At 38.9% G+C, this 64,177-nt stretch overlaps 12 protein-coding genes across 14 annotated transcripts; 3 read left to right on the top strand and 9 right to left on the bottom strand.

Annotated features, from left to right (window-relative positions):
* Positions 1 to 3,577: 3,577 nt before the first annotated feature.
* On the bottom strand, positions 3,578 to 4,384 carry LOC116193920. The gene has a single exon (XM_031522662.1). The coding sequence runs from the start codon at positions 4,382 to 4,384 to the stop codon at positions 3,578 to 3,580; it is 807 nt and encodes a 268-aa protein (XP_031378522.1).
* Positions 4,385 to 6,473: 2,089 nt separating this feature from the next.
* LOC116195208 lies at positions 6,474 to 7,468 on the bottom strand. The gene has a single exon (XM_031524203.1). It carries the CDS (start codon positions 7,456 to 7,458, stop codon positions 6,580 to 6,582), a length of 879 nt encoding a protein of 292 aa, XP_031380063.1. The 5' UTR covers positions 7,459 to 7,468; the 3' UTR covers positions 6,474 to 6,579.
* Positions 7,469 to 9,661: 2,193 nt separating this feature from the next.
* Positions 9,662 to 10,321, bottom strand: LOC116193919. Its single transcript, XM_031522661.1, has 2 exons — positions 10,099 to 10,321; positions 9,662 to 10,047 (listed from the first exon to the last, which is right to left on the bottom strand). The coding sequence occupies exons 1-2, from the start codon at positions 10,319 to 10,321 to the stop codon at positions 9,662 to 9,664; spliced, it is 609 nt and encodes a 202-aa protein (XP_031378521.1).
* Positions 10,322 to 13,360: 3,039 nt separating this feature from the next.
* On the top strand, positions 13,361 to 14,534 carry LOC116195484. The gene has a single exon (XM_031524714.1). The coding sequence runs from the start codon at positions 13,386 to 13,388 to the stop codon at positions 14,244 to 14,246; it is 861 nt and encodes a 286-aa protein (XP_031380574.1). The 5' UTR covers positions 13,361 to 13,385; the 3' UTR covers positions 14,247 to 14,534.
* On the bottom strand, positions 14,155 to 17,084 carry LOC116195483 (phytosulfokine receptor 1-like). Its single transcript, XM_031524713.1, has 2 exons — positions 16,110 to 17,084; positions 14,155 to 15,794 (listed from the first exon to the last, which is right to left on the bottom strand). Exons 1-2 carry the CDS (start codon positions 16,852 to 16,854, stop codon positions 14,743 to 14,745), a joined length of 1,797 nt encoding a protein of 598 aa, XP_031380573.1. The 5' UTR covers positions 16,855 to 17,084; the 3' UTR covers positions 14,155 to 14,742.
* Positions 17,085 to 17,253: 169 nt separating this feature from the next.
* LOC116195482 (dynamin-related protein 3A) lies at positions 17,254 to 24,420 on the bottom strand. Its single transcript, XM_031524712.1, has 20 exons — positions 23,916 to 24,420; positions 23,036 to 23,318; positions 22,920 to 22,948; positions 22,716 to 22,817; positions 22,051 to 22,119; positions 21,913 to 21,972; positions 21,273 to 21,386; positions 20,918 to 20,966; positions 20,683 to 20,792; positions 20,256 to 20,348; positions 20,034 to 20,126; positions 19,810 to 19,947; positions 19,510 to 19,623; positions 19,327 to 19,422; positions 19,199 to 19,241; positions 18,841 to 18,989; positions 18,572 to 18,718; positions 18,388 to 18,440; positions 18,167 to 18,266; positions 17,254 to 17,933 (listed from the first exon to the last, which is right to left on the bottom strand). The coding sequence occupies exons 1-20, from the start codon at positions 24,288 to 24,290 to the stop codon at positions 17,661 to 17,663; spliced, it is 2,490 nt and encodes an 829-aa protein (XP_031380572.1). The 5' UTR covers positions 24,291 to 24,420; the 3' UTR covers positions 17,254 to 17,660.
* A 2,756-nt stretch (positions 24,421 to 27,176) lies between these two features.
* Positions 27,177 to 29,447, top strand: LOC116196231 (coiled-coil-helix-coiled-coil-helix domain-containing protein 10, mitochondrial-like). The gene is made up of 4 exons (XM_031525858.1): positions 27,177 to 27,328; positions 28,409 to 28,459; positions 28,635 to 28,718; positions 28,965 to 29,447. The coding sequence occupies exons 1-4, from the start codon at positions 27,307 to 27,309 to the stop codon at positions 29,237 to 29,239; spliced, it is 432 nt and encodes a 143-aa protein (XP_031381718.1). The 5' UTR covers positions 27,177 to 27,306; the 3' UTR covers positions 29,240 to 29,447.
* Positions 29,448 to 29,620: 173 nt separating this feature from the next.
* On the bottom strand, positions 29,621 to 34,655 carry LOC116196230 (gamma-glutamyl peptidase 5-like). The gene is made up of 4 exons (XM_031525857.1): positions 34,208 to 34,655; positions 30,359 to 30,508; positions 30,087 to 30,254; positions 29,621 to 29,961 (listed from the first exon to the last, which is right to left on the bottom strand). Exons 1-4 carry the CDS (start codon positions 34,517 to 34,519, stop codon positions 29,857 to 29,859), a joined length of 735 nt encoding a protein of 244 aa, XP_031381717.1. The 5' UTR covers positions 34,520 to 34,655; the 3' UTR covers positions 29,621 to 29,856.
* An 8,477-nt stretch (positions 34,656 to 43,132) lies between these two features.
* Positions 43,133 to 44,515, top strand: LOC116193918 (anthocyanidin 3-O-glucosyltransferase 7-like). The gene has a single exon (XM_031522660.1). It carries the CDS (start codon positions 43,133 to 43,135, stop codon positions 44,513 to 44,515), a length of 1,383 nt encoding a protein of 460 aa, XP_031378520.1.
* Positions 44,516 to 44,643: 128 nt separating this feature from the next.
* LOC116197478 (methylmalonate-semialdehyde dehydrogenase [acylating], mitochondrial) lies at positions 44,644 to 50,047 on the bottom strand. The gene is made up of 19 exons (XM_031527635.1): positions 49,888 to 50,047; positions 49,681 to 49,772; positions 49,003 to 49,074; positions 48,757 to 48,918; positions 48,586 to 48,664; positions 48,298 to 48,452; positions 48,012 to 48,075; positions 47,761 to 47,840; positions 47,399 to 47,464; positions 46,579 to 46,629; positions 46,303 to 46,454; positions 46,121 to 46,211; positions 45,885 to 45,965; positions 45,701 to 45,778; positions 45,560 to 45,595; positions 45,406 to 45,449; positions 45,236 to 45,314; positions 44,984 to 45,074; positions 44,644 to 44,841 (listed from the first exon to the last, which is right to left on the bottom strand). The coding sequence occupies exons 1-19, from the start codon at positions 49,913 to 49,915 to the stop codon at positions 44,729 to 44,731; spliced, it is 1,614 nt and encodes a 537-aa protein (XP_031383495.1). The 5' UTR covers positions 49,916 to 50,047; the 3' UTR covers positions 44,644 to 44,728.
* Positions 50,048 to 51,556: 1,509 nt separating this feature from the next.
* On the bottom strand, positions 51,557 to 58,356 carry LOC116197248 (methylmalonate-semialdehyde dehydrogenase [acylating], mitochondrial-like). 3 transcript variants are annotated; one of them, XM_031527328.1, is made up of 20 exons: positions 58,191 to 58,355; positions 56,584 to 57,148; positions 56,078 to 56,169; positions 55,539 to 55,610; positions 55,292 to 55,453; positions 55,133 to 55,211; positions 54,902 to 55,056; positions 54,740 to 54,803; positions 54,281 to 54,360; positions 54,081 to 54,146; positions 53,816 to 53,866; positions 53,347 to 53,498; positions 53,165 to 53,255; positions 52,889 to 52,969; positions 52,627 to 52,704; positions 52,506 to 52,541; positions 52,369 to 52,439; positions 52,197 to 52,275; positions 51,976 to 52,066; positions 51,557 to 51,860 (listed from the first exon to the last, which is right to left on the bottom strand). In XM_031527328.1, the coding sequence occupies exons 2-20, from the start codon at positions 57,128 to 57,130 to the stop codon at positions 51,757 to 51,759; spliced, it is 2,151 nt and encodes a 716-aa protein (XP_031383188.1). In that variant the 5' UTR covers positions 57,131 to 57,148; positions 58,191 to 58,355; the 3' UTR covers positions 51,557 to 51,756. The 3 variants fall into 3 exon arrangements, with proteins under 3 accessions (XP_031383188.1, XP_031383189.1, XP_031383187.1); XM_031527329.1 differs by having other exon boundaries at positions 52,369 to 52,412; positions 58,191 to 58,354; XM_031527327.1 differs by having other exon boundaries at positions 52,369 to 52,541; positions 58,191 to 58,356.
* Positions 58,357 to 60,355: 1,999 nt separating this feature from the next.
* On the bottom strand, positions 60,356 to 62,236 carry LOC116193917 (phytosulfokine receptor 1-like). The gene is made up of 3 exons (XM_031522659.1): positions 62,220 to 62,236; positions 61,949 to 62,118; positions 60,356 to 61,755 (listed from the first exon to the last, which is right to left on the bottom strand). Exons 1-3 carry the CDS (start codon positions 62,234 to 62,236, stop codon positions 60,356 to 60,358), a joined length of 1,587 nt encoding a protein of 528 aa, XP_031378519.1.
* Between the last annotated feature and the right edge of the window lie 1,941 nt (positions 62,237 to 64,177).

Here is a 64,177-nt window from a genome sequence, read left to right as displayed (position 1 = left end):
AATTAAAACTAGAATAAATATTTTATTAAAACAATCAATCTGGAAAAAAATAGTTTGACAAAAAGATTAGTTTAAAGAATTCATTCAAGGTATATAAATAAGAAAAGTTTTACCGTTACAGAAACGGTGTCCATAATGAAACTCAAATAGAAACAATCAATTTCGAATAAAGTTCATTTAACAAATCAAAGTTCAATCAAGAAAAGGAAAGTCTTGAAGAAGATTATTAAAACATTCAAAATATCAAAGCAATTAGTTGGAAATTTGCATTAAAAAATTCTATCTATGAATCAAAATTCAACCATGAAAACGAATAATTTGAAGAAGAAAGTAAAAAAGAGATTTGAAATTATATATAGAATATTGCTCTCCTTTAACCTATACTTGATTAGGCAGAGTCCTATATATATACACAAATGTTGAATGGTCAGAAAACAACAATTATATATTTAATATATTTAATCTATATATATATTAACCATTATAATCTATATATATTTAATTGAAGTGGTATATATATATGCCATCTAAATATATTTTGTTGCGGCAACTATATCATTTATATTATATATATATAGCAATGAGAATTATTGTAATGCCCTTTTTGAGCTATATTCTATTATAATTTAAATATTGACAGATGTATATATGTAATCTATATATTCTATTGCATATTTTGTTCCATTTTATATATTTCGTATGTGTTATGTCATATTTTAAACCCTTATATGTAATTCGTTGTGCCTTACATATAAAATTTATATATTCTCTACATAATTAACTAATTAAATTTCCTTAATAAGAATATAAAAATTTCTTTAGCATAAGTGATTTCCTTCCTTTATAAGAATATAATAATTTCCTTAATGTAAATCGATGACATGGCAACGTAAGAGAGCTCCGTTTTTTATTTTTGATTATGTGGCGGCATGAGAATTCGACTCGTGCTTTGTTTTCATATATATACTAGATAAAGTCTCACAAACCATTATTTGGGAGTTCATATTTTATCAAGAAAAATTTTGAAATATAAAAATTCAGTGGTTAGGTGATATATAATTTAATTTTAATGCGTATAAATTACTTGGATATTATTTAATAAAAGAAACCAAAAAAAGAATCTAAAGATGCAGAAACTAATTGTATATTTTTCATTTCAACATAATATCTAGTTTATAAAAAACCAACCTATAATAAGAAACTCAAAAGGGATGGGAAACCATGAGCTAAAGGATTGTTTGAGAAGTCTCTCGTATAGTCATGCCTAGGCGTGTCAAAAAATCAACTCAGTATATTTATTCAACTATGAAAATATTGTAAAAAATATTTATTTTGTAAAAATTTGAATATTTATTCAAGAAAGGTTATTAAGAGAATTCATTGTCATAATTACAATATAGAAATTACCTAAAAAGTTTTTATTTTCTAAAAAAGCTTCAATATGTAATCTATTTTTAATATAATAATTCAATATTATAATTTCATTTAAGCTAAAATAATAAATTTTAGAGAATTAAAAAATAACACGTCTTGTTAGTTAATTTCATAATAAAAGATAATATTAGAAAACTCTCATAAAAGGAAAATTTATATATCAAATATTTCATAGATTAGACTATGATTGTTTTTAAACACACATTTAGTATAACAAAACTATTGCATGAGCAAAAATAAAGATATCTAAAACTGTTTCGTTTCGTTACTCTTTTCTAATATCATAAACTTTTAACCCAATAATATTGATACTTTACAACATGTGGCATATATATATATATATATATATTACTGTCTTTAACTTTATTTAAATACACTCAATGCTTTTATCATATGAGCAAAATTTATTTTGCACAAGGGCAAACAACCTATTATTGAAATAGAAAGAATCATTAAAAAATGAAAAAAGTGCCTTTTTAGTCAAATAAAAAGCCCTAAAGTAAACGTATTGCTATTGGTAGAAAATGATCAAACTGATTAATGCATGAGTTGTTAAATTAGATTATAAAAAATTTGAAAATATGTTAATAATTTAAATTGTATAAAATAACCTATCTATGTAATAATAAGGGGATAAAATTAGAAATTAATTTGAAAAAAAGAAATTATAAATCCAAAATTCATTTATGCAAGAAACTTAAAAGGGATGGGCTATCATGATCCACGAGTGCTCAGACAATCTACTCTGAAGTTTTTCGTTGAACGAATCGAGTCATCTTGTGAGAACAATCCGAATTGATATATATATATATATATATATATAGATTCTTGAAATTTATGGATATCGTGATCCACTTCTTTCAATTAAATTTTTAATTCTTAATTATCGTGTTGTTACTTTGAAAATTATATTCAATTACCAGTTGAAAAAAATTCTTCACCTCCATGAAATTATTTTGGTTGATTTGAGCAAGGTTAATAAAATATCACGAAATCTCTTGATTCGAAGCAATGCTTCACCTCTGCAATTGGATTGCTGGTGGTTCTAAATACACACCTCTTAATAAAATTAGGTGAAAGAGTTTAATTATCTAAAATTATTAAATTAATTTATCCTTTGTTTATTACATTTAAAAAGTTAGGTGAGTATAGAGACACTCAACCAGGAGTCAAGGATGTAGTCTCAAAGCCTATGTGGCAAGCTCTCATCGAATGAATGGGGACCTCTCATTGCACAAGTCCAGGAAGCCAAAATTGAATACCTATAACAGGTAGATGGAGTTAAGTATCATTTGAGAAAAATTTAATACAGGAGAGTGTAAATTTTATTCTGATTTGTCGTTTGCTCGAAAGATTGTCCGGAAACTCCAGATATCAGTGGGAGGTTTTGAAAATTTATTGAAATAAATTAATAGGTCAATTAAACACCTAATTTAGTGCACTCAAAACTGAAAAAACTTCCAAATAAAACACATTTATTATTCTAAATATATTTATTACCAAAAAAATCTGGGCTATTAGGAAAACTGCTAAATGTCATAAATAATAACGAATAGAAGGCGTTGTTCATGTGCTTTACAAACATAAACAAAGATCAATCAGTTACAAATTGTGAACACCAGATGACCACTCCCCGATCGCAATGATTCTGGACCAGGCCACGAAGGCGTCTTCCCAGGTGAATTCGAAGAGACATAAATTTATGCTAGGCCTACATGAGGTTTCCTAAGATGTCATCCTTTCATTCTGAAATCTGATACGCGATTACAGTCAGCCGCTCTGTCAAAGGTTTAATTTGGCAACTAGGATTCGGTACATCCTGGAAGCGGATGTGATAAATCTATACAAAGAGCAAAGCGTGCTTCAAAAGATAGAGTGCAGTGAATGAGGAAATTCGGGAGAAGACAAGTCTTTTATTATTAATCTCCAATTCAATCGCACTTTTTGGAGATATATCTATTATCAAAGAGATAAGCAGCACGGAATGGACAGTGAATTAGGTAAAATATTCTGTACCCGTCAGTCTCAATAGCATTTGTGATGATAAATTATTCTCCTACGGACCTAATATGTTACATAAGTAAGACTTAAGCGGGTCACAAAAGCAGCAAAAGGAAGTGAAATGCATGGAATTCGATGCTTTTTAGGATCCTGGGGTTGGTGCCGGTGTAGGACCCTCATAGCTTGTAGTCGATCCATATGGTTCATCAACACTCTTCCCAAGTATGGTCACGAAGAAGTCATTGCCGTAGTGATCCCTTATCATGGCATTCAATTCTGCCACAAATCCGTCTTTGATCGAGTTGCAGTATTCCAGGAAGTAGGCTGTGACATGGTAACCCTCGTCCCACTGGTTACCTGACCCTTGCCTCTCCCAGCTCACGGAGGGCCAACCCGCCTTCAACCTCAGATAACCAGCCATGCCATTGATAAGCCCAGCTGGAGCCGTCCCATTCCCGTTCCACTGCCAAATGTGTTTGCTCTCTTGATACATAATTCCAGTAAATTCATACCTGATGTCTCCGTTGAAGTGTTGGATATAGTCGGAGTTCAGGCAGATTTCGTTTCTTACCGTACTGGCCGCTGTGGTGGGAGACCATCTGATCCCGTCCTGGTTCAAGCTCTCAATGACTGCTACAACCTTCGAGTAGTCCTTCACATCTTGCGGCTTCCGTCCATGGTACAGGGTATCTAGGATGTACTCACTGGCAGATGACAATATGTCCACGCCATTATCGCCGATTTCCTTCTCAAACCGGCTGTTTCCAAGGCTTGTTGAGTTGTCTACGAGTATGTAGACGATTGATGGGGTCAGCTTCGCAGTAGGAGCATAGGCTTTGCTATTGCTCAGACTGGCAGTAGTGCTGAAGAGTGCTGCTGATCGAGTTGCCACGATGGAATCGAGAGCAGTGGCAAGAATGAGAACAAAGAAGAGCTTTATCGAAGACATTTTAGTTTGGCAATTACAGATAGAATAGGATATGGCGTTCTGCCTCGGCTCGGCTTGTATCCCAAAGTCACTCATCCGAAGACTATATATAGAATGCCGACGGCGCATTTATGTCAAAGCTCTTAATAAGGCTGTGCTTGAATTGCTTGGTGAAGTGCCCACAATTCAGTTTCTTTTTTCTTGGTGTTAGGCATTTGAAATCTTTGGAAATATAGAAAAATTGATAGAAGCGTCGTATAGATTTCATTTATTAATATATTTACTTTGATGATTTGTTAGTAACTTACAAATTATGCTTCCTTATTTAAATGTATTGAATTTGCCGTTGAAATTGAATCTTTTATCTCTTGGTCAATTTCACCTTCAAGTAGCTGTTTAATTAATTGTTTCTTGACTTTTGGCCGTCTAAAGGCAAATGATGTTTAATTCAATTGATCTTCATTGACTCTAATTATTGTGTCCTAATTACAGCTTGTTTTAGGCGGATGTTGCTTCTCACTGTACTGGCCACTGCAAGGGGATACTATCCGATCCTGGCCCGGTTAAAGCCCTCGATGACAACTACAACCTTGGAGTAGTCCTTCCCATAGTGTGTCTAGGACATACTGACTGGCGGTAGGGTCCCCACACCATAGAAGCGGCTGATTTCCGTTCTCGAACCGACCGTTTCCATGGCTTGCCGAGTTGTCTATTAAGCTCATAGTCGATAAACGGGACCGACTTGGTAGTATGATCATATGCAGGCTGCAGCTGCTTTGGCTCTGCTATTGCTCGGACTGCCAGTAGTGCCAAAGTACTGCTGATCAAGTTGCCATGCTGCAACCGAGAGCAGTGGCAATGAGAACAAGGAAGAGCTTCATGGAAATGTTATTTCTAAAGCAATAGAGGGAAAAGGCATCTGATGTTGCCTTGTATCACGAAAAGTCTCCTGGCATAATGCTATTTATAGAAGAGCCATAAGTTGCCCTTACTAAAGGTCTCGCAATTTTGCAAAGCTGTTCTAGATGGCCTGAAACATTTTGGTTCCTTTTCCTTGGCCGTTGCTCATTGATATTTAGGAAATGTCCTGAAAAGGAGACAGAAGAGATCGAGCATATTGTGTTGCTTCTTTTACCAACAGCTGAGTTTTTTTTTTTTTCCTTGGCGGTTAAGTCTTTTTCTAATATCGATTGGTATGCATATGTTTTGTGACTGTACAAAGGATGAAAGAGACATCATCAGACTCATTCTGGTGAATTCGCCGAAGTTTCTCGAATTGAGTCTATAGATTTGAGAGGAGAAATTAGTATTCAATATGTTTGAATGAAGTTTGCTTTTCCGCAGTCAAATAATTTATGATCACAAGGATCTTCACTTGGCAATTTTGGCAGATAGTCGCAGGTCTCCTTCAAAAACTCCAAATGGAAAAAGTTGTGAGATTCTAAGATAAAAATTTATGGCAGGAGATCAGGGGAAGAAATCAAGAGACTGAGCTCAACATAATTCAGAACTCGATGTGATAATCAATTTCTTTTCTACAATGTTACCATTGCATTTGTAAACCGTTATCATTCTGCAATGTTATGAGCTGAATCGACCAGGCCAAGATAAAGTTTACTAATACGGAATGACACTAGACTCCCGACATTAGATTTGCAGATCATTTCAGGTTCTTTGTAAAGCTTTTGAAGCAAAAAAATTTTCCAGCATATAAATATTTTATTGCTGCTTCCAGTAACGTGCAAACAACTCACTAACGATTGACGAATTTAAAGTTCACCCTGTTGCAAGTCTTACAACATGGCTTTTGAAACTTGTACAATGCTAACTCATTTTAAGTTCAGCTGCTCTGTCGAAGGTGTACTATGGCTACTAGGATGTAGTACATCCTGGAAATGGATGTGATAAATCTGTACAAACAGCAAAGGTTATTCATGAGATAGAGTGCACAACTAAGGAAATTTGGGAGAATTAACTATCTGTTTTATTTCTTAACTTCCAACTCGATTAAACCTTATTTTGTAGACATATATCTACCCATCGAAGAGATAGGCAGCGTGGCGTGGGCAATGAACTGAGTACTTTGTACCCGTCAAAGTCTCAGTTGCTGAGAGGACTATGACAATTTATTCTCCCACCCGATATCTTACATAAATAAGACTCAAGCGGGCCAAAAAGGCAGTAAAAGAAAGTAAAATGCATGAAATTGAAGGCTTTTAGCATGCTGGGGTTGGTGCCGGTGCAGGACTCTCATAGGCTAACTTGTAGCCGATCCATAGTTCATCGACACTCCTCCCGAGTAATGACACAAAGATCTCATCGCTGTAGAAAAACCTCAAGATGCCATTCAGCTCCGCGACAAATCCTTCTCTGATCGAATTGCAGTATTCCAGGAAGTAGGCTGTGACGTGGTAACCCTCGTCCCACCGGTCACCCGAGCCTCGCTTCTCCCAGTTCAGGGAGGGCCAACCTGCCTTCAACCTCACATAGTCGGCTATGCCATTGATAAGCCCAGCTGGAGCCCTTTCATTCCTGTTCTGCCAGATGCGAGTGCTCTCGTGGTACATGATTCCAGTAAATTCGTACTTGACGTCTCCGCTGAAGTATTGGATATAATCGGAGTTCAGGCGGATTTTGTTTCCCACCGTACTGGCCACTTCAAGGGGATACTGTCCGAGGCGGGCCTGGTTGAAGCTCTCAATTATCGCTACAACCTCCGAGTAGTCCTTCCCATATCGCGGCTTCTGTCCCTTGTACAGGGTATCGAGGACATACTGACTGGCTAATGACAAGGTCTCCACACCATAGATGCGGCCAATTTCCGTCTCAAACCGGCTGTTTCCAGGGCTTGTGGAGTTGTCTATAAGTTCATATATGATCAACGGGGCTGACCCTGCAGGAGGAGCGTATGCAGTTTCTTTGGCTTTGCTATTGCTTAGTTTAACAGTAGTGCGGAAGAGTGCTGCTGATCGAGTTGCCATGATGGGACTGACAGCCGTGGCAAGAATGAGAACAAGGAAGAGCTTCATTGAAGACATTTTGGTTTGGCAACAGATAGAATAGGCTTTAGTGCTCTGCCTGGGCTCGGCTTGCATCACAAAGTCGCTCAGCCGAAGACTATATATAGACGGTCAGATAGTGCATTTGTCAAAGCTCTTAATAAGGTTGTTCTTGAAATATCAAAAGAGGGTGTAGCGCAGTAGCGCACGCTCTTGGCTATTAACCTAGAGGTCGCAGGTTTGATATTTAGTAGGACTACCCGTACCCCTTTATTAGTTATTTAGAATTTCAATTTCATTGTACTAGGCCTTGGGCCTCATTTATAGCCGAAAAAAAAAAAGTTTTTTCTTGAATTGCTTAGTTAATGCCCACGATTCTGTTTGCTTATTCTTGGGGGTAGTCATTGATGTCTTGGAAATGTACAAAAAGAGACAGAAGAGACGAAGTTGTTTGGATTGCATTGGGGCAGCAGTTGAGATTCTTATGCCATTGTTCTGCATTGTTGGTGAGACTTAATATCAACTCATTACTGACACCATTCATTTGTTTTACATATTTAACTCGACGTATATTAATTTCTAATTATGATCATATGCTAAAGGCATATCCTTTTTTTCCATCGTTGATAACATTCAGACATATCTCGACTGGATATATATTCCTCAATATTCTTTATTGTTGATAAGATTCAGATGTATATTTTTCATGAGAGAATGCAATTTCGGCTGACAATCGTTAGGCTCCAATAAAAGATCCCAATGAAAAATCTGTTCAAAGTTTAAAGAATATTCCAGTTACTACGTCACAGGTTAGCGAGGAAACAAAAGCGCGTTACCACGCTCATTGAGATTGATACACCTGAATTTCTCGATTTTTGAAAGTCAGCTGATAACTTTAAGGTGGAAGTCTTTATATCTATTTGTACGATTGAAGGCATTTGGGGTTCAAATAGTTTACTTTAACAATGATCATCAGGATGCATTGTTTTGGCTTATTGTAAGAAGAGACAATCCAAAGTCCGGATGAATGGAACTAACTTTATATCTTGTTTTGAACTACAGGATTATAGAAGGAATGAAGCTGAACATGACATAGAGTTCGTGTAAGTTTTATTGCTAACATTGAGCACACAAATGGATGGAGAGTTAACCCGTGAAGCTGGCTAAAAAAAAAAAAATTGCGCTCCAAGCGAGAAGTTCATGAGCTTTGATAATCACTTGAAGCATCGCAAATTTCACCAAAAAAAGAATTGTAAGACACACCAAAGCATCACGAATTTCACCAGAAAAGGAGTTGTAAGAAACACCAATTTTCACTATGTTGAGGAGCTTATTGATTGCTACACAAGAGTTTCCCAGAAAAGCCATTGACCTGAACTTGCAGTTCCAGCAGATTCAGAAGCTGGACAAGGCTTTCCGGAAAATCCTAGGAGATAAGGTTCTGCCTAAGAGAGAGCTGTTCCAAAGAAGTACACCTCCCAAAACCTGCTGCCTGCTGGTATATCTAAGTAGAGTTCTTGGCTAGATTTAGAGTTCTGATGTTGAAAGAACTAATCATCCCAAATGTTCGTCAGATAAGCAAGGATAATTATGTGCTTTATTAACATAAGCGAAGATCCAACATTTACAAGTTGAGCCGATGACGATTTCCTGACAGCCATGACTCCGGACCAGGCGGGGAGGTATCTTTCCAGATGAACTTGAAGAGACTTATACTGCGAGGCCTATTTGAGATCTCACAGAATGCCTTATGCTCATTCTAAAATTTGATGTGCAATTACATTCACCTGCTCTATCAAAGGTTTACTATGGTTACTAGGATCAGTGACATTCTAGGAAGTGAATGTGACAAATTCATACAAACAGCAAGCTGATACCCCATGAGATAAATATACAACTGATGAAATTTGGGAGAAAGCAAACCCTTTTATTTATTCCAAGTTGATCAAACGATCACGTTTTTGAGATTTTTCTACCCATCAAAGAGATATGCAGCATGGGATGAACAGTGAACTAAGTGGTATGCTCTGTAACTCATAGTCTCAGACTATGTTTGACTTATTATCCCACCCAAATCATACACAAGTCTAAGTGGGTCACACAAGCAGCAAAAGAAAAAAGTAACGAATTCACGAAATTCAGCTTTTAGCATTTTGGTGCTGGTCCAAGAAATTCATAGTGTCTTGTAGTCAGTCCATAGTTCATCAACATGCTTCTCGAGTATTGACAAGAAGTCATCACTGCAGTAATCCTTCATCATGCCATTCAGCTTTGCAACAAATCCTTTTCTCGCAGCATTTCAGAATTCCAGGAAGTAGGCTGTAATTTCATAACCCTGGTCCCACCTACTACCGCATCCTCGCTTGACCCACTTTGTTGAGGGGCACCCAGCCTTCAACCTCTCGTAGTCGACTATGCCAGTGATAAGCCCAGCCGGAGCCATCCCATTCCCATTCCACTGCCAGACGTGTGTGCTCTCATGGTTCATAATTCCAGTAAACTCGTGACAGGCATCCCCCCTAAAGTCCTGTATGCAATCAGAGTTTATGCGTATTTTGTTTCCCACTGTACTGGCCACTGCATGGGGATACTGTCCGACATGGGCCTGGTTGAAGCTCTCAATAATAGCTATTACCGCTGAGTAGTCTTTCCCATACTGCGGCTTCTGTCCATGGTACAGGGTATCTAGGACATGCTGACTGGCGTATGACAAGGTCTCCACACCCTAGATGCGACCGATTTCCTTCTCAAACTGGCTTTTCCCAGGGCTCGTGGAGTTTTCTATTAGTTCGTATATGATCAATGGGATCGAATTGGCAGGAGGAGCATATGCAGTTGCATTGTTTTTGTTATTGCTCAAACTGGCAGTAGTGCCAAAGAGTGCTGCTGATTGAGTTGCCATGGTGGGATTCAGTGCAGTGGCAAGAATGAGAACGAGGAAGAGCTTCATGGAAGACATTTTGGTTTCGCAAAAGAGGGCACAAGCTCTTTTGTGCTGCCTTGTATCCCGAAGTCACTCAGTCAATGCCTATTTATAGAAGACCAATACTAAGCTCTTGATGAGGTTGTTCTTGAATGTCTCGGTAAAACGCCACAATTTTTTTTTTCCCTTTTTCTTGATGGTAGCCATCTCTGTTTAGGATATTTACAACAAGACATAAGAGCTGCAGTTTGGATTGCATTGAGGCAGCAGTTGAGAGTTCTATGCAATTATTACACATAGGTGGTGAGAGACCTTGCATCTGATATCAACTTATTACCTACACCATTCACTTGTTTTACGTGTTTTACTCAATGCGTATAATTTCATCTGTAATATGCTAAGGGCATATCCTTTGTCTTGATAAGATTCAGAAATATGCCTGAAGGATGTATTCTTGCTATTTATTGTTAAATACATCCAGACATATGCCTGAAGGATATATTTGATGAGACAACGCAATCATGGCTGACAGTCTTGAAGCTCCACTAAAAGCTCCACAATGGATAATTTTCCGAAAATTGAAAGAAAGGTTAATCCAGCGATCGGATCACAGGTTAGTGAAAAAACAAAGCTCATCACCACGCCTGTTGTGATTGATTCACCTTTGTTTCTCAATCATCAACCGAATCAGCGGATAACTTTGAGGTGGAAACTTTTTATCTATGTGCATGGATGAATCCATTTGGGGTCAATAGTTTCTGATAACACAATGACCTTCAGGACGCATTCGTTTGGATGATGGTCAAAAGAAAGAATTGAAGAGTCCAAATGGAAAACGTACAAAATGTAAATAAAAACTAGATGGCTGATTTTGAGGTATAGGCTTGTAGAAGAAATAAAGCTGAAAAAATGCAGAATGTATGTAAGGTTTCTCTTTTCTTTTCCTCTATTTCACTGTGTGATCCATTGATATGTATTCACAATTTGTGATGTGATCAAATTCCTTCAATCACACCAAAACAAGTAGTAAATTTAGTTAATCTAACTTCAGAATTTACAAGGAATGAAAGAGAATATAAGACATGCTGATGTACAGAAAAATGAGTTTCCATGTCAAAAACAAAGTCGCAGAGAGTGTTTCTGGTTCTGTTTTGTGCTTTCCTTATGATCAGCGATTAAGATCCAAAATGAAGGGAAAACCAATGAAGGCATTTGAAGCCAATTGTTAAAGAACAAAATTCTAGAAAGTCAAACTAGATGGATCATCTTATGCCTCATCTATACATAGCATGAACTGTGGATCGCGTGGGATTCTATAAATCATATGCCTCATCTAATAACAGATGAACAGACTTTGTTAGTGGTGATGTTGTGAATGAATTGCGTGGGACTCTTCACCGAGAGAGCACGCACTTCTGGCAGTGGATCGGGAAGGGACTGCCCCTGTTAGTGCTCATCAATGGCATTCCCGACTATGTGTTGAAGGCAGATTTGCCTCCTTGAGCTGGGGGGAGCAGCAGGGCCCGGGTCATAGCTGGAACCAGGGCTACAAATTCACTGCTTACTTTCTCAAGTATTGAAACAGAACCAAAGATGAACTCGTGTCGGACATGAATCTTTTGATGAGGGATCACTGAACGTAATAACTTTTGTTTCCAGGAAATAATGTTGATGAGCTGTGGAGCGATAATAAGTTAGTTTATGAGAATATTGCTACTAAACTGGCACCAGCATATTTGAAACTGAATTCACGTGGTTTTGTCCGCTGCTCTGAAGTTCATTTATTCCGTGACTGGTTAAGGACAGGTTAAAGAACAACAGACAACAGCAGGTGTCATCATCAATTAGCTTGGAAGCTAAAGGAAAGCTGAGCGAACTTTGATTTATCGTGATATAAGTCTAACCTTCTTGTCAGTAATAAAATTAAAACTAGTAATCATACTGAGTTCCTTCTGGCACTTTCAGAATATACACAATCTCATCAATGTGGACTTCTAAAGGGAAGACAGCTTTGCCGGTTGACAGTTGCCAGATCTTGGCGTATATACAGGTATTCTTAATCAGAGTATCCATGTTCTTGTCACAAGATTGTAGGTAAATGATGATAGTCGCACGATAAACTTGGCCTCGTGCTAATTTCATTAAATTACATCCTTGACTAAACTATGTTTAAGTAAGTTTGATTAGCTAGTAACAAGAAAATAAGGGATATCTCAAGGAGAATTAATGCTTTTATAAGTGATTTTGGCTGCATGGGAAAAGGTTAGCATTACCAACTCATGCTGAACTGACAAAGTCTGTGTTAAAAGCTGTTGGTCAGTACCATTGATGATAAGTATTTGATGTAATCTAGGCCTGCTTGTGTTCTGCGGTCAAAGAATTTATGATCACAATGCTATTTCTCTATGGGATCTTGGCATTCAATCGGTAATAGATCAGCCGCAAACCCCTAAAAAAAATAGGATCATTTTTACTTTGTTATCTAGCGATTCTGCTGCCTTGTACGCTGTGAAGATGTCAAACAAGTTTTCCGTGGACCCAAATCGCAAGTTTTATGTGACTTCTTCGTGCACGAAATGACAAGCTGTCGACTTAAATAGCAAGTCACCTTACCGATGAAGGAGGTGGCTTGTTTTCGATGGGGATTGGCATATGTTCTGTTTTCTGGAGTTGTATCAAAGTCGAGCTAGAATTCACACCGATACTAACCAACCTAGGACTTTGAAACGATTACTGTACAGATAAGTTCTAAGAGGAGAAAATGAAGAGAGGACATTTTTTTTTTTAAATTTACGGGGCTGATGTGAAAAGGTTCCAGAGAGATTTTATCCCCGAGCAAATCTCGGAGACCATCTTTGTGCATTCCGACATTACAGGACAACCTACTGATACAGTCAGTCTATCTGAGAGATAGAGCTGATAGATGGGCGGCAATAATATGCCCCATTTGATAAGATCAGTGACTACAAACAAAGAGAAGGGAAAAACTATGTAATTGTTCTAGTAGGCATTGTTGAACTGGAAATACCACCAAAGCAAGGCTTCTTGATGCCGGTCCTATAAATAACCTAACACCAAGAGTCTTGCAACCCAAGGCAATATGAATCGCACCCTACTTTTCGAAGCCAATATGACTTCCTTTTTTATGAAGAAACTCTCTCTCTTGCTCCTGATGCTCGCAGTCGCTCTTGTCCCAATCAGGGCGGCACGGTTTGCTGCATCTTTTGGCAATCCGGGCAGAATCAAATCCGGATATTTCGCTTACCCTCCCATCCAACCGCGACAAATCGACTACAAAGTCATCGACAACTCCACCAGCCCTGGAAACAGCAGGTTCAAGAATGAAATCGGCGAAGACAATGCCCATTATGGCGTGATGCTTGGCAGTGGATATGTGTTCAGCCTCCTTGACATACACGTGTCTGAGGGGAAAGGCTACACAGAGGTAACATTGATCGTCGAGAGCTTCAGAGAGGCTGGGATCGAGGTCTACCCTCTTGAAGTCGCCAGCACCATAGACAACTACATTAGAGTGAACTCCGACTACATCCAATCTTTTGAAGGGGATGCCCTGAGGGAATTCGAAGGAATCATGTACCACGAGAGCACCCATGTCTGGCAGTGGACTGGAAACGGTCAAGCCCCACAGAGCCTACTGAATGGTATCGCCGACTACGTGAGGTTGAAGGCTGGATTCCCGTCCGTGAACTGGGGGGAACGAGGCTCAGGCGATAGTTGGGACCAGGGTTATGAAGTCACTGCTTACTTCCTCGAGTACTGTGGAGGACTCAAGGGCGGGTTTGTTGCACAGTTAAACGCTATGATGAAGGATTCCTACAGCGACAACTTCTTCGATTCACTGCTTGGGAAGAGTGTCGATCAACTGTGGAGTGACTATAAACTAGCCTATGGGAATTCTCCTATTGCGTCACCTGCTATGCCTCCAGTGCCAGGAAACTGAAAGACCTCAATATCCATAATTTCCATTTAAAAACCCTAAAACTGAAGTCCCATTCAGTTAATTATTATTAGCTGAAAACTTATATGATTAGTACCCAATAACTGAGAGTCATATGAGGACTTGATGGGACAGACTACCAGCTTTCATGTGCGAAAAATAAGCAGTTTGTCAAGGTCCTTAACATTTCAGTCGACGCAGTTTGTATTTCCGCTGTATTCTCTTCTCACTTATGCTTACAATAATAAAAAAAATTCTGAGGCATTGAGCAGAGAAAATGTCTGTCTGTAATTCTGTCTGTTTTCTTAAACCGTTCATGGCATTCTGTCAAGGTCAAGCGTGATGCTCTGATACGGCTCTATGGTTTAAAGCAAGCAAATGATGTTCTGAATAATCTTCTTTTCCAGTTCGAACATAATCTAAACCAACAGTTCACAATAATTTTCTTAGAACAGTAAGTTACAGAGCTTAACCAAATCTTGTGTTTCGGTATATCTTCTCACTCTTGTCTGATGTGGGTTCTCCTTCCGGCAACAGTCCTCATTTGCACTGCTTTTTTAAACATCCAACCGAACAAGAAGCAAATCCCAGTCGTAATTAAGAAACCTGATACTGCACTGACCTCGAAAGGCAGTCTCAAGTTCTTCATACCCTGGAAAAGTTCCTGCAAGGTCGACGTCAGTCCACATGGTTCCAAGTAAAGGCCACAGAGGCCGTTGTTCCCTTCAAAACTCGAATAAGGATATATGGGGAATAGGCCTTCCTCAGGAATTTTTCCGTAGAGTTTGTTGTGAGAAACATTGAAACTCAACATGAACCCGAGTCTGTCAAAAGACTCAGGTACTCTTCCAGACAAACTGTTGCAGGACAAATCCAATGTGTCCAAGTTTCTCAGCCCCGACAGACTCTCAGGAATGTAGCCCGAGAACTTATTATTTTTCAGCCTCAAGACTTTAAGCTCCGTAAGATTCCCGAAAGCAGGCCAAATGGGTCCTCTCAGCCAGTTATTGCTTAAATCCAGTGTTGGTGGTACAATTTCCCTAAGGGCTTTCATTCTCAAGGACTTCGCGCGCTGCCTCATGACAAAAAATGGAGTGCTCACAGAGGGGAGATCTCTGAGGCCTCGCAGTTCTGTTAGGCGCTCTGGTACTTCTCCGGTAAAAGAATTATTGGACAGATCCAAATAATAGAGGGAGGGAAACTCACTGATCCAATCAGGGATTCTCCCACTCAATCGGTTCCCTGATAAATCGAGGACCTGCAAATTCTGGCAACTGCAACTTAACCACGACGGAAGCGAACCTTTCAGTCTGCTGTTCGAGGCAGCAAATCCCTTTAGGCTGTAGAACTGGAAACTGGCGTTCACCAGGATTTCTTCATCCCTGAAACTCATACTGAGGAACAGAGATTCTAAGTTTTTGCAATGTTGTAGAGTCTGAAGTGCTGAGGACAAATTAGTGAGACTTGTTCCTGAGAGAGAGAGCCCTCTCAATGACTGAAGGCTCTTAAAACTCGAGGGAAGCTCACTGGTGAAATCATTGTAGCCGAGATCTAAAATGATCAGTTCACGGCAAGTGAGTAAACTCTCAGGAATTAGGCCTTGGAAATTATTGAAACTAAGATCGAGATAACGCAAACTAAGCATTGCAGAACAGTTGATATCAATGGGACCATACAGGGTGTTATTGCTAACATCGAGCAAGGAGATAGATGGAGAGTTAACCAGTGAAGCTGGCAAAAGACCGGAAAATGCATTTGAACCAAGCGAGAAGTGCTTGAGCCTTGATAGTCCCTCGAAAATGTCAGGAATCTCGCCAGAAAAAGAATTGTAAGAAACATCAATTATCTCAATATTGAGGAGCTTACTGATTTCTTCACTGAGTTCCCCAGAAAAGCTATTCATCTGAAGTTGCAGTTCCCCCAGATTCAGTAGCTGGAAAAGGCTCCCCGGCAAGTCCCCGGAGAGGAGGTTCTGTCTAAGAGAGAGCTGTTCCAGAGAAGTACACTTCCCGAAATCTGCTCGTATATCTCCATAAAAGTAGTTCTTGGCTAGATTAAGAGCTCTGAGGTTAAACGAATTACTACAGAGGGTCGTCAGGCTCATTGCTATCGGCCCAAAGAAGTTGTTAAATGAGATGTTTAGCGATCTAATTGAGGGTAGATTGATCGGGCAAGGAAGATGACCACCTATAAAGTTGTAACCCAAATCAAGGACCTCGAGGTTGTGCATCTGGAACAATTTCCAGGGGGCGCGAGTGCTGAGAGAGTTGAGTGAGAGGTTCAAAAACCGCAAAGATTCCAAAGCCGTCACTGCATCACAGATCTCTCCGCCGAGATTTCTTCCCCCGAGGTCCAAGGCGACCACCCGCCTTGACCCTGAGGTGGAGTTGTCGCAAGTCACACCAGTCCATGAGCAGCAGTCAGAGGTCTGGCTTCCTCCTCCTCCCCCCCACCCATCGATCGGAGTTTTTAAGCAACTGGAGAAGCCTTCCAATGCTTCCAAGTCACTCTCATGGCACGTTTCTCCATTCGCGCTGCTACGAGCATGCACCAAACAGAGGAATAGGAGTAACAAAGAGACGAAACAAGGAGAGGAGTCTGATAGATCCATGTCCTGCCCAAGTCAGTCATTTGAGACAAAGAGGATCTTTCGGACGTGATGGGAATCATTTGGGAGCATCAAAGACGTATAATAAGTAAAGGCATTGTGGGATCCGAGGTTGGCATCCCTGTCGAAAGCCAACTAGGACAGTTGACTTTGATAGCAGCATGCTAGCCTGTTATCATTGAACCTACCACTTGAATGGAATTGCATACCATAAACATTTCAGTATCTCGATGATTTTTCCGAACTCAGTTCAGGTCTGATGGCATTACATATCTTTGTTTCGTAAAATTCGGAAGGAGGCAACATGAATTCAATGATAAAAGTATCAAACGAAAGCATATGAGGACCTTCCGGCAGTGTGCTGAACCGCAAAAGCAAGACTAAAAAATTCGGTCAATCAAATAATTAACAAACAGCCTTCAACCTATACAAATGGCATTGAAAATCTTATTACCCGAGTTACATATGGTCAATGAGCCACCATCAGAACCAAACTTTCTCGAGGTGATCGAGACTAAACCCAAAATCATGGTGATGGCAGCACTAGCTGAATGACTGCCAAAACTTACATATCAAAGAAAGCTGCTTCCCAAGGAAGAGGGAGAAGGTAAAAGAATTATCAGCTTCGTATTATACTTTCCCGAAGCTTTTCCGAAACAATAAAATTATAACCACTATGCATGCGAATGTATTAGCGAAGGAACAGGATTTTCGGTCAAAAAGACATGCCCAGAACCCGGACTTGCACATATGTTGAACAATATGTTAATAAATTTCCCGACAATAGTGCAGAAATGACAGCGTACAGCTCAGAATTCAACTGTCGGATAGTGACCGGGCATGAAGGAGCGTCCACTGCCATTGGAATCGACGGCAGGATAGAAGGGGGACTGCAATTCACCTGAGTGAGATGACTTCCGGCTTTTTGGGTTCTTGGGGGAAGCAGAATACAAATCACTGGAACTCGTCAAGTATATTGATGAGGAAGTTAGCCCATGAATCTTCGGTAAACCTGTTGAGTCAGAGCCCAAGTTGTAGCCCTTCTCAACTGTTTCAGCTTCTAGTGGCAATTCATCCAGTGTCTACAATGAATGAAAAAAGAGTCAAAATTACAGCACATATAATTCAAAGAAAATGCAGATAATACATGAATTTTGACTAAAGTTTATTTAGGTCAAGACTTGAGGGCGATGTGGGATTCAGAAGCTCTGGATGAAAGAACAGACATTACAACTTACATCCTTTGTTCACCAAAAAAAAAAAATCCCTTTATACTAACAAAATTGGTACAAGTAATAGCCTACGATAAACTTACCCGGAAAGCCTGTTGAAGAACTCGAAGCGTTTCCCTGGTGCGTTTTCTTTTCATGGCCACCTCATCAGGCTCCTGTAACATCTCTTCAAATAGGTTCTCCCTGTTTTTATTAGACACAGAAGAAGAGAGCAGTCACTGATCAGTCAAGATGCAGAAAAGGATATATAAAGTTAACATGCAATAAGAACTCAATGTTATAATCTCATTAGCTGTTATTGCACCTGTAAAGCTTTTTAATGAAAATGTTGTGCAGTTCACGCTTTGCATGGTTCACCTGAAACAGACAGAACAATTTCTCTCAGCATAGGCTTGAAAGTGCATAGTATAACAGGTAAAGTTTAGTCACATCTCTAAGGAGGTCAGAAAAAAAAGATCTGAAGAAAGCCAGAAGTCCATAGAACTCACCAGGAAGTGCATAATTGCTTTAGGAATGGAGTCCTCGATATTTTTCCGTACAATGTCATAATATGATCTAAGCAGCAGTTTCGTGACTGCAATTTCAATAGTCTCCTGCTCAGAGTGGTTTTCTGAGGGCCTCAGAACAGTAGGTGGCTGCAAAACAAAATAGATCATCTCCGAATGCGCAAGTCTAACCTAGGAAAAGTTTTCCCATACATAATAAAGCATGTAGAATGAGAGGGTCCAGATCTATTAAAGGAAAAAGCAACCCCTACCTCCCTCAGATGTATCATAGACAAGGCTTGCTCCATAGTCTGAACAGGATCACTATGTGGCTTGCTTGTTGAGATTTCTTTGGCAGATAAACGGCTATCACTACTACCAAAAATTGATGAAATTCTCCAACTGGAACCACTGGTATTTCCTGATCATTTACATCACCTTTAGAATACATGCGCTTTTATATCTCTTCTTGATAATTGAACAGTGTAATAGCTAACAAATATATTTACAGAAAAGTGCCTTTACAAAATACTCTTCAAAAGCTTTTTTTTTTTTAGTTTTTCCAAGGAATATATAGCTGCCAGACTAGGTGGAAATGGCGATGGATTTTTTTCTTGGCAAAAGAATTACCTATAGATGCCCCTTTGTCATTGTCTGCAACTGAGCGAACAGGCTGCCCAGCAAATAAATAGGAGATACATCACATAAAGATAACTATTCCAAGTGACTCAGTAAAGTCAAATGAAACTATGACTCACCAGATCGGCAACAATGCCATTAACAGGTCTTGCAAAGATTGCCGGAGATTTAATTGTCCTTTCAGATGATGGTGCCTTATCAAGCTCCACACCATCCTAACATACATATATTTTGAAACCTTAACCGCCTGAACAATATTAGGGATTTATAAGAAAAAAAGTAACAATAAAACTGGCAGATACCTTCTGCCTGGAATTAGGTATTGGCATTCTAGAGGCCTTGATCTGCTGCAGTGCTGTTTCTACAGCTTTACTCCCACCAATGAAATTTGGGTGTGATGTGTTTATGTAGTCCATCTGTCAAATCAAATCTCTTCATATATCAACTCATAAGGATGAATATTACATTTCTTTCCAAAGCTATAAAGGGTAATTAACTACAGGCAGACATCCGCATTATGATTGTATTAAATGAGTAACTAAAGCCATAAAAGAGAATTAGGTTTCAGACAGTCAAAATGGATACTGATTATCAAAGTGTACCTCCATCTCGATAATGTGACGAATCATAATTTCGGAGGGCTCAAGGCCTTCACGAAGAAAGTTCCCTAAAACTTCATCCATTCGCTTTCTCAAAACTGGAAAACGCTGTAGTTCATTTACCATACACTTGTGGCTGATCTGAAAGAGAAAATTGAATTGGAAAACCATGAGACGCGTAAATAGGAATTGCTCTAGAATGAAGATGAAATCTCAAGTAAGCAAACCTTCATCAATTCATCATATATAAATCTGGCACACTGAAGACTAGGATCTAAAAGACGAGCTATCTGCCTTCGCACAAGAACTTCAAATGGAACCTACAGGAACAAGATCAACCTAATTACTAAGTCGAAGGAATCTCAAGAGGATGACTCACAAAATTATTAGATGGGCAAGCATATTTACAAAGATAGGTTCCAGACAAGGTCAGGATTGATTAGATCTACCTCTGGAACAAATAAAGCAGATTTAGGACCAGTTGCATTCTGAATAGCAGTCCGAATATCATCATCAGTCAAGTCCTCGCATGGATCAACCTCCTACAGAAATCCTCAGAATCAAAAGAATGTCTCAGCAAATTAAGTTCTAGTCAACTCAAGTATACTTATTTATCAGGAAAATTCATAAGCCAATAGAGGAATTTTAGCGAACTCAGATGCAGGCATGAATAATTCTCTTTACATTAATATGAACCTATGTGTGAAAACCTAGGAGCTGATAACACATGCACTTCATCCATTGTTAAGAATCATAGTTAAGATACATTTCAGGTAGCCTATACAAATGGCAATACGTAACAAAAGATAAAAATCACACTGATCACTCAAAACAGGTAAGAAAAAGAAACACAGGCGAGCTTCAAAATAGGCACACCTCTAAACTCTTGACAAAAATTGATTGAAAAATGTAGTGTATACGAGCTCCACCAGAAAGCTCAGCTGTTGACATTTCCTCATTTTTTCCTTCCACCATTGACGAAAAGGCTGTTTTAAAAGAAAAACGTGAGTTCAGATGAGGATTAAGTGTTCTGATACTAACTGAAAATTAAGGGAACAATATGAATGGGATTTCTAGCAGCCAAAGCTTAAGGAATAGCCAGACGAGATACCTTCAGAGTATTTTGACAGAATGTTCAGAAGCAGAGCCCCTTGACCAGCCTATTGAACAGAGAAGATCATCTCTGTGAGCGTAAAAACCATATAGGCATAATGATTTGACAACTATTTTCAAGATACAACAAATACTGTGTAGAAATTTAAAAAAAAAAAGTGACAGCACAATCTGGTTTGGTTAGAGATCTAGAATGCACTGCAGATGCGTAAAGACAGTCGTTCTAATTAAAATTGCCTTGAGATGCGAAGATCAAAAAAGAATTTTGCAGGGTCAGTCTCACAGAGAAGAAACTGTTAACAAGAGAAAAGGCAGAACCAAGATTCTCCACTCAATATCAATATACAGCATACCTTTGATTCAGTGATTTCTCCATAACTAGCATGCTCCTTTGCAACAGAAACAAGTGCAGAGCTGATGCGTGATTTTAGCCCTGGAAGTACTGCCTTAATATGCTGTACTAGAATCTGCAAACAATAAAGAACAAAGTGTCAGCTGCATTCAAGAAACTGACTGCAAATAGTTCTCAGGAAGCACATCCAGATATCCACATTAAATACTTGAGCATTCTGAGGGCTAAAGGGAAGCAGAATTGTTCTAAAGGTGATGTTATCCATGAAACAAAATAGAACTAATGTGATCAATAAGCAAGCTAGCAAGACAACGAGATAAGCTGAAAAGTAGAAGGAATTAGCTTCATATGGGAACAAGTGTCAGAAGTGCATTAGAAGAACATAGGATGAAGAGAAGGGCCAAATGATTCTTATTATACATATTAAATTAACACATTTGACGTGATTTCCAAATCTTGCTGTTATTAAAGGTTTCACTTATGCTGGCAATGCAAAAGAAAGAATTCAATTGGATGAATTTTTTCCTTTCCGTCTATCATCAAATACCATAATTTGTTTCCAGTTGGAATAGACATAATTCAGCACGTATGAAACTGCAGTTTCTTTCATGTATCTGAACTAATTCTGCATCAAACATCACCTGATTCAACTTCTTTGCCAACTGAGGGATACCACACCGATCAGCTAGACCATTGTAAACCTAAAGAGAAAGTTGAAATATTAATAAAAGGAGTGCAATTGGAAACAACAATAAGAACCACAGGAAGAAGGGCCATACTGGACGACTACGGAAGAACTTTTCCTCTGCCACTAGAGCATCCTTGACACTTCGATTAAGGATGATGTCCTGTTCAGGCAATCACATTTACTGGCCATATTACAATGTGTACCAAAGATAGAAACACAGCAGGAAATTAATTTATATACGAGTAAAACCATACCGCATAAAGTCCTTGCTAATGCGGATCAGCAAATTTCATAAATATTTTACCATTTGAAATCAAACAACAGAACTTCCATTTTCCAACACATGAATGGTGCTTGCTACTGCACATGATAACCTTTACGATCCAATGAAGCAGGACATTTATCACCAAACACAACTATTTTCACCATACTTCTACATCTAGAAAGCTGCCTTAAATAGCCTGCTCTCTGCAACAGTCTGACCAAATCTTGTAGAGCAGAAATTAATCCCCCCAGAAAACATGTCAACTAACCATACAATAAAACTTGGATACATTTGTGCTACCATGAAAGGAAACAAAAACTGAATAAAGAAACAGTGACCCTGCAGTAATTAGAAACTATATCTGCTCCTATAAGAGCAACCAAATAAAAATTCAACAAGAAAAGAAAATATAGCTTCATATGCGTAAGCAGAATCATACAGACAAAAAACATCCTGGTCTAGATTGCATCTTTTCTGTGCTAGAAAAGTACCTCCTGACTCCGATTTACAACCCCAACATATCCAAGACGAAGAGGAATCACTTTCCCAAGTAACAGGTTGCGTGCATCAGTACCTCTATCCATAATATCCAACTGAACTCGCAGAGGAAAAGCAAAAGAACAAATTCGTCAAAGAATAAATTTACATAAATTCATAAAACAAAAGAAATGGTGTCTTTAAGTTTGTGGCTGCACCTTCGTGATTACTCCTATTGTTCGATGACCTGAAAGGAATATATAGATGAAAGTCGACATTTAGATCAATTTTAACAGGATATGAATTGATGAAATATATAGGAAGGGCAAACTACCATCAGGATCAGCCATTCCTGCCATCTGCAAAGCATCTGAATTGGCTAAATCAGCATTTGCTGGTGATACTGCTAATATCAAGCAGCTTGGAATTTTAATGTATGACATGATCATTGTTCGGATTCGGGCCTCAATATCCGAGGGTTGATCGCCCACTGGAACCTTTGTCAAACCCGGCAAATCAACCAATGTAATATCAAGAACATTTGGTGAAAAAATCTTCAATCGAATCTGCTTGTCTATGACCCCTTTGTTACCGCCTGCTTCCTTGTCTGTCTCAGCCTGTCATCAACAGAAGGTGATGTCTCAAATGAATCTGATTGATTGTCTCAAATGAATACAAATTCCTCAACCTTATAGCTAAGCAAGGCATATTGCTGGAAATAATTCAGTATCATATTCATTCACAGCCTTAATCAGTTTTACACATCCTATATAGTCTTACCCATAAGAGTAAGAATCTACAATTGTTTCTCAATTTTAAATAACATATCCGCAACTTCAGATTTTTTCCAAGATCACTTTCCTCCCTGTGTTTCACTGTGAACTATATGCTCCAGCTGAGCTGCAGAATCATGTCGAAGACAGTGTAACATCCATCTGCAACTACATCATCACAGGATCAAATTAGGCGTTTGCCCAGGAAGAACAGACTACAACAACCATATAGGCCTGTTGCTCATCAGAAGTTTTCACTTCCAACATTGCATCTCGCTGCCTGCTTGTTTTCGAGTTCTTCCTTACTTTCCAATTAACGGAAGGAGAAAAATAATACAGTTCATGAAAATGAGAATTCGAAAATGGAAAGGTTCACACTCAGGACCACCTCACTGTCTCCACTCGTCCACAAATTTCTACGAACAAGCAGCAACACAGTACCTCAATTTCCCTCCGGATCTCGGAGAAATCGTGGAACCGCTTCCCAGGCAGGTGGAGGAACTCCCCGTATTCCTCCTCCGTCCCATCGGGCTTGCGCTTGGTCTGGAGGAGCTGGAGCACGAGCGGCCGGCGGGTGCAGATTTCGGAGCCTCTGGGGAGAAAATCACGGCCGACAAGAGCTTCGAGAACGCTCGATTTGCCACTGCTCTGGCTCCCGACGACGGCGACCTGGGGGAGCTCGATGGTTGACTGGCTCCCGAGCTGCGCGAAGATGTCTTGGAGCTTGTTGACAATGGGGATCACCGAGTGGCCGAGCGGCGACGCCGAGGACGACGTCGACTGGGACGGCGACGGCGCGGCTGGTTCTTCAGCCATGGCGTGGGACCGGATCCGCCGGAAGTCTGGGAGGTCAGTAGGGTTTTGGAGAGGAACGCGCAATGGTAATCAGAGAGAGAGAGAGAGAGAGAGTGATTGATCGATTGAGTTTGGTTTTCGCGAGGCTCAGAGAGAGGTTTTGAGTTAGCGTACGAGAAAAGTGGGGAAGGAGCTGAGCTAGGGATTAATTTCCATGCTCCCGGTGTACGGTGCACCTTGATAGATGCTCGTGGGCCCCACGCAGTTTTGACCACCCGTGAACAGGCAGGAAGCCGACCGGAAGCTTCATTTCCATGTCCGGCCACGGTCAGTCCTTGCGGACTGCGTTGGATCGGATGCTGCCACAGGCACCAGGTGCACCGGGAGCAGCGTGAAATCAGACCAGAGAGAGGGAGGACGGTGCCCGTCGGGTGGGGGCTAATATCCGCACGCACCGTTCATTCTTTAATAATTTTTATATTTTTTGAAAAATTTTCGAAACTAAATTTATTTGATTGTTATTGGTTATATATTTATGATTTATGATAAATATAAATAAATATTGTGGTGATTAATAATTATAATTATTATTCATGGATATTAAATTCGTGAATTTCAAAATTTCAAACTTCCCATGGTTCAACTTGTTCCCTAAGCACATAACAAAGAAACTTGTTCCGCAAGAGATCATATATCCAAGATATGGCTTGGCTTCCCCGATAAAATCAAAAGTAGGATCTAGAATCTAGTTTGTTTGTTTACAAAAATAAATTTTTATTAACTTAACTTAGCTTAAATTTTTCTTCAATTAAACAACACAATTATTACTTAATTATCTTTTTTAAGATTATCTCTCATATTTTTTTTATCTATTATTATAATTGATTTTTTTAATATAAAATTCTCTAAACTATTCAACACTTTTCATTAATTTCAATACTTTTTTCGCAATTCATCGACGTAATCATTACTTTTTTATCTTTTTTTTAAAAATTCTCTCATATATTTTTCTCAACTACTTTTATCTTTGTCTCTTTAAATCAAACTAAATTAAACTAAATCGAATTAAATCAAATTTAATTTCGTTACCAAATATCATGTAAGTATATGTGCATAAAAAACAGTAGATCTAGGGATATTATTAGCATGATTATAAGATTCAAGTGTTATAATAGAAAAATCTTATCGAAATTAATAAAAGATCGAACTTTCCTATTTAACTTATCATGAAAATTACGTTATTCTCTCCTTTAATGCTAAACACACACTTGTGATTATCAAAGCATATATCAAAATAGAGCATCTGAAAAACCGGTCGTATCATCATCTTAGGAAGAAGTTTTATGGCCTGTTTGGTTTGTGGGAATTGGAGGGAATCGAAATTCCCATTCCGGGCTGATTCCATTCTAGCGTTCCTCAGTGCAAATGAGGCCGGAATCGAAATTCTCACGGAACCCCAATTCCGCAAAATCGTAGAATTGCAACTCCCCCTAACTCTCTTAAATTTGCAATTCCGTGAAATCACTTATGTTTAGTCTTTTGATTTTAATTGGTTTGTAATGATTGTGTTATTGAATTATGAGAAAAAATTGTGAAAAAATTAAGAGAATTTAATATCAAAAATTGAATTGAATATTTAATAAAATTAAAGAAAAATGTAAAAGTAATAATTGTGTTGAAAATAAGTAGAATTATGTGGAGTAAACTTAAAAAAATTTAAAAAACCAAACAGTGCCGTAGTTGCTGCCGCACGACCTTCTCCTTCAAACTTATGACCAACCTCTCTTGGTTGTTCTCGTCACGAAGAGGCCAGATCTGGACTCATTAGGCTGAAATCTCATTGGCAAAGGTGAGTTTCGATCGGAGAGAGGTCAGCTCGAACCCCAGCCTTGCCGAGACACAATTTGGTGTCAAACTTTTAGTGCGATTCTCTCTTCTTCTTCCATGGCATTGTCGCCTCCATCATCGTTGTCGTCGTCTTCTGCCTTCGCCGCCTCTTTCGTCGACAAAATCAACGGAAGCCCCACATTAGTGAGAGAGAGTTTACTTTCTCGCAGCTCAATTTAGGTTAGCTAGATCAAGGGCTCAGACCCTTGGGCTTGGTTCAAGAGGGTAGGGCAAACCCACCAGTGGTGCTCATGGGCCTTGTGGCTCCCGGAGCCGTGGATAATCGGCTCTGCAAGTTTGAAGCTACACACTATTCTTCTTCGTGATGAAGAAGATGAACAATGTCATTTTTTTCGTTTTCCTTTATAAATCAAGGGCACTTTTTGTCTATTTGATTCTGTGTTATTCTATTTCGAACCAATTCCGAAGTACAAACAAAACAAATTTTTGAATCAGAATCTCAATTCTCTTCATTTAAATTCCCTCCACTTTTCAGTTATATTCCTCCAATTTCATTCCAGTGAATCTTATAGTGTGTTTAGTTTTAGAGTTGAGTTGAGTTAAGTTTTGATTTTAATTGGCTTATAATGATTGTGATGTTGAATTACGAGAAAAAGTGTGAAAAAAATGAATAGATGAAAAAAAATAATGGTTGTATTGTTGAATTGTGGAAAAAATAATGAATAGTTTGAAAAATTTATTATTAAAAATTGAATTGAATGGTTAAAAAAATTGAAGAAAAATTAAAAAGTAATAACTGTGTTTTTTATTTTTGTTATGTAATGAGTAGAATTAAAATTAGACTTAAAATTTTTAAATCAGATTGCGAAATCAAACCGACTATTAATTCTTCGGACATGACAGGGTAGGTTCCGAACCTTTCGGTTGATTCCGTTTTCTTAGTTGATTGATGATGAGATAAGTCATACGATTCGAATGAATATGAGTGGGCCCCTGACCGAGCCAATCTCTTCTAAGGCCTAGCCCAGCCCAACCCGGCCCAGAAGGACTCGGTATATATTTATGTTAGTCGGCCCGAATAATCCCGTACAGCCGCGTTTACCATTTCTATATCCACACATCCTTCCTCTCTATTTGACTCTCTCTTGCTCTCCGCCGCCTCTCTCCGTCTTCCTCATCACATCACAACATGCCTCGCCGGAGCTCCGGAGGTTTGCTTCTCCTGCATATTCTTCTCCTGCTACCTTAAGCTAGATCTAGGCGTTCTTGGTTTAGCTCTGGTCTTGCTATGCATGACGCGGGTTGTTTTGATTTTGGCCCGGTTCATTAGATACACAGGAGGATGGAGTAAAGTTTGAATTTTTAGCTTCGGTTTGTTCTGGGTTGGATTTTTATTTGTTTCTCGTAAGATGGCTGTCAGGTGAAATTATAATATGGTCTGTGAATTTTTAGCTTTAACACCCATGTTTTGACCATTCTCTTTGTTCCACGATCTGGGTCTTGCTTGAGCTCAGGCTTTTCCCTGCTCAAGATGTTCTTCTCGATGGTTCCGACAGAGACCCTTTATAGGAACAGGTTGGGTTTGGGAATTATCTGGATGTATGTTCGTTGGGCATTTCATTGTAGCTGCAAAAGAATACACAGTATGTTGCATCTGATGAACATTGCAAAACAAATGGTTGTTGGTCAGATAGGCTGTGTTCGGGCTGTGGAGTACTTCCAGTTTCTGTTTTCTCATACCTGAATATGTTTAGATTTCAGTTGTTTGTAGTTGGCTTTCTATTTTCGAGAAAAAAAAAAGAAATATATTTGTAAGCGAAGAGATGGAAAGCTGTAGTTTTTGGGAGTTCCTCGCAGAGGTCCAAGTTTACACTTATGATGATAAGTTTGATATTTTCTCCCTGTCCTGCTACATACTTTTGCAAGAATTTCCAACCTTTTTCTGTAATTAGATTTAATGAGTCTGAAGCGTGAGTTTTTATATAATTCCGGTTCTATGTCTTATTGATTCTTTGTTCCAATTCGTACTTCACCTTTCAGCTTAGAGTTTTACTTACTGATATACTTGACTAGGGAATTTTGCAAGGATGTAGCTTTCTCGATTGCTGTGTCGATGTTTGTTCCATTGCTTGCTTCTCGACCATTTTCCTTTCTTCTTATAGGGATGTCTTTTGCTCTTACACTATGTGGTATTTGCATAGATTTCTCATGAATCAATTTTGGAACTCTAAACTTCTTTATTGTCAGTCAAACAGTATATTATTGTTTTTACCATGTAAATCGTTCTGCAGGACGACCTGCTCCTCGTGCAGCACCACGCCGTAGCCCTCCTCCTCAACCAGGTATTTGCACTCTGCATGAGGATTGAATTCTTCTTCGTTAAGAATTTCTGCTGTTTCCTTTGATTGTTCCGTAGCTGTATAGCCGTTCTTGATATTCCCTCGCCTCTTGATCTCACCAACCAATGTGCTTATCTTTTTATCCACTCTGTATAACTTCTCTTTTCCTTGGATGCAGTGCATCATGCTCCTCCTCCAGCTCCTGCTCAGCCAAGTGGCGGCGGATCTATTCTTGGAGGCATCGGTTCAACCATAGCTCAGGGTATGCCCTGATGTCTCTGTCTTAGACATGGTTTATACAAAGGAAAGATATGTCTCTTGAATGGAATTGATATGTAGAACAATCCTATTTTGCATGACAATATTATCTTGCATGGCGATTCAATTCCGTTCCCCACTCATTGCTTCATTCAGTAGTTGGCCTTGTAACCATATTCGAAGGTATTCCTTCATCTACACATCCTACTTGGTCTGAAACCTCTAATCCGTTCTAGAACTCTTCCAACAGGAATGGCTTTTGGAACTGGAAGTGCTGTGGCCCATCGCGCTGTAGATGCTGTAGTGGGACCTCGCACCATTCAGCATGAGAGTGTGGTCACTGGCGCAGCCGCTGCTACCCCTGAAGCCGCCACCAACAGCACGGGTGGTGCTGATGCTTGCGGCATTCACTCCAAGGCCTTCCAGGACTGCTTGAACAACTTTGGGAGCGAGATCAGCAGGTGCCAGTTCTACTTGGACATGTTGACCGAGTGCAGGAAGAACACGGGCTCTATGAGTGCCTAAGACTCTGCAACCTCGTCACATTGTGGCCATAGGAACCCTATTGTCTTTATTGGAAATGTTATGAGGGTGATGCAGACCGCGTCGTCTTCTGCTATTTCATTTCCATCAATAATAATTCCGGACGGGACCTATGTGAACTCGATTTCTCTATGAAATTGGCTATGGCACTTGGATTCAAGGGTTGATTTGCCTTTGATCAAAACCACAATTTGTCTGTTTTGTCAATGTTGTCGATCAGATTGGATCGTCTCTGCAACGAATTAATGATATTGAACCTTTTGCACATTGTCATTGCTACATCGTTGATGAAGGTCTCATATGATATCAAAGAGTCGGTCTATGGGTTTTGTCATGGCAAAGATGGCATTGAACACTTTCAGATTGACAATTGCCAAATCTTCCACTTTTCTTAATCAGTTGATGATAACATATCGAACAGGTGCCAGCAAAAACGGTCTCATCAGTTACCGATGATCCTGTCTTTCCTCCAAACAACTGAAGTATTTGCAAAATTTTCAGGGGACCCAATTGGATCTCATTTTTCAAAATCTCTTTCAATTAATATCCTCAACTTTTCATAATTTTTTTTTTTTTATTGAAGGGTGATGGAATTATCATCACAATGGAGTCCCTTTGAGAAAGCTGATGCAGAGTGTCCTCCATGCCTCCTTGTCTGGCTCACATGCCCCAATATTAGCCTTCAAGTCGTCAGCATACGACTCCTGATATGGACAACCAAACAATGCATCACGAAGATATCATGAAAAACTCGATATAGAAACTGTAAAATTATCTGATTGATGAGACTGAGTGGTATGATACGCTAGAAATGGTGCATGACATGTACCGTGATGAGCGTCTTCTGCAGAAGGCGGTCGATGAGGTGGAGAAGGATGTCCTTGGTGTACTCAGGGTGGCCCTGAATCCCCATGATGTGATCCCCGAAGCTGAACATCTCGATGCCGGTCTTGTCAGAGAACGCAATCACCTCAGCTTTTGGAGGCAGTTCCTTCACCTACAAATTACAGCGCCATGTGATTAACGAAGATTTTTTCACATCATCCAAGGATCAATATCGAAACTATGCTGCAATGTGGATCCATGTGATACTTCACAGACCTCATCACGGTGGCATTCGATGATCGAGAGCCCGGACGGCAGCTTAAGAGATGAGAAGAGCTTCGATGTTGCTGACGGCTGCACATTTCTTAGCCCGATGTCCCACGATTTCGCACGCCCAATTGTGCCTCCGAGTGCACGGCTCAATATCTGATCACACAGAAACAATCACAACCGAGAACGCAATCGCTAACAAATGGATTGTTCATCCTAACATCCGCATTTGTAATCTCCAGAAGACCGACCGCATACCATTCCCAGTTGCGGTGAAAGGAAACGTAAACACTCCGTTCATATGAAAAGCATGCATAGGGCATAACACATATCAGCCACGTGATTTGTGAGCAACTTGAGGGACGCATACCACCGACCGAACCGACGGATGGCATATTTGTCACTGACCCACAAAAACAACAGATCGATTAGATTATTGGCCACCACCTCAGGGACAGCGTTTCTTTGTCTGGCCAGACTGACGAAATGGCCCACACTAAACTACCCCGTGAAATGTTTGGTCGATGAGTATTTTCAAGTGAACAGCAAACTGATTGTTTCGTATACATTTCGCGTTGAAAGGATTTCTAATCTGATCACAGAGATTGATTTCAAAAGGAGTTACGAACTTTGAAGAGAGCGTACGTTCATCGACTCGAGGATTTGGTGCAGGGGCACCTGAGGTATGCACAAAAATGGACAAATGAGTCATCCATTTGATTACCGACAGCGTTTGATTTCCTCTTTGCCCCCATGAAACATGTGCTTGCGTTGCCTAATAGGCCTTATCGTCTTGTCGACAGCCAGCAGCAGGATAAGTTTTCTTTATTCCATAAGAAGTAGATCTTTAGTGACGTGGATTATTTTATTCTTAAAAAATAATTTACAACATCTAGCTAATTAAATGGTGCTCGTGACGCACTTGTTGATGTTTAGTTATGGAATATGATCAAAGAGAATTTCTAAAAAATATGCTATGAGTCAATAGCTGATAGTTTACTTTACATAAGACTCCAAACACTGAAAATAGAATAAATCGCTAAGCCCCATAGAAACCCTAATTATAATATGGCAAGAGTGACGGAAGATCTTAATAAACAAGGAAAAAGAAAACCATGAAGTCGTGGCCAAAATTGGCCGATGGCCGACAGCCACGTCAGCGACAGATAATTTTGGTTTGATCAGTTTTCTAATGACAGTTTATATTGTCGTTAGCACAGAAAGAGCTTCATGAACATACCAAAAGAGGAACAAATACAAAAGCGGAAATTCCATATAAAATGGAATTTTCAAATCTAAAAAGAAAAAAAAATATCGTTGCTAAAGGCAAATTAAACAAAGCACTGACATATGGTCTCTTTCTGATCTCGCACGCTCTTGATCCTCCTAATGGCTAGGATTTAAGTGAAATTATTTACATCGGCTAATCGGTTATAAATTCATGGCCTTCTATTTTAGCTAGGAAAGAAGAGGGAACGACGAATACATGTAAAATGTGGATCGACTGATCTGCTAGTCTATACAATAGGAGCAAACGAATCTCACTTGCCGTGAGATTTCGAGCGGTTCATCTAAGATTGGGCCACGGATAAATACTGCGTAGGACCAAATCTGATGCCTAATTCAGAGGAAACTGTTGGGCCGGTTTCTCTCCTATATGGAGAATGATGAGGGCGGGTGATGGAAGTAATCCCACATGGAAAAATTGAGAGGAAATCCATAAGTTTATAAGAGATAATGGTCTAGCAACCCATTGGCTTAAGCTTTTGGGTTGCGGATGGGCCCAAGTCTCAAGTAAGCCCATGGATTTTTCCCAACAGTGGTATCAAAGCCCAAGGTAACGATCATGGAGAAGTGCACACGCTATGCGTGGAAACCCACACCGCGCCAAGGCCCGAGTGTAGAACTCGTGGCTAGTGAATGGCCTAACAATTGGTATCCGAGTTCGGAAGTAAAAAGCCCGGCTCGAAGTCCTCCATATAGTCCAGAATGGGGGGGAATTGTTGGGCCGTGACCTAACAATTGGTATCCGAGTCCGGAAGTAAAAAGGCCGGCTCAAAGTCCTCCATATAGTCGAGAATGGGGGGAAATTGTTGGGCCGGTTTCTCTCCTATATGGAGAATGATGAGGGCGGGTGATGGAAGTAATCCCACATGGAAAAATTGAGAGGAAATCCATAAGTTTATAAGAGATAATGGTCTAGCAACCCATTGGCTTAAGCTTTTGGGTTGCGGATGGGCCCAAGTCTCAAGTAAGCCCATGGATTTTTCCCAACAGAAACCAACGGCAGGGGAATCACATGTGTGTTAGTGAAACTGAAAATGGTGTTTGAGCAGAAATTGTCAGCACTTGGACCACAGATAAATTCACAAAAAAAAATGGTAGTAGTTTATTTTAATTTAATCAATCAAAGAGTATTTATGCAGGTTCACCTAATATAGCTTAGCTAAGTGCCTGCCAGACAGTACAGAGTCAGCAGCGTATCTTTTGCGGGGGAAGATATGGATCTCACAATTTAATTTGTCCATACGTATACAGCTATGAAAGATTGTATGCAATCTCAAACCACGAGTATATCATATTGAAATAATATTATTTCACCAGACAACACTATGCGGGGTTGAGATATATGAAAATAGGCAAAACAGGCACAATATGTTGTTCCATCGTCGTACAAGAAGCTATCATACGGCCATCTGGAATGCACGATTCTATTCGCACGTCCCGCGTTTCTTGTCATATCAATCAATAATCACCTACCCATATCTAGATGGAAGATTTTTTCTTATCCGGAGAATCCTAAAATATATCTCATTATTATGGTTTTAGTTAATGACTCGCCTAAAAAATGGACGGCCGAGGACCGACCACTCGAGCCAAAAGGGATTTTTCTCTCTTTATCAAGACGACATTTCATCCCAAAAATCTTACATAATCTCAATTTATATGGCGTAAAATAGGCGAGCAACCACGAAATATGTAGAAATAAAAGGACATGTATGGACTTTGGAATTTAGTGGGCAAAATGATTAGCTTGGCCGTCCAATAACTAAAGTCACATGCATATTTTCCCCCATTTCGCATGATCCAATAGCAAGCCAAGATCAAACGTCACGGACGTCCGTACCCTTAGCAATTTGTGCGAAGTGGCACAATCAATTCTCGACGCCTAGCCATCTTCCCGTTGGACCGTCCCAATCAACTAATTAATTTTAATTAGGCACGCCCACCCAAATCATGTCATATGCTAAAAATTAAGACTCGATGACCTTCCATGATCTCATCGGGATAGACGTTGCACACAGTGATACAGCTAGAGAAGAATCCTATATATTCTTCCCGTGGCAGGGAGAGATTCTAGACTCGAGTTTCAGCTCATCGGAAATCTAAAAATACTTTTTAGTATGAAATAGCAAGTGGCGAGTATTTTTTATATGCGACGCGAACGTAATGATATGATAATCACTCATTACACCATCTCGACTCTCTCCCTTCCCTAAGAAACCTTGGTTGTTGTCGAACTAAGTACGGAAAAAGTGAGACACGACGAACAATGTACCATTTCGCATGCTACTAATTAAATGCATGCATGCATCAGAGACATGATCAGATCAACGGGAATGACTCATTCAGTCGAATGGTTCCGAAAAATATTATCAGTTTAATATATTAATCTGAATTAGCCCATATGATGTGGGCCCCGCCCCCTATTAATCACCTCGACCCGCGGCTGATTCACTGTATATATGATCAACTTTACCATAACAGAGAAAATTAATTAATTGATTGATTACCGAAATGGTAAATTAAATTAAATTAAATTAAACGAATTAATTAATTAATTCAATAAATTACCTGGTGGCCAAAGCAAATACCGAGGACCTTCTTCTTCAATGAGTCCAGCTTCTTGAGGAAATCCAGCAGGTCATGGATCCATCGGTCGCTGCCATGGGCGTCGCTGCAGCTCCCGGTGATCACGAACCCATCGTACAGCCCAATCTCCGCCTCGTCCCGGGGGAGCTCCCCGCGGGTGACGCGGAACACGTCCCACTCCTCACCGGGCCCGGCGAGCATTGCCTTGAATACCCCGAAATACCCCGCGTACTTGCTCTTCACGTACTCCGAGTCCTCGGCGCACAGTAGCACCGCGAACTTCCTCAGTCCCATCTTAATTCCTCTACAACGGGATCAAACAATGGATTGCCGGAGAGAAAACGAGAAAGTGAAAGCTTTGGCTGGCAATCTCTCTCTCTCTCTCTCTCTCCCCCCCAATACTTTGGTATGAGTATGTCGGGAGGGAGGATGGTTGGGTTTTATAGAGACGAGGGACTTGAGAAACATTTTCCAAAATATTTGTTTTCTACTTTTCATTTACGCAGAACTTTTCAGTTTGGTCATTGAGTTTTCCTTTCTTCTCAATTTTCTCCAGTACTTTCATAACTTTGTTTTGGTCACACCAAGTGGTTCGAGAATTCGTGTCCGATGTGACTCGAATTGCTGATAATTTACGGAGGAAGTTGTCTCGATGAAATGGACGTATATCATTCAGTTTCTTAACTCTTTGGCTTAATATTAAGACGGGGTTGAGAATTGGGGCGAAATGTAAACCGAACCTACCCAACCCGACCCTGAAAACCCGTTTTCAAACTCAGGCGGATTATTTAGGTAATTTTTGTTCTTATGGGTGGGCGTTTTCTGACCTAACCCAGCCCCAAAAATTTCGGTTCCCCGACTTGAAATAGGAAAACCCGAACCACTTCCAACCCTAGTTGAGAGTCAAGAAAAATTTATCCACCCTAAAAATCTTAACTGATTATGTTGAAAAAAATGTATTGAATGAGCTAACGGCTTGAGCTACATCAACATAGGAATTTTTAAGAGCAGAGCAAATTTACGGCAAAATTGAGACTTTTTTTTTTTTTGCGTTGTTTACTTACCATATGTATATTCTTGCCATTTTCCTTAGTGAGCATTTGTTTCTATGTAAAATTAGAATTTGACATAGTATTTTACGGTATTTATTTATAAAAATTGTAAAAATTAACAATTGTAATAATTTGCTCGAGTTAGAACTTTATAGCCGTGGAATGTAAAGATTTTGTATTCAAAATAGTTGGTGTAGTTAGATTACAACAGAGATTTCGGTCGTGAGATTCATAATCATCTCTATAAAAGTAAATTATATATATTATCCCCACATTTTCCATAATCCATATAATGTACAAAACACAACAATCTCACATTTCAACTTTTAATCCAACAAAAAAATTTAATAGTTAAACTTTCCCTCCTATCTTTACCTTTCATATAATCTCATGATACTTGAACCAAATTCGCCCTCAGGAAAAGGTCCCAAATGGAAACCACCTTAATGAGGCAACATAGTCATCAGTGACACCGAGACAAATGACACGTCTAATAACCTCTAAAGTGATGACACCTCGGGCTGTGATTTAGAGCCTCGATTTTATTTACATATATGTTAGATATGTATAAATAGATATAGATCCCTAATATCCAGCAGAAAAAGATATATATCCCTAACTACAACCAAAACTATAAAAGGGTTTGCTTTTGAAATTGCAATTCAATGCAAGCTCAAATATCTTAAAAGCTAATTAAAATCTATTGGTCTTTTTCATATGTATTTCTGATTTCTATTAGTTAAATATCTTCATGGGCATATCTTCTGATAAGAATGATTTTTATGCTGATAATAAACTCCATTAATTGAACATTACTTCCACGTATATCTCTATTTTTGACATACATGTAAATGCAATTAACATCAATCAAACATCGTAAAAATAAGAATCAGAGAAAGATGGGTAGTATAGTGGCACCTTTTCCCTATCAATCAAGGGGTTTCAAATCCGATTCTCATTTATGAAATTATTCGTGTCACTTTATTAGTTTATAAAATTTTTTATTTTATTATACTAGGTCTACGACTTCTCTCGTAAGTTGTAACCGAAAAAAGACAATATCCACAACCTTATTTGTATCTACACATTTATGTCACTCTGACGGTATAGGGGAAAAGTTCCTTTTCTTTCTTATATTTAAGGCACATAACTTTTTGTTACTTATTACATGAAAAGAAAATAGATTAGAAGACTGATTTGATTCAAAGGCAAAGATTTGAGTTTTTATGCCGAGCTTCACCTCTTCTTGGGACCACAATGGAGGATATATATATATATATATATATATATTATATACACATTTTGAGGGGGAAAAAAATCGTATTGGCCGAAAGGTCAGCTAGGTCTATCTTGATTAGAATCCATGAAAGATGCAACCAAAAATGTCAATTCCCCGTGCCGATTGTTTGCTTCTTAGTTAATTAATAACCATGCTCGACGAACTATGTTATTTTTTTAGCTTAGGCTACGTGCTCATGTAAGATCTTTACTGGACTCCACCTTTTCCTAAATATTTCTTTATTACATTCTAATATTTTAGACAGACTGACCATGTAAGCCCTTAATTCTTTCGAATGGCATGATATATGTCAGAGTTTACCTTCTTCGCATGCGCAGCTTCATAAGGTCTACTGTAATATGAGAAGTGTGGTGTAGTAGAGTGACATAAACTCTCGCCTATCAATTAAGAGGCTGCAAGTTCGATTCTCATTGTGAGAGTGCTCATGCCCTTTATTAGCTCATTGAAATTTATATTTCATTATACTCATGATCATGGGTGGATCCCTTATAATTCAAAAAAAAAAAAGAGTCTACTCTTATATATCATCGTGACTTTCTGCAAATTCCACGGTCAAAACCCGCACTTAATTTGATCTGAGGCATGCTAATCACGAGCTCTCTTCTTCATCTTCTTTTTAATCTCTGTAAAGAAAAAAAAAGGTTTATCAGATGATAATAAATAATTATAAGTAGGGAAGAGAATAAAATCAATTAATTATGCAATGCAAGGAATTTGAAAACATTTTCCCAATGCACTTTACGTTGATTAATACCTGAATAAGACGCAACATTTTCAAAGAAATGTTCCCTAATAAGCTATTTCGCGACCGGAAAATTCCTCCTAAAGCATAAATTTATGTAACCGCTCGTGAAATAAATTATAGAATTGTCTGGTAAAATAAGATATATAGAAGGGTTTTTTTTTTCTTATTCAAGAATATGAAAAGGAAAAAATCATAATATTATTGGAATCATGCTAGTTATTCATCTATTAGTAAAAACTGCAATTTTAATATCGTCGTCATCATCATTATTATTATCATCATCGTCGTCATCATTATTTCTAGTACTACTATAATTATCACCATCATGATCCTTTGTATTATTTAGGTATTATAATTAAGAAATATGTTTGACAATATATAATAGTTCTTGTCGGCACGGTAGAGATAAAATCTGAAAGCATTTGATGACAGTGTTAATACGCGAAGCCTATTGTACACCTCGACCACATATAGCCTCCTCTTACCCGCATGAGGAATGACATCGAATTTAGTTTTGTAATCTTAGAGAAAAGGAACAAAAAAATATAAAGAGGAAAGCTGATTAGAAGAGGGGAAAAGAAAAGAGCAGAAAAAAGATAATATATCATTCTCCCTAAGCCAAGAAAGCACAAGAGATAACATAACCTCTCTTTTCTTTACGTAGGGGAAAAAAAACAGTGCCAAATGTTTGATGCAACCCCAAAATAGAGATGATGGAATCTCAATGCTACTCACTATCAAGGCATTGACCGTCTTTTCTCCTTGAAGTTAATAATGCTGTCCTTATAGGACATCCACATTGTTTTGTCCTTTATTTGGGCCAAAAATAAGATTCATTCCGATTCACACATAAATCGTTCATATAAGTTAATAATGCTGTCCTTATGGGAATATCATTATATTTCCATTTCCATGTTTTGTGGAATGAGAATAGATTTATGGTCATCCCACACGTGGTTCGTTTTTGGTCAGTCTTCCAGCATATTGAGATATTTCTTGTCGTTCATTTATATGTGTGTATATATATATATATATATATATATATATGTAAATTTGATGTAGATGGTACATGATAAACTGCTCGCTAAGCTAGACATCGAAAATGAGACATGAGATGGTGATTGAGGGAGAGAGATTCTTCACGTGTACCAATTGAATTGCCGCGGCTCACCTTTGGTCCCTTTTCCTATCAATGAGACTGAATTAATTGTGAGATTCGTATCCAAGGTAAAGGGATGCACAGTTTTTTTGAGCTAAAGGAACGATCCTTGAAAGAAAAGGTTTTTGCTCGGATAAAGTAGATAAGTTGGAGGACTTAATCATCAAAGGAGAACATGAGCAAGACAAGGAATTCCACAGGTTTTCTTCTTCCTTTCCTTTTATTTTATTTTTTTCCTTTTCTTTTTTAATCTATATCTACATTTATATATGAAAGCAGGATCAAGATGCACTCGGTCAGATAGCCTTAGAAAACTCGATTTTTAAAATAGAATTTTCTCAAATTTTTGAGTTTTTAAAATTTTTAAATCATTAAGAATGAATAAATATATTAAAAATTAATGAATTATCATAATTAAATTAAAAACATCTTTATTATGATATCTTCTAAAATATCTTTATCTTTTTAAATTTGGTGCGATATGTACCTACGGGGGAGAGAAAGTCTATGAAAATATATCTATATATAATATATGTATTATAAATGTTTTTTTGGTTGATTTTTAAGTATATTCTATTTATCTATGTCGACAAGAGGTCCTTAAATCATATAATACAATATCTATACATTATATCTATTACAATATATGTATTACACACGTTTTTTTTGGCAAGATCGACAGATCGCTAATTGTACTTTATTTATCTATGTCTACATCGGGTCCTTAAATCATATCATACATCATATAATACGTTATACCTACAAACATCATATATAATTTACAGATATATAAATCATATTTGATTTTAAAAAACAAATCAGATTAAATTTTCTCTAGATTTTGTATAATACATTATAAATATGAAGCATAACTCACATAAACGGTGGCCTATTCATTTCTCAAATAAATATTTCTACCACTAGACGCGAGTTCTCAAAAAGTTCATCTATCATTATATACAAGGTGACTTGTTCAATTATTATTGCCGTTTTAATTTTTTGCCCGTTGTCGTTTCACTTCTAAGGCTTAATTTCATAAGTATGAAATTTGTGAAAAACCAATCCCGGCCTTTTTTTTTTCTTCTCTTTTCTACGTCTACCTATATGTTCTTATGAAAAATTCTTTTTTATTAAATTGAACTCTGTTTGCACACGCAAAACATAAAATTACGTAACCATATACATATCTATATCTATATTTGAAGTCACACACACACATATATATATAAGTTTTTGTATATGTTTCTATATTTATATATAGATATTCCGTCAATTCTTTTTTACAATACAAACACCTAAACACAAATCTAGGCCATCTTTCTGACAAATAGCGTCTATTGTCCTATGAACGTTTTCATATTGTCCTATGTTGGCTTTTCTTACAATTTTTTAAATATTTATTAATTTTAATTTTTTTTCTTTTGAGGATGTCTTATAATTTTTTAAAGAGCTAGCATCTGAAAAAGATTCGCAAAAAATAAAAGTTAGAGTAATCAAATTATGGGACAGTGTTAATACAAAGAACAACAAATTAATCAGTATTGATAAGATTCTTCTAGTTGATGAGGTATAAAATTTCTTATTTATTGTTATGTCTATAATGAATGCAGAAAAATAAAATTGTATTCATATTTTTTTTGGACATATTAACTCAATTCATGCAACTGTGCGGAAAAATCAAGTGGATACATTCAGTAACCAAAAACTCATTCTGCCAAGGTGGACATGAGCTCTTCAATCGTTTAAACTTGAGTTTTTCAATTTTTTTGCCTGTTTTATAACTTATTACTGATGTACTAATTTGAATCTGTGATATATATTTAATAAGAAATATTTAATAATATCGATGTTTAATTTTTTTTATTTATGTTAAAAGTTATTATGTAGTCCCATATATAATAATAACAATAAAGAAAAAATATATTAAAATAATATATATTAGTATACATAGAGCCACCAAAAAATATACACAGAAGTTTAAAACACACATATAATGTTTAATATTACAAAATTAATAAAAAAATTATCACATTCTATCCCATGCAACGCATAGACTCCACGACTAGTTAGATATAATATAAAGTGCATGAATTAAGTTAAATAATCTCAGAGGTATGGAGTAATCGGAAATACGAATAGAGCTCCACCTAGAAACTAATCTTACTAGATGGAAAGTCTAGTCATGAACAATGAATTTGACTCCCTGATTAATAGGCGTTGTACGTGAGCGATCATAGGATATGATGTGTCGATGAGGACCAAAGAGTCGCCTCTAAGACCTGAAACGGACATGAGTTCAGCTACGGTCACAAGTAATTGCAGGAGCAGAAAGAACAACCATGTTTGGAGGGGAGGATGACATAAGGTCTTTTTGGAGGCCTATGAGTTTATAATGAAACTGTCTCAGTTTTTAGCCACATAGGATATTACCTATGTCGCACATACAGTTGATCAAAGAGGCATCATATTTGAGTTGATTTCAGTACGGTTTCGAGGGCATTGCAGCTGAGGTACCAAAGCCAGACCTAGCAATGATCTCGAACTTGTTGCAATAGCAGTTCCAATGGATTAGCTATTGAACCAACAAAAGCAATATGATTTATCAAACCCTAAATGCACATTCAGCGGCTGCAAAATTGGGTGCGCCACCGGCAGCACCACTGGACTTGCTCCAGCGTGGTGGCACTGCCTTTGGCACTCCCATTGAGGCATGTCGCGTGGCCTGTTGGGCCCACGTGACTTGCCCATTTAACTTAAAAAAAAAATTCAAAAATGAGAGAGAGAGAAAGAGGAAGAGGAGGAGGAAGAAAAAGAAGTGGTGAGTGAGAAAGAAAGAGAGAGAGAGAAAAAAATATTAAAGCGATGAGCTCGATGTGAGTGTCAACCATTAGAGTGATTTTTTATGATAAGTGTTAGTATTATACTTTTTTGACATGACGTCAACGTAGCACGTGTGGAGCCCAACTTGGCACTCAAATGAGTGTCACCCATTGGACTTGCTCTAAGATGCTGAAACATGATTGCTGCAAAGAAGGCAAAATTAGTTCCATTAAGAAACTCCTATCTTTTTTAGATCAAGATATGTCGACTGATGTTGATCATCCAATGATCAAAAGCATGACCAGAATGTGAGTGATAAATTCTTTTTGATACCGTAACATGAAGAGATTAGGTGTTCATGTACAGATGACATGTATTTTTCTCTTAGCCACAGTGATGATATGTGCTGAGGGGTTAAAAGAAGTGTAATGTCCCTCAACTGTCAAGTAAAGAAAAATCTAGCAACACGTATGGTACTTGAATTTTACTACCTAATAAGTAATGGTTTGAATTTTTGGATTTGATATGGTTTCGATATCGAAATAACTCCTTCCCATATGAAATTTGAGTGGAAGTTTTACCCTGTTATTATATAAATGCAAATCAAAGCTTCTTCCCCGACACAAGCTTTTCCTTCGTATTTGCTCGCATCTAATTGGGTCAGACATCTGACAGGGTGTCCTGAAGTGGGGGAAGACCAACACGTGATATCCTATCTCACCATTTTGCACTCACGTGCACGGATGTGTCCAATGATCTCCCAAGAATAAATATTATCACTCCTTTATCTGAACGTGTAACGACCAAATTAAAATATTAAAATATGAAACATTAATCTAAAAAGAGTAAGTGACACACACTAAATATTTGATCTATCTTCCAATGTGGAATTTCACTGCCGTAGGAGGACAAAAAGCTGAGCTGGCGGCCTCCTATTTTTGTCCAGAAAAATGTCATCTTAAAACAAAAAAATCACCATGTTGATGATATTAAGTTCACATTCGAATGAGATTAGTCTCATTAATAAATTAAAAAAATTGTATTTCAGTTAATTGATTGATATAATTCACTAAAATGCACTAATTAACATGAGGACCAATTCACCTCGCTGATAGTCACGTGACAGCCAGCCGCTAAATGACATTTTTTGGGATTCAATTTTGTTGATTACAAATATGGCGCATAGACGGAGGTTAAGGGGCGCATGAAATTCCGTCGGTAAGAGTTGAATTTGAAACCTTTTAATTTATTGATGGGAGTGTCATAATACTACACACCCTTCTCATTTTTCGAGATGACCTTTTATTCAGTGTATTACCTGATATTTGGAAACCCAACGAGTTTAGACCAATCTAGTTCGAGCTGCGTTGGCCCGTTACGGGGTGCGGCTCTCCCAGAAAAATTTTTCTCTATTCACAAAACTCGAACTTAAAATCTTACTTAAGGGGAATAAGTGGTAGCCTTACTGCTTAAATCAACTCATTATTCTGGTATTTTTTGAGATTCCTTCCCATAGGAAGATCTATCTTCCCAAAAGGAATTGACGTTAACACAAATTAACTTGCAGCTCAAGCATTAAGTAGGTAACGGGACTTCTAATCATGTCCAAGATTCTACCATTAATTAATTTGATCATTTAAAAAAAACTCTTGCCCGGTCTTTAATAATTGAAATGCACTCATTTCCGAGAGTTATCATCGAGTGTTAAGTTCAACAATAAACAACACACAAGAAACGAATAGATCATATTTCTCTGAGAGTTTATATTATCGTGCAGTGTATTTTAAGCATTTACGAGTTCTTAGTTAGGTGTTCTTTCAGTGATAAGGCGATGATAGAGCCGGGGGACTCGAAGAGCCGGCATGTTGCGGTCCTCGCCTTCCCTTTTGGGGGCCACGCGAGGCCTCTTCTCGGGCTCGTCTGCACTCTCGCACGGAGAATGCCCGACACATGCTTTTCTTTCTTCAGCACGAGGAGATTGAACGAGCATATTTTCTCAGAAGGAGAGCATGACGTCCCGAACAACATAAAGCCATATAATGTAGCTGATGGTGTACCGGAGAACCATGTATTCAGCGGGAACCCACACGAGCCGGCTAACCTCTTCCTTAAGGCTGCACCGGGAAACTTCAAGGAGGCAGTTGAACTTGCCGTTCTAGAAACGGGTGCAAGGCTTACGGGTATACTGGCGGACGCATTCTTGCCATTCGCCGGGGAAATGGCGGAGGAATGGCAGATCCCGTCGGTTTTCTTATGGGTTGCCACGCCGTATAACCTATACGTTTACCTGTTTCTCGATGATATTTGTCGGGTCTGCTCCGACTATGACAGCGGGCACTATCGTGATGGAGGACAAGCTCCTGAAATCATACCAGGAGTGCCTGCTATGCGCGTAGGGGACCTGCCTGAAGGAGTACTTGACCCAGGCGATCTGGAAGGATGCCTTCTCCTGAGCATTCTAGACAACATCTGTCGAACTCTACCTCAGGCGACCGCTACAGTCGTAAGTTTCTGCCAGGAACTCGATCCCACACCCCTCACAGTCTATCTCAGTTCCCAGTTCCCAAGCTTGCTCTACTTGGGTTTCCTAACTTTATCACTCCCTCCGCGAAGTATAGGCTTTAAAAAAGCAGCCAATTGCTTATCGTGGCTCGATAAGCAGGGGCCTGGGTCCGTCGCATACATAAGCTTTGGAACCCTGGCTGTTCTGGAACAAGACGAGCTGCTTGCCTTAGCAGGTGCGCTAGAAGAGGGCAGGATCACTTACCTTTGGTCTCTTGGGGACAGATTGACGGAGAACTTACCAGATGGCTTCCTCGAGAGAACGAGGGCTCATGGAATGGTGGTTCCATGGGCACCGCAGATAGACGTCCTCGGACATCCTTCGGTAGGTGCTTTCGTCACCCACTGCGGAAGCAACTCGGTGTATGAGAGCATAGCAAGCGGGGTCCCAATGATCTGCAGGCCTATCTTTGGGGATCACAGGATGGTTGCAAGGATGGTGAGCGAAGTGTGGGAGGTCGGAGTGAGCATCGATAATGGAGTTACGACTAAGGATAGCCTGATAAGAAGCTTTGAAGTTATCTTTCGGGATGAGAGAGGGAAGAGGATGAGGGAGAAGGCTCAAGCTCTCAAAGAGATTGTGATAGCAGCGGCAGGACCCAAGGGCAAAGCTGCCGAAGGCTTCGAGACTTTGGTCGAGATAATATCGTGATTCTTTAGAGTTTCTTTTGATTAGGGAGCAAAAACTAGCAGTAATTCGGAGATTTTTCTTTGAATTATTATTAAGGAGATTTGCAGATTAATCGCAGAGAGTAAAACGTAAAAGCAGCAAACAAGGTGAAGCGTGCAAGGAAAACCTTTTTCGGCTATTTTATTTAAGGAAGATTAGTTTCGATACAAGAGGCTTGCAGAGTTTGATGCACATTTACGACTTTTGAGAGGTCGGCATTGCCAGAGAAACTCCAGTTCCACCGGGCGAATCCTTCCATTGCTGAGTGATCGTTTTGATTTGGGTGAAGAAGTGAACCCCGGCTTTTCCTGTTGAAAAGTAACAGGTTTGAGCAAGTGAATCAAGACTTGCTAAGCATAAACGGAATTTATTAGTAAATGAAATATTCTAATATCAATGAAACAGTATTACGTCAATCGTCCATATTCCAGGGAAAAGTGGTCTCCTTACCATAGAAATTAAGGTCACCCGCAAATGAAGCCTTCGAACCAGTGAACGAGAAGAATGGCAGAGGAACTGGTATTGGTACATTTATGCCGACCTAAATTAACATTAGAGAGTTTAGAGAAGCATTCCCAGGACATATTACATTTTGGATTACCACCAGGCCACCGAAGCAATTTTATCTCGAACAAGTATCAGTCCTTCATGAGGACATTTAACTAAAATAAGCTTCCGAAGAAAATAATTAAAAAGAATTACCTGTCCGGCTTCAATTTCATTCTGAAATTTCCGCGCAACTATACCAGATGTTGTAAATAAAGAGGCTCCATTGCCATACCTGAAGCACAATATTTATAACAGTTGGCTTGACTTAACAGGCAGAATAGCACAAAAACATGTAGACCAAATCTTTGCATGACAGTTCGTACTTGTTACGGTTTACGATTTTGATAGCTTCATCAAAGCTGTCGGCCTACAAGTCAGAAGGAAGAGTGAAAAAGCATGTCAGCTAATATCCCCTTTTAGTGAAGGAAGTAAAGAACAGAACTGAAGGGATGAAGAAGCTGAGAGACTTGACCATACATGCATGCAAAGAAGAACTGGGCCAAAGATCTCCTCCTGCATGTTATGTTATATATGTTGTCAAATCGAGGCAAACTCGAAAATTCAATTCAATGTCGTTATATTAATATACAGATTCAGCCTGGGGAGAGATACAGGTACCTTGTAGCACTCCATGTCAGCTCTGACATCAGTTAAGATGGTGGGACCAACAAAGTTACCTCGCTCGTACCCAGGGACCTGTGATCAGCCATCAACGCTGTCAGTTATGGATAGCTTCAGCTAACATATCAAACTGCAATAAAGGATTCATTCTCATGCTGAAGTTTAATAGTCGAACCATTACCACTATGTCTGTTCCGTCAAGCAAAAGCCTTGCTCCATCATCAACACCTGATTGTATCAGTTTGCAAATACGTTCCTTTGCCTATGAAAACAAACGAATTTCATGTATTGAATGAAAAATTACAATCGAAGGCTCGATTAGATTTTTCCCGGGCGAATTAGTTAATATATATTGCAAGAATTCCTGATCTCAGAATTTCTATCAATCATCATAAATCTGCTTCATCACGCACTGACCTGCTTGCTAATAACTGGGCCTAGGTCTGCGTCTGGTTCCAATCCAGAATTTACTTTCAGTGATTTTGCAAGTTCCACCAGTTTCTCTTCCCTACAAGGATTGAAGACATATAAATGCCAGTCTCACATTTTCTAGTTTTCACAGTAAAAACAAAATTTGGAGCACCGGAAACTTGCCCTACCACAACTTTGAGTCTCCAACAAAAACCACGGTGCTGAGAGCCATACATCTCTGACCAGCAGCACCAAACCCAGCGGCAACTAAGGCATTTAAAGTAGCATCCATACTTGCATCAGGCAAGACAACAGCATGGTTCTTTGCCCCCATATTGGACTAGACACAGAGTTAAAAAATTGGAAATGAAAATGAAGCTGATAAGCTCATTGGAAAAATTAATTTATCTAACAAAATTCAAAAGGATGAAAGCAGCGTCTTCCTCTTAGCAATATTCACTTACTTGGACACGTTTACCCTTAGCAGCAGCTCTTCCATAGATATGCATCCCAGCCTTTGAGTAAATAGTGAAGGATGAGAGATATAAAAAAGTAATGATAACTCATATGTTCCAGGCACAAAAGAAAGTAAGTTATTTCACGATTAAGAACCGTGAGTGCTTGCAAAATTATAACAAAGATAAGCCTCGTTGCAACTAGCAAGTACAATAAATCCATTGATTTAAGTTAATCTCTATATAACAAGCTGGACTTGCATGATACAATCATAATATTCTCAAATGGAGAAAACAGTAACAGAATTAAAATCATAAAGGCTTACAGGAAAAAGATGGGGAAAAAAAAAACTTGTTTTATTGAGATCCTTACAAGTAAATACTTTCTCATGCTATGTTCATCATCTCTCTTTCCAAGATGATAAAAACTAGGGCATTGAGAATGAAAAAGTTAATGCAAAGCATTGACCTGCAGCAACGACTTCATTTTAAGATGCAGTTCCCTAAACTCAGTGAAAAGAGCCAAATTTAAGTTTCATGCTGTAGTCTGTGGAGTAATTCAGCATCAAAAGTATATTTACTACTGATGCAGCTATGTAATTGAATCTTATCTGTACTTTCCTTTGGAAGGCAGATGAGATGAGCACTCTTTTATAATTCAACAGAAACCAAAGACATAAATTGAAGGCAAACATGAGGTTTTCCGTTACGAATATCTAATTCTTCATCTTCCCTTTTCCGTTGCATGGCAGGACTATAATTTCCGGTTTTGCGTGGTAGACGAACAACATTGTGAAATGAAGAAACAGAAAAGCCGTGGATAACTTACTGTATTAGAACCAACAAATGATATAGCACGAATGTTTTCATCATCACAAATAGCATTGACAGTATCCTGAAAGAAAGCCACAAAAGGTGATTTACTGAGTGGATACCCTTAGAACGTAAGACCAACAGCTATGCAACAATAGAAATACAGAAAATTGCAAAGACTGCTCTTTGAGGTAGATAAAGATTTTCTGGGCTTTTGAGATGAAAGATGTGCTGGCAACACATCATGCATTAAGTTATTAATGGTTTAAGGGATCATATCATTTAGATTTTAAAAGTTATGCCTCTAAAAAATCTTTCACTGTCAAATGGAGAGAGCAGATATTTCATAGCATAAATGTGGCGAAGATGTACTCATACCGTAGTTCCATGGACAATATTAAGTACACCCTTAGGCAGTCCAGCCTCCATGGCTAACTCTGCAAGTATGATAGATGCCCCTAAAGAGAGCAGGAAAGAAAAATTAGGAAGAAACACCTAGAGCAGTACTGCCCAATATGAATCAAAAATATTTCTCCGGAATATCATTTAATTAGGAAAAATGGAGATCAGCGAGTTGGAAAAATGCATGCACTAACAAAATGCCATCATTATTCAGGAATAGAACTGACCGGGATCTTTCTCGGATGGCTTTAGAACGAAGGTATTGCCACATGTAACTGCCACAGGAAACATCTGCATGGTGTCCACAAATTAGTTCTAATTCCATCTGCATGCATTATGAAACTCACATGCGAAATTGATTAGGCAATGTTCTTCACGAAATATAGAGCAGGCAGACAGCAGAAAGAACTTAACCTTAACAACCAGGGTACCAGTTTCAATAGCCTCTAGAAAAATATATATTCATCATTATTTAAGTTAAAGAGTAAAAAAAAACCGAAGAGACAGACTTACCCAGAGGGGAATCATGGCTGGAAAGTTAAAAGGACAGATTCCAGCACAAACACCAAGTGGCTCTCTGATACTGTATGTATCAATTCCACTTGAGACATTGGATACATACTCCCCCATTTGGAGGGTTGCCATGCCACATGCATGTTCTACCACCTCTGCACATTAATCATTCAAAAACAATATTCAATTTGCTGAAAGCTAATACACAACTAAGGGAAGGCATTCATAAACCACAATCACCTACTAAATAGTTAGACGTATAGAACTAATACACAGGACAATATTAACCTAGCCCGCGAAACACATCTCCTTGTGCATCCTTTAGCGTCTTTCCCTGTTCCGTCGTAATATTTAAGGCCAGCTTATCCTATAGCACATTGTGACAATAAATGAAGTCAATCAAAGGCCATAACAATATCCTTCCAAGAGATAAAGCTGAACGGCGCTCTAAGTTCTCACGATGTCTCTTCGTATAAGCTCCTGCAGTTTTAACATAACCCGTTGACGGGTGGTCACTGGTGTGTTACGCCAAGATGGAAATGCATCTTTTGCCGCAGACACAGCAGCTTTGAATTCTTCCCTAGTGGTTAATGGAACCTGGGAGACAACTTCTTGGGTAGCCTATAGATGATAGAGATATGTTAATGTCCTCATAGCAATATGACCTGCTTTTGATATCTAAATAAGCAATAAGGTGAAGCTTACCGGATTTATCACATCGATGTATGACGAGGATTTCGAATCAACAAAGGCACCTCCTATAAGATTTGGAACCCTCTGCAGAATTGGAACTTGTCGTAAGATATCAACTGGAACAAATCCAATACTAAACACTCTTAGTCACAATATGAATTGTAGAATCTTTAAGATAACTGATCATACGACATGGTATAGAAGTCCAGACTTTTACAACTGAATGTCCACTGAATTAAAGTCAGATGGTTCACAGATCGGCCGTCAACCTCTTACTTAATCCGAATAAGACTGCCAACCTCTTACAGAAAAATTCAGTGGCGCACTGGAATTTTAAAATTTTCAAGATTCTCGGAATGATATCTTAAAGTACTCTCCGGATGCACGCACTTGCAAATACATCCCCTCTCACGAAGAACACTGGCGATTACCATGTTCTGTTCATATTCATATTCCTAAGTCCCATTTCTGCGGATACGATTAGCATTCTTCATTCACTCTACTTTAGCAAGTGATTCATTCATCTTAACCGATTAACTTCAACAGCGCACCAGCATTAGCTTCCACTGAAAAATCATCCTAGTAGTGTATGTGTATCATTTCATCACGCATGGAAGAGAGACACCAAAAATTCTCAAACCAAAAGATCTCACTGGAAGAAATTAACAGAGGAACGCGAACAGAACGAACCGGCGGTTGGCGGCCCGTGGAATAAGGCTGCGCAGCCGTAGCGTGCTGAGCGCTTCGAATCATGGTAGGCCGCAGAGCCTTCAAAGCTCTCACTGCATAAACCAGACCAAACAAGACGATGAATTACAGTCGCTGACAGCAAGACGCCGATCAATCAATCAACGAACAATCGGTTCGACGGAGATGGAAAACCGAATCTCGTCTTACATCTCTGGATCGATGATAGCTGCGGCATCGTCCTCCCGCAGCAGAATCTTCGCAGTTGTTTATGGCGATCGGCTAAAGAAGATGAAGACGAGGAGGGAGGAAGGAGGAGGGATGCGCTTACACTTGCTGAGCTGACACTGTCCGGATTTATAGGTGCGTGCCCGTCTCGTGATCGTCTGCCCGGAGACTACGATTCCGATTAACCAGGACCGTTGATTGCACAGCTGTGAATGGAACGGACGGCAGATATTCAAAGCGCGAAGGGCCGTAAAGGCTTTCGTGACTATGTTTGTTCTCTCCTTGTCCTTTTTCTCGTCATTAGATAAGAGAAGTTGATGTAATAAAGGAACTATTACATATTTGCTCCCATAGGTTTGATTATTTTTCTCTTTTGGTCCTTTTAATATTTTTGTATTGTCTATTTACATTCTATAATTTTAAATATATTTTCTATTGATTCTTTTTTTTTTCTTTTTCTTATTTTGTCTTAACCAATACTTTTGTCTTTTTTTTTATCCTTTTATTAATTTTTTTGTTAAAGAAATTTTCAGTTTTGATCCTCAATCTTTTGTTGTTATTCCTTTCGTCTTGATTCATTCTTCTTCGTTCGATTTTTCTTAACATTAAACATCTTTTTTTATAAGTCCACCACTAAATTTTCCATAAAAATATTCACATCGCATTTTTCAATAAAACGTATATATAATTTCAAAAAAGAAATAAAATCAAAATTAAAATTAGAATAATGAAAGGAAGGAAATTGATAAACTCATTCAAGAAAATAGAAAAATAATCAAAGATATCGAACGAAACGAATTAAGAAAAAATGAAAAGGAATAAAATAAAAAAATAATTCTAAAGTATAAGATGTAAACGCTTAAAAGAAAAATAGGAAAAGGACTAAAATTAAAAAGTAACCAAACTTACATGGCTTAAATGTGCCATAATGAAATACCGCGCGGAGGAAAAAACGCTTAAGGGGCGAGTGAATCGACATATCATCTGTGTTCGTAGGTTGCAAATTTTTGTCTCTATCTGTCGTTAACCTTATCAAGTTCAAATTAATTATAATTAATTACAATATCAAATAAGGGATTTCCTGCTCTTTGGGCTTCACATGGGCCCTTATTGGGCTTAAGAATCTCAATCAACCAACAAGTTTTTCATCACAAGCCCGCCCATATATTCATGGCTGCATCTTCGCTTTGCCTTTTTTTTTATCTATACTACTACAAAAAATGAGGGGCATACTTTCTTTCTTTTTTTCTAAATTTCAATTTCCGAGAATGTCCATTATAGATAACTTTAAAAATTCCACATCCATTGGATTAAATAGGAGCATTTCTTCCTCCCTCATCTCCTCTGGAATTAACCGCACGTAGGAAGTAATTTGTTTTATTGGCCAAAAAGCAATGTACGTGTTCTAAATTTGGCCATGATATTTTCCATAATTTCTGTAAATTTATTAAAATTTTATTATAAAGAAGTGCCATGAAATTTATTAAATCCCTCAAATTTTGGTGTTTAGGTAGAAAGCATATTTTCAATTAGTTTAGTAAATTCAGTGGATAGCGAGTGCATACATCTAGTTTCTTAAAAATTGAGAAGTTGCTGAAACGGTTAAACTCCTCCCGTGTGATTCAAATGTAATAGGATTAAAAAACCGACAAGGCGACAACGACAATGCTAGAAGTTTATATTGATATTAATAATTGAGAGAAACCCGCATGTTCCTGCACTTTCATGCTCCTACAAATAGGTACACAAAATCGAGCAGGCAGTTCGGGCGAGGGTCCGAGCGCAGACGCCTACTTCTAGAAGAATTTTGTACAGGCTTTCTATGTTAACCGGGGGAGGAAAAAGAAGCTTCTAAGGACCCGAATTCCCTCCATCAGCGGTAGTGTTCTCGATACCGATCCATTGTTGAGTCACTCTCTTCATCTGGGTATAGAAGTGGATCAGCCCAGCTTTCCCTGCATTTCAGAGAAAACAGTCAGCATTTCCCGATCACAATCGACTCCATAGCTTCTATGTTAAAAGGATTTTGCTCGTCTTTCTTAAGCTGCATGGTTTTTCCGTGCAACTTACCATCAATATTGACATCACCCGTGAACGTGGGCCTAGAGCCAAAAGATGAAGTGAAAGGTAGAGGATCCGAGATTGGGGCATTTATTCCGACCTGATTAGGATCAGTTTGATGGGAGAAATCAGCATGGGAAAGACTGACAAGTGAACTTCAGAATTAAACCATTGATCAGCATCAATATCATAAAACACTGCTGTAAGCAGATTAGCAGAACTATACTTGCCTGTCCTACTTCGACCTCGGACTGGAATTTCCTCGCAATTAAACCTGATATAGTGAATATCGAAGCTCCAGAGACATACCTGCAGCATGAACATCAGACAAAATAAACCATCGTGATCTAAAAGATCCTACTTGAGTTCTACCGGAGGAAAGGAGAGAGAGATCGAAATTACTTATTCCCATTGATAATATTGATGGCCTCATCGACGCTGTCAGCCTGTGCATGAAGAGTTGTCAACAGAATCTGTATAGTAATAGCCATCACGACAAAGAAAACATCCAATGAATGGTCATTGTTGAGATTGCAAACCTGCATGCAGAGAAGAACAGGGCCAGAAATTTCCTCCTGTAAAAGAAAATCATTAATTTTCTGATCAGAAAATAAAATTACAGGACAATAATAGAGTCCATTGAAGAAATGAAGTGGCCACCTTGTAGCAGTCCATGTTCACTGTGACGTCAGATAGGATGGTCGGACCCATGAAGTTGCCTTGATTGTATCCTGCTACCTGTTAAGAAGCTCAATGTCAGTTAATGGTCCTCTTGCCCCCGAGAAAACCCGAAATGAGTAAACGGTATTTTTCACAAAAAATGCACCCAAATCTAAATGTCATTGTCAAAGAATCAAATTAAGAGCAAGCATGAGGTCCTCCAATACTCATTGACAGGGAGATCAAGGAGGAAAGCAATTACTGCAACTAGCCTTCCATCAAGTACAAGTCTCGCACCGCTTTCAATGCTCTTTTGGATCAATTGACAGATCCTTTCCTTCGCCTATCAGTCAAGAAGACAAAGACGAATGTCGTTAATCAGTATAACCGAACAGAGAGTACACTTTTGGAAAAGTTTGCAATTCTCTTAAAAGGACCGGACTATTTTTCTGTGAAAACCTTAGGTAAGCGAATCAAAGCAAAGGCATGTTTATACCTGTTTAACATCAAGTGAATCAAGTCAAAGGCATGTATGTACCTGTTTACTACTCACTGGACCAAGTTCTGCTTCCTCCTCAGTTCCAGCATTAACTTTTATTTGTCTAGCCCGCTCCAAGAGTTTATCTTCCCTGGAGAAAAGGCCATTCATTTAGAAGCCAACAAAGCCTTCTGCAGTATGACATTTGTTCCAGTAGAAAGAAGGCTACCATGGAACTTTACCATGGACTCAAACTACCAATAAAGACTACCGTGCTAATCGCGGCACACTTCTGTCCCCCACCACCAAACCCAGCAGCTACTAAAGCATTCAGGGTAGCACCCATGTTTGCATCAGGCATGACAACGGCGAGATTTTTTATGCCAGTATTGGACTGAAGATGATCATCAGAAGTCAATTAGCATCAATTTTGATAATAAATTGGATGGACGAGAGTTATTAGGTGTCCTTTGGTTGGTAGCTACTTCAGAATTTTTCATTTTTTGAAACATTCAATAGTGTCTTAAGTTGCACTTGATAAAACGATTCCTTCCAACGAACTATCAATCATCCTTTTCTTTTTAGAATTCTGAAAGGCTATTAAGAAAAATTGAAAAGTGTTTTAGCACATGGAAACAAGAAATTGAAACTTTTTCCATGACCAAGGCCAAATAGTCATGTACCACCAGAAGATTGTAAACTGATACTGACCTGAACGCGTTTCCTGTGAGCAGATGCTCTTGAGTGTACAAATGCACCGGCCTTCAAAAATCATCATAGAGTTAAAAAATCAATCAAATATAGAGATAGAGGGGAGAAAATAGAAAAAGAAAAAAGACATTCTATCCCATACATGCATGACTACTGACAAGTGAACCTCAGCAATGGAAGAAAAGGGAGTGGGTCACAAGAATAAAAACTACAAAGCATTTGATGAATAAACACGGTGATCAATTTGATAGCGGGAATCACTTACTGGAGTTGGACCTACAAATGAAATGGCTTTGATATCTTCATGATCACATATAGCATTGAGAATGTCCTTGCAAAAAGCAATATAAACAAAATGAGATGTGATGATGATGATGATGGAAAAGACTGTAAATAAAGATCAGAGGAATTTGCACAGCAATTTATGACTCATGGCTGTCAATAAGTGTTAAAGTTAGTACTTACATTGTTGCCATGGACAATATTTAGGACACCACTAGGAAGACCAGCTTCCATTGCTAGCTCAGCAAGCATCATAGAAGCCCCTAAAACATAAGAAGGTTAAAGCTAGATATAAGCATACATTCCTCGAATGAAAGATTATTGTAGCCATAATGGCCTTAGACAATGCATACTTTTTAGGTAATTCAGTATTAGGAGAGAACCAATGATACAGGGTAATAAACTCAATGTCTCAGCCACCAGCCACCTCTGAGTTTTAGAAACACCATGAAATACGGAAAAAAATCATTGCACTTCGGCAACATGTTAGTTTGTAGGTTACGACACAGAAATATTCGGATCACATTTTCCATAATTACATGTGTTAGATCTGCTAATAACCTTTTAGATCTGTATTGCAGTAGTCATATCATATGCATTATGATTCCATCTAGGAAAGAGTCAGGATGGATAGTAGAATACCAGGTACTTGTTCTGATGGCTTCAAAATGAAGGTATTCCCACATGCAATTGCAGCTGGAAACATCTACATCAATGAAAATGAACAATACCAGTACTGGGCTCCCTGTAGTTAAGGAAAAAGTTTATACAAAACTTTTATAATACAAAACTGATCAAGCTTACCCATAAGGGAATCATTGCTGGAAATTCAAAAGGGCAAATACCCGCACAAACACCTAGAGGCTCTCTGATGCTGTAAGAATCAATCCCTTTTGATATATTGGGAGTGAATTGCCCCATTTGTACAATTGCCAATCCACAGGCATTTTCTACCACCTCTATGAGAGAAAGAGAGTGACTTATGAAGAACAATGAATTTCCCTACAAAATGCATATGGAAGAGAGAATACATACCTAACCCCCGCAGGACCTCATCATAGGCATCCTTTAACACCTTTCCATGTTCAGCTGTAATCGTCATCGCAAGCTTATCCTAAAGGAAATAATGGAAGCATTTAATTTAAATGGAACAATCATATCTGAAGTAAAGAAAAAGTCAGTATTTTTACACACAATATCTCTTCGGATCAAATCCTGGAGCTTGAAGATAATACGCTGACGGGTTGTGATTGGTGTGCTTCGCCAAGATGGGAGAGCTCTTTTTGCTGCAAATGCTGCAGCTTTGAACTCCTCATCTATAGACAGCGGAACTCGAGAAACAACCTCTTCTGTGGCCTACAGATTAACTCGCCTACCTTAGTTCCACAATAATCAACAGTTCTAAATCAAAAGATTTTGAAGTTCATTGATGGATACTCACAGGGTTTACAACATCTATAGATGCAAAGGATTGTGAATCAACGAATCTTCCTCCAATGAGATTCGGCACCCGCTGAAGAGATGAAAGAGCACGACAACAGAAAACGAACTGAGAGATTTTGTATTTCATCTTGCAGAAATTTGATAAGAAAATGTTATTGGAGACAAAGCATGCCAGGTTAGATCTACCAAGAGTTTTGTACTAAAACCATCTGAGGGATGGATTCATAGGTCTAACCAACGTTTCAATGAATCAATCGCTGTTTACACTAATCTAAAACTAGCATAAACATATGAAGGAAATATTAAATACAGATGTATAAATTAAAAAAGAGGCTTTTGATAGGTCTTGCTGAAGACAGTCTCATGGAAGAACCAGCTAGCTCATGTCAGCCAATGCACAAAATATGCCAACTTGAAGATGGCACTGGCCGTGGTCAAAAAAAGAAGATGGTACTGGCCAAAAACTTATTCCCAGTCAACCCATCTAATGAAGCTATCCAATCTGCTTCTGAAAGAGTAAGGCAACTCTAAGCCTACCGAGGAATTTCGCTGCCTCGTTTGCTCAACAGCTGCTTGAAAATTGTTTTCCACTGCAGTAGTTTGTGGTGCTAATGACTTGAAGTTCCTCACTGCAACACCAAGGTATTATTTACAGTTATCAGAGTGCAGGACCTATCAGGGGCAAGAAAAGGAAATAACTCTATTTCATCCATCTATTATAGAGATAGAAGCCTTTTTCCCCTCCAAAAATTGCACATTTGCAATCTCCTTAGAGTTTTGATATATGTCCTTTGTATAAAGAACCAGAAAGGGCTGGCAGAAGCAATCAGTTCCCTTGAGTCTATAATCTTTGAAATTCTTAAACTGGGAACATTGTTCAATTTTTTGCTAATTTTTCTTATGTTCTCCAAGGCTTAAAGTTCATTTACTCTGCTTAATCTTTCCCTGATAGAACTCACCCTGATTACTACAAATTCCTAGTTCTGTTCCTAAGCAATCAACGCCAACTAGTTATATATTTTTAATAAAGAAGTATAGATCACCTGTTGTATTTCCTTGCCGAAGCTTCGCTTTAACATTATAAACATGCTTTGGAGTAGACCGCAACTCTGGATTAGTTTGACGCAACCTTTTCAATATCTGACGAGGCTTTAGTCCAGCCTCAGTCATCTCTTTTATAAGAAAAATTTCATTCTCTGAGAGTCGTCGGGCAGAAGGGTGCTCGGAGATGTTCCTTAGTGGTTCGTGATTATGGGTCCCAGTCCTAATATGGAGGACCCACAAGCCCTCCTCCTTCTTGCCTACAGCCTCAAAGGGGCAATTAGTCAGTCGGGAACCCGTCTTCCTTTGACGGGTATTCTCCACCCCAGATGATTCATCAGTAACTTTCCGCCTGTTGCGATAAACTCCTCCTCTGTCGCAACCCAGGACCACCACCTTGTCCCTCTTAGACTGCTTAATGGTTACTACATAGCCCTGAGACACAGCAAACTCACCCACATATTTGATGAGTTCTTCCCGATCAATGAAAGTCCCGGGAGGAGGAGGAAGCATTTGTGGAGTTCCATCAATAGAATTTTGGACATCCATCAGTCAATTAATTCTTTCCTGAATAGATAACAAACAAGCATTTATAAGCGAAATGTATCCATCTAAAGTTCAAATACAATCAATTGTTTGCCCAAAATACATGAATATCTTTATAGAATGAGGCACTTGATAGCTGACAAGATCAAACTAGATCAAATCCTAGACTTAATGAGTATTAAAGAACCACCGACATGTCACACTTCATCACAATTTCCATTTGCTTTAATTTGCACAGCTGTAATATTCTAGAGTGGATTAATTTCTTACGACTTAGATATAAACTTGTGCTATGCCAATGCTAACCCGCATCAACCAAAAACATGCAACCGGAACTTGCTTTTGCGAGAAAATAGCAGAAGGGAAGAAGAACCACCTTATAGAGCATGAAAATTATCTTCTACACAATCCAGAGTCCACAATAAAAAAATCCAGGAAACCATTATAGGAGCAAAAAAAGCACCACATATCTTCTCAGTGTCCACAGTCATTCAACCAATTCAACTTCCAGAAGGAGACACAAAAACCAAATCCTGATCATGATCCACCACGTGCATAAAATGCCAATCAAGCCGTGAAAGGTTTTCACTTTTCAGAATTTAGAAAACGGGCGATGATAGAAATCGACTTGCGATTCTCAAGACAAGCAAAACATCACTGCATGTAAAGGAACATATCGGGATAATTTCTTTCTGAATGCAGCAGAGCTGCGATAGTCAATCATACATGACAACCCAACTGGGCTGACTGGAATATAGAGGGCATTACAATCTTCTGCTTGACTCGGTTTGTTCAATCCCAACACTAAACCTCAAAAGCAAAGAATTTGCTCTGCTCTGTCCATAAAACTCAAGACTTTCACTCCACGCATACCCTCTCAGAATCAATAACTTATGCAGCCATCCCTGCGGCAATGCAAATCTCTGCTACAATGTAATCTGAAAATCAAGAACTCACTATACACATCACAGAATTGAATCTGCCCGAATGATTCTACTTGTTTTCTGGGCAACCAAGCAAGAAGAAAAGCTGAAACTGCCCGGATAGAAAAAAGTTGGGTTACCGGACGACGGTGATCGGAGGACTCGAAGTCATCCAAAGCGCCGGACTTCTCTTCTTTCTCCTGCCGATTTTTACTGTTGGGGAAGGATTTCGCCGACAACCGAGAGAGACAAGAACAGGGGAGAGCGCACTGTTTTGTTTGGGTGACTGCGAACTGTAACCACACCTTGCTGACGTTTGACTGGCCCTTGAGGCCGCCAACCAAACAGGACCTTGCTTTAATTACAATTATTCACATTTTCCTTTTATAATTGTTATATATAATTAATAACAATCAAAATTGGTGAATTTCTCATTTTCCTTTTCTCTTATCACAAACAGAAATAGAAAGGCAAAAGATCTATATTTTTTTCGGTGTGTACTTTGATATACAAAAGCTAAATGGCCTCTGACTAATCCAGTTCGAATTGAATCGACTCATTAAAATCCGAAATCTTATTTAAAGGAAAAAATACTGTACTATTTAATCAATCAACGTTGATTAATTTATAGTCCTCCCTAAATTATCTGGTCAGCAGACAACAAGTACATTTAGGCATCAGATCACAATTTTTCGAACTTCCGGATGATCTATATTTGCCTGTTATATTTTACATTGCTATGCTTAACTTATATTTGCGACCATAACTTAGGTTTGTAGAAACTCCAAATGTTGTTGCGTAAGGTTCTGCAACCAGAAAGACGGTTGGTAAAATTTGTATAGACGGGTAGCAATATATACGAGATTAATTTGTTCCGAGATTAATTTGTCCGACTCTCCCACGCATCCTTTATTTCATGTGGCTTTGCTGCATGAATAAACTCCCTACGGCTAGCCACCTTGCTCACCGCGGGCTGTCTATGCCACCTTATTGTCCCCGTTGTCCCTCAGAATTGGAAACCACATAATATATTCTTCGGAGATGCTCCAATGCACGATCCTTTTGGCAACACTTCAGGGTCCCAGCACCTGCGTTGGCCACCTTCACGGAGCCTCTCACAGAATGGGTGCGGCAAAACCTCACCAGTAACCTTGCATCTCACTTGCATATTCCTTGGCGGGTTCTCTTCCCCTTTACCATCTGGCACCTCTGGAAAAATAGGAACAACCTCATCTTCTCTTCGAAACCTCTCCATAGTAACCTAGCCGAGTACACCATTCAGAAGACTGCAGAGTTCTATGCAACTATGCCAAATAACCCTCCATCGTCCACCTCTACCATTCATGTCTCCTGGGAACCCCCCACGGATGGATTTCACAAACTCATCACTGATGGGTGTTCGAAAGGCAATCCTGGCATAGCTGGCGCGGGTGGCCTCATCTGAGCCTCACTTGGTAGATGGATTGTTGGGTTCTCGATGAACCTTGGGTGCACTACTAGCCTAGTTGCCAAACTCAAAGCACTAAGACAAGAATTGACAACTGCTCGTGCTTGCGGAATCAACCGCCTCGTGGTTGAACTTGATGCGAAGTTGATTTTAAACTGGGGATGGGGGAACACTCCCAATATGGTACTAATAAATTTGATCAATGATGGCAGGACCCTTTACCAACAATTTGAAGTTATTATCCCAAAGCATACATAGCCTCGATATTTTATCTCAACCCCCTCCTTCTCTTAGGGAGTTCTTATTTCAAGACAATATGGGATTTTCGTTCCCGAGATCTGTAAGCGCTTTGCGCATAGATGATTAATTTCTAATGCATGTCATTTTTCTACCGAAAAAGAAAAATTAGTTCCGAGCCAGCGGATGAATTGAATCATCGGTCCAACGGACAGCGAGAGTTATCATACAAAGTTTCTCCATCCTGGGACGTGGAATCAACTGTCACCGGAACGCTCCGTTATTGATCGAATCATAGACAATTCTGGGGCAAGATAAACAAAGCAAAGAAGAAGACAAGTTGTTATTAGAGGCCCGGGGCCATCTGCCTCTGCAAGTCATCATCCTATGATGGTTTGGTTTCTCAATTAGTCCCTGATATATTGCTAATTATTGAAAACCCAACCCGAGATAAAGCAAAATCCAACTGTTAAAACGAATCCTGCTGCTGCGCCGATCTCTGCTGGAAGTCTAAGCTGAGCCATTACAATCCTTCCTCCTGCAGGAGGCTCTTCAAAATGCTTCCGATTGGAATGATCAAATCCTGACTGACATGGCAGCAGTGGGAGACCGCACAGATCACTATTCCCTACGAAGCGGGGACTCGAGAGCGTCGGTGAACTGCCCGCCTGAAGGAACTTCACCAGAGAGCCTATTAAAGGAGACGTTGAAGTGGGACAGGAAGTTGAGCTCAATCAAAGTTAGTGGAATCTGTCCTGACAAGTTGTTCTGAGACAAATCCAGTAACTCCAAGTTCTCCATGCCCGATAGAGTTACGGGGATATTTCCCAAGAAGATATTGTTGTTGAGCTTCAAGGCATGAAGCCCCCTGAGATTTCCGAGACCAGCAAGAATTGGTCCACTGAGCTTGTTGCTGCTCAAGTCCAAGGTTGGCGGAAGATTCCATACGTGATTATACTTTAAAGATCTTCTTTCTGGTATCCTGACATAAACTGAAAAGCTCGATGAGGGGTCCACCATAGAGGAGAAGTTGAGGTCCATGAGGTTTCCAAGCTTAGCTAATCTTTCCGGCAATTCTCCAGTGAAATTATTAAGTGACAAGTCCAAGTAAAATAAGTGATTGAGTTTGCCAATCCAAATTGGAATTGGACCGCTCAATTGATTCCATGATAGGTCTAGCACTTGTAAGTTTGTGCAGCCACTTAGCCACACGGGCAGAGAGCCCCTAAGTCGATTATTCGGAATAACTAATGTCTTCAAGCTATGGAACTGCAGGTCCGGGTTTTGAGGAATCTCTTCATCCCAAAAATTCCAATTTATAATCAGTGTAGTCAAGTTTCTGCAATATTGTAGGGTCTGAAGTGCTGCAGACAAATTCACGAGGCTCACATTTGCAAGTAGAAGATGCTTTAATGCCTTGAGGTTCCAGAAATTAGCAGGAAGCTCGTTTGGAGGGTGCCTGTTTAGGCCGAGATTCAGATCAATCAATCCATGGCAGGTTGATAATTCTTCAGGAATTGGACCGTCAAAAATATTGGAGTGCAGATCGAGATAAGTGATGTTAATCATTTCTGTGCAGTTGATGCTAATAGGACCACTCAGACTGTTATTACCCAAATAGATAAGTGAAAGGGATGGAGAGCTCGCCAGGGAACTGGGCAAAGGACCAGAAAATTGATTTGAGCCAGCAGAGAAGGGCTCAAGATTCACTAGTCTTGAGAAAGAATCCGGGATTTTCCCCGAAAACAAATTATAAGAGAGATCCAATTTCACAAGGTGTACGAGCTTGTTGATTCTGTCATCAAGTTGCCAAGAAAGCCTGTTCCCTTGAACATGAAGTTCCCCCATATGCCGGAGCTGGAAAATGCCTTCCAGCAAGATCCCACACAGATTGTTGCCATCAAGAAACAGCCGTTGTAGAGATGAGCAGTTGGCAATATCTCTAGGAATCTCTCTGTGGAAGTAGTTACCGGAAAGGTCAAGAGTCTCAATGTAGGATGCATTATGGCACAGGGTAGATTCTAGTGGACCAACGAAGTTGTTTGAAATGTTAAAGACTGTCTGGAGGACAAATTAATGTCAACATTAACTAAGCGTAAAAGTCGTTGTAACTTAAATCAAGCACCTCAAGGTTCTCCATTTGAAACAGTTTTACCGGCAAGAAACCACGCAAGTGATTACTGGAGAGATTCCTAACTCTCAAGTTGTCCTAACCCGTCAGTGAATCATCAACACCTCCTCCAAGCCTTCTGTTCCCGAGAACTAGACCAACCACCCTTGGTGGGATATCCGTCGAATTCTCGCAAATCACACCTGTCCTATTACAACACTCCGACGCCGAACCATCCCAACCATCGATTGGATAGTCCAGTTGTTCATGGAACCTGTTCAGTGCCCTGAAGTTGTCAAGATCGCATTCTGGGGTTCGGCAGTATAGGAGATCGGGTTTAGAATGAGTGCCAGAATGATGGATAAGAAAATGGACCTCGGAAGAACAGCCATTATCTTTTCAACTTTTACTTGATCTTCTTCCAGCTCATAGTCATGCCTATTTCTTCACATATGACTTGGGATTAGGAATTTTGATCCGAGAGAATATATAACATTAATTAAGGATACCAAGGAAGACTTCCTCCCTATTTTTATTTGTATTTCTTTTCGTCGGGATTAAAAAATTCCGTGTCGTAGGTAGAAAATCACGGTTGAGTTGTCCCGATACCAGACATCTAAACAAGCAGATTGATTATGAATTGCAGAAAGGGACTAAATTTCCAGTTAATGTATGATCTGATCTTGGGCCAACATGTGACTTTTTAAGTCGCATTTTAGCTGGCCTGCGAAGGCCCAGATTCAAGTCATGAGCTTAAAGTTCATGTGCAAGGGAACGAATGAAATAGATTATCTATATGAGAATGAAATTTGTTTTTTCTTTTTTTTTTTTGGTCTCGACGAATGAAATTTTGTAGTTGATTTGACTAAGCATGTATTTGATTATCTAAAGTTAAGTATTGAAATTAAATTTTCAGTATTTAATGGGATTCGATTTGTTTGATGATATATAAAAAAAAGAGAGATTAGACTTAACGAATCAGTCAAAAAAATATTGAATGATGTGATTAAGTAAAAGGGATTTTTTTTCCTTTTACTAAATCGCTTAGAAGAAGGATGGGAATATTTTCGTTATTCGAAGTGAAGCCTCGCATATCTAGCTATTTGCACTACATTGGAAGAGAGGGAGAGAGAGCGTGCACGGGGATGACGAGGAATGACAAAGAGTGAAGAGGAGCGTCGCCGGTGGGAGAGCAGTGGCCAGCCACCATGCACCCAAGTGATCAAGGTCTTTTGCAACCTCTGTGCACATCGGCAATCTCGACTTGCGTTTTTTGGAAAAAAAAAAGTCGGTCTTGATCCTTCCCCACTTGCGTTTTTTCGATGTTCGTTCTAAATTTCTTTGTTCTTTTTTTCAGCGTACCTTATGGTATGCAGAAGCCTAACAAATTCCGACTGATGCAAGATAAACTTCTTCCAGTCATGTATTTTTTTTTTCATTCACAGGATTTAAACTTGAAGACTTTGTATAAGGGAAACAAGTACCGAACGGATTGAATCACCTCATATTAGTCAGTATAAAGTTTTTAAGATTGAATGTTCTTCTCAACCTTTACCGATTAGTTCGATTTTGGTCATGCCGTTACTTATTAAAAATGCTATATGGCATTTCTTTTAGATGAAATTTAAAAAATAAAAATAAGATATAAAACACCAAACAATGAAAAAATGAAACAGAACATTGAAATGGGAAGGGAAAGGAGCAAGCGGGGTGTTGCTAGCGGCTATCACCATCCTCGACGAAGTTGCTGTTGGTTGTTGGGACCATGAATGACCTTGGCAGGGACGGTCGTGGCCACTGGTGACAACCCCAGTTCTCCTCCCCTTCCAATTTTTGAAGTTCATTTTTTGTTCTCGCTTTTCTATTTTTAATTTTCGTTTTTTTGATTTAGGTAAAATGTCATGTCAGCATATTTTATCTTTTAATAATCTAAAACTGTTGTTCATCTTGCCACTTATCAACCCCATGTTTTTTCTTTTTCTTTTTTATTTTCATTTTCATTGCCTTTTCTTGTATGTGTATATTTATATATTAATTCTTTATTATTTTTTTTTCTTTTTCTTCTTTGTTTATTTATGTAAAATAAAAATATACCCAAGCATTAGCAAGGCCTAACTCCCGCATACCATGCTCCAACTATAGTATATTTTTTTCAATATGATCATGGATGAATTAATTTGGGAGAGCCAGAAAAAAAATTAAGAATAAAGAATATAAAAATTAAAAATTGGAGATAGATTTTGGAACAAGAGGGCGGGTGGGGACCTTTCCCCACTAACCAGTTTTTTTTTCTTTTTAATTTCATTTTTATAATTGTACAATTTTCTTAAAAT

This window comes from Punica granatum, chromosome 2, assembly GCF_007655135.1.
Source record: "Punica granatum isolate Tunisia-2019 chromosome 2, ASM765513v2, whole genome shotgun sequence".
Lineage (NCBI taxonomy): Eukaryota > Viridiplantae > Streptophyta > Magnoliopsida > Myrtales > Lythraceae > Punica > Punica granatum.
The sequence above is the reverse complement of the archived record's forward strand: the minus strand, read 5'-3'. Positions and strand labels throughout refer to the sequence as shown.

What these genes read in the sequence shown, in the direction of transcription:
- LOC116196231 (XM_031525858.1), top strand. Translation starts at nt 27,307, where the DNA reads ATGCCTCGCCGGAGCTCCGGAG. An exon ending in TAGCCCTCCTCCTCAACCAG is followed by an intron (nt 28,460 to 28,634) that starts GTATTTGCACTC and finishes CCTTGGATGCAG; the next exon opens with TGCATCATGCTCCTCCTCCA. An exon ending in CGGTTCAACCATAGCTCAGG is followed by an intron (nt 28,719 to 28,964) that starts GTATGCCCTGAT and finishes CTCTTCCAACAG; the next exon opens with GAATGGCTTTTGGAACTGGA.
- LOC116196230 (XM_031525857.1), bottom strand. Translation starts at nt 34,519, where the DNA reads ATGGGACTGAGGAAGTTCGCGGTGCTACTGTGCGCCGAGGACTCGGAG. An exon ending in TCGAATGCCACCGTGATGAG is followed by an intron (nt 30,255 to 30,358) that starts GTCTGTGAAGTA and finishes TGTAATTTGTAG; the next exon opens with GTGAAGGAACTGCCTCCAAA. An exon ending in TGCAGAAGACGCTCATCACG is followed by an intron (nt 29,962 to 30,086) that starts GTACATGTCATG and finishes TGTCCATATCAG; the next exon opens with GAGTCGTATGCTGACGACTT.
- LOC116197248 (XM_031527327.1), bottom strand. Translation starts at nt 57,130, where the DNA reads ATGGATGTCCAAAATTCTATTGATGGAACTCCACAAATGCTTCCTCCT. An exon ending in GTCCAGTGAGTAGTAAACAG is followed by an intron (nt 52,970 to 53,164) that starts GTACATACATGC and finishes CTTGACTGATAG; the next exon opens with GCGAAGGAAAGGATCTGTCA. An exon ending in GGGTGATGTCAATATTGATG is followed by an intron (nt 51,861 to 51,975) that starts GTAAGTTGCACG and finishes TCTGAAATGCAG; the next exon opens with GGAAAGCTGGGCTGATCCAC.
- LOC116195484 (XM_031524714.1), top strand. Translation starts at nt 13,386, where the DNA reads ATGAATCGCACCCTACTTTTCGAAGCCAATATGACTTCCTTTTTTATG.
- LOC116193919 (XM_031522661.1), bottom strand. Translation starts at nt 10,321, where the DNA reads ATGTCTTCCATGAAGCTCTTCCTCGTTCTCATTCTTGCCACTGCACTG. An exon ending in CCAGTTTGAGAAGGAAATCG is followed by an intron (nt 10,048 to 10,098) that starts GTCGCATCTAGG and finishes AGCATGTCCTAG; the next exon opens with ATACCCTGTACCATGGACAG.
- LOC116193917 (XM_031522659.1), bottom strand. An exon ending in TGTTGATGATTCACTGACGG is followed by an intron (nt 61,756 to 61,948) that starts GTTAGGACAACT and finishes TTGGTCCACTAG; the next exon opens with AATCTACCCTGTGCCATAAT.
- LOC116195208 (XM_031524203.1), bottom strand. Translation starts at nt 7,458, where the DNA reads ATGCAAGCCGAGCCCAGGCAGAGCACTAAAGCCTATTCTATCTGTTGC.
- LOC116197478 (XM_031527635.1), bottom strand. Translation starts at nt 49,915, where the DNA reads ATGCCGCAGCTATCATCGATCCAGAGAT. An exon ending in CAGCCATGATTCCCCTCTGG is followed by an intron (nt 48,076 to 48,297) that starts GTAAGTCTGTCT and finishes GACACCATGCAG; the next exon opens with ATGTTTCCTGTGGCAGTTAC. An exon ending in GCCATCCGAGAAAGATCCCG is followed by an intron (nt 47,841 to 48,011) that starts GTCAGTTCTATT and finishes TGCTCTCTTTAG; the next exon opens with GGGCATCTATCATACTTGCA.
- LOC116195482 (XM_031524712.1), bottom strand. Translation starts at nt 24,290, where the DNA reads ATGGCTGAAGAACCAGCCGCGCCGTCGCCGTCCCAGTCGACGTCGTCC. An exon ending in TGGCAAAGAAGTTGAATCAG is followed by an intron (nt 21,387 to 21,912) that starts GTGATGTTTGAT and finishes TATTGTTTGCAG; the next exon opens with ATTCTAGTACAGCATATTAA. An exon ending in TTCATTAAAAAGCTTTACAG is followed by an intron (nt 18,267 to 18,387) that starts GTGCAATAACAG and finishes TAATAAAAACAG; the next exon opens with GGAGAACCTATTTGAAGAGA.
- LOC116193920 (XM_031522662.1), bottom strand. Translation starts at nt 4,384, where the DNA reads ATGTCTTCGATAAAGCTCTTCTTTGTTCTCATTCTTGCCACTGCTCTC.
- LOC116193918 (XM_031522660.1), top strand. Translation starts at nt 43,133, where the DNA reads ATGATAGAGCCGGGGGACTCGAAGAGCCGGCATGTTGCGGTCCTCGCC.
- LOC116195483 (XM_031524713.1), bottom strand. Translation starts at nt 16,854, where the DNA reads ATGGATCTATCAGACTCCTCTCCTTGTTTCGTCTCTTTGTTACTCCTA. An exon ending in GGAACTCAGTGAAGAAATCA is followed by an intron (nt 15,795 to 16,109) that starts GTAAGCTCCTCA and finishes TGATCATTTTAG; the next exon opens with ATCTCGGCTACAATGATTTC.